Source organism: Amblyomma americanum, chromosome 2 (assembly GCF_052857255.1).
Source record: "Amblyomma americanum isolate KBUSLIRL-KWMA chromosome 2, ASM5285725v1, whole genome shotgun sequence".
NCBI lineage: Eukaryota > Metazoa > Arthropoda > Arachnida > Ixodida > Ixodidae > Amblyomma > Amblyomma americanum.
The window spans coordinates 113617016-113689104 of record NC_135498.1 but is presented as its reverse complement, the minus strand read 5'-3'; the positions used below and the strand labels follow the sequence as shown (position 1 = coordinate 113689104).

At 46.4% G+C, this 72089-nt stretch overlaps 1 protein-coding gene across 1 annotated transcript; it reads right to left on the bottom strand.

Annotated features, from left to right (window-relative positions):
- Positions 1-27225: 27225 nt before the first annotated feature.
- LOC144118984 (uncharacterized) lies at positions 27226-61498 on the bottom strand. Its single transcript, XM_077651744.1, has 8 exons — positions 61487-61498; positions 47911-47967; positions 44738-44795; positions 42043-42072; positions 41364-41402; positions 39688-39764; positions 38847-38915; positions 27226-27389 (listed from the first exon to the last, which is right to left on the bottom strand). The coding sequence occupies exons 1-8, from the start codon at positions 61487-61489 to the stop codon at positions 27246-27248; spliced, it is 477 nt and encodes a 158-aa protein (XP_077507870.1). The 5' UTR covers positions 61490-61498; the 3' UTR covers positions 27226-27245.
- Positions 61499-72089: the final 10591 nt, after the last annotated feature.

The window sequence follows — 72089 nt, the reverse complement described above, 5'->3', positions numbered from 1 at the left end:
GCGTATCTCCTCCTTGTCCCAACCGTGCTTCGTAAGGAAGTTCTCGCTGCATGCCACGACGACCTTCCTTCTGGCAACCTCGGTTTTTCCAGAACATTGGGACGGCTCCGCCACAAGTACTACTGGCCACGGCTTGCTGCGGTCGTCCAACGCTACGTTCGAACCTGCCGTGAGTGTCAACGACGGAAGGTACCACCGACAAAACCGGCCGGCCTTCTGAAGCCAATTGATCCACCGCAAATCCCATTCCAACAAGTCGGCATGGACTTACTGGGCCCATTCCCGGTGTCCTCCATGGGAAACCGGTATATTGTTGTTGCCACGGGCTACCTAAGCCGCTATTGTGAATCCAAGGCTCTTCCCTGTGGCACCGCGGCTGAAATTGCACAGTTCTTTGTTCACCACATCGTGCTTCGCCACTGCGCCCCCGTGGTTGTATTAACTGACCGGGGAACCGCGTTTACGTCGGCTCTTACACACGAGGTCCTCCGTCTTAGTGGCACCAGTCATAGAAAAACGACTGCTTACCATCCTCAAACGAATGAACTTACTGAGAGGCTGAACAAGACCATCACAGATATCATGTCTATGTATGTCGACGCTGACCATCGCAACTGGGACGAAATACTTCCCTACATCACGTTTGCGTACACCACCGCCCTCCAAGAAACGACGCGCTTCACCCCCTTCCGTTTGGTGTATGGCCGAGATGCCCTGACCATGCTTGTCGCCATGCTGCTCCCGGATTGTACCCCTCGTCTGTCCCAGGCGCAGACCAATTCGTTCGCGATGCAGAAGCCACTCGCCACCATGCTCGACAATGCATTCGCCACCAGCAGACAACTGACGCCCGGCGTTACAACCTCCGCCACAGGGAGGTGATTTACCAACCCGGCGAGCACGTCTGGGTATGGAGCCCTATACGTGTGAGCGGTCGCTCTGAAAAGCTTCTGCGGCGCTACTTCGGCCCCTACGAGGTGCTACGTCAACTCAGCGATGTGAACTATGAAGTGTACCCGCAAGGAGTTGTCCGGTCTTCTCGCCCGCCCATGTCTGAAGTCGTCCTCGTGTCCCGCATGAAACCGTATTACGCCCGTTAGCCCCTCCCGGAGTTCACATTCAGTGCTGCCACCACACGCCATCACACTTTCGATGTCTCCACATTCTTTATCCGCCTTGCCGGAGGCATCGAGGCGATGCCTCTTGAAAGGAGGGGGGCAATGCCACACTGCTCACATTCTGCGAGCGCCGCCATGCGGCCGAGCGGCATTACTGGGCTCGTGTGGGAGCGAAGAAGAGGACGTTCCCGTTCGAACGCGCGCTGGTGGGTTTCTGGCCTTCGGATTAAAAAAGCCCCTTTTCGTGCCGCCCTACGTTTGTCGGCGACAATATAAACTGCGTTAAGAGACTACGTCGATTTTACGCAGGTATCGACGTTGTTTATTAACGCCGTTATATCAAAGCAATCCGCATCCAGCTCACGTGTACTTTATCAAGCAAGAGACCACATGGAAGAGGATCAAAGCAACCGTATTTTCGAGTTTAGATCGTTCCGAGAAACCCGGACAACTTGTTTTGGCACGTATATGACTTGAAGTTCTCAGCCTGTGCGTCACGAAGAGTGACGATGGCGTCGAGGACGAGCTTAAGAACCGCCGCACGCAGCCGATATCGAGAGCATATTGTGCGCTGCGCTAAACGTTGTTCACTTGTACTGCAAATGTGGGCATTAAGTATCGCGCAGTCGCAGGCCAATCGCTCGCTGCTCGATTTTCCGCCCTCGCGAGTTCAATTCGCTAGATGCTTAGTCAATCACTGAGCGAATCGAGCTTTCGGGAATGATGACGGCCGCGAGCGCGCCTGGCGACGAACTACGCGCAGCTCCTGCCCTAGTCGTCGCTAAGCCTAGCCGGTTTCACGTCGATGCCGCAAATTAGTGCTCTTGGGAGCTGGCTAACGCTGAGGTGCTACTCCCTTCACTGTTTTAGTGTGAACCCCGCGTCATAGTGAAGCAAAAATATGCTCGTTTTCCGCACGAACGGGGACGATGGCATCGAGTACGAGCTTAAGAATCGCCGCAACGCAGCCGATATCCCAAGCATATATGCGCGCTAAAGGTTAACTGTTCATCTGTATACTGCAAACGTGGGCATAAACTCTCGCTCAGTCGCAGGCCAGTTGGTCGATCGCTACTCAATTTTCCAGCCTTGCCAATGGAAGTCGCGAGATGCTGAGTCAATCAGTGAGCGAGCCGAGCTTTCGGCCACGATGCCACCTGCGGGCGCGCCGGGCGACGAACTGCGAGCTGCTCACTAACTGCCCTTGTCGTCGCTAGGCTTAGACGGTTTCACATCGATGCCGCAGCTTAGTGCGCTTTGTAAATTGCTAGTAGTTAGGTGCTACTCTCGTCACCGTTTTACTGTGAACCCCGTCTGACAGTGAAATAAAGATGTTCCCGCGGTTTCCGCGAACCCTTCAGGAGCGGAGATAAGAGGACAGGCGAGCTGCAATAGAGCAGTAGCAAAACGGCTATGGGAAGAAATTTGTAGAAATTTATATTGCTATTATCGCTTCTACCATCAGCTCGATATTGGCCAACGATACTCTATCCCAGAGCTTAGTATGGATGCGAGCAAACAATACGTGCAACTTTCTGACGCCGGTAGCCGGAACCCTGCCTGGCAAGTCGGCTCCGAAAAGCGCGCCCTTACGCTTATGTCCTTGGTCCACATCAATACCGCTACAACATGCTCCTCTTCGATCAGGTTGTTGTAGCACACCGTTAACAGCGAAGAACCAGAACACTTTAGAGAACCGAGCGCGAGGGCGCAGGAGACTGGGCCAAAGCAGACGAAACTTTTGAAAGCGCGCGATTGACGTCATTCCCAAGTCTTCTCATTTCACGTGAGAATCAAACGATAAGGCGACCCCCAGGTCGCTTTTAAGGTGTGCGCAACACTGTTCCGGAGCTGCAGCTGCCTTATCGCAGGCGACTGCTGGTCGCATACCCATTTGCGACTTGCAAGTGTGAATGAGCATTAAAGGCCTGTTCACAGTAGCAAGTTGCGGAGTTCGCGCGAGTTAATCAAATTGGTCACGAGGGGCACCTCGTATCATCTAAACCCTTTCGGAGAAGTAACTTGCTCACCGAATTCTTGCGGCGTGACTTCATGTCGCATAAATCATTACCCAATTCGTGGCGTCGCGGGGTATAACGCCACGTCAACTGAGAGGTATCCGTAATCTTGCTCCGCCGGAAAATTGAAGCGAAAGCGTGAGGCAGCGGCCCAAGCGCGCGGGCTCCCTTTCTGGGCGTTTGTGTTCAATCCCGCTGCCGGCTGTATTGTGTCTTAAGCTGCGTACGCTGTCCCCTATATTTAGTGAGATTTTGACTGTCACGAAATTTTCAGCGTGGGCAGTAAACGAAGTCGTAAACTATATTTTTTATATCTTATGATAAGCGGCACCTCACTGTGCCGTAACAAAAAATGAAACAGTGAAACATGATATCGCAGGTGCCTTTATATTTATGCAGACAAGTCATGCGTGCATATACATACATGCTGCCTTTGTGATATCAAGACGATCATCATCATCATCAGCCCTACTACACCCACTGCAGGGCAAAGGCCTCTCCCATGTCTCTCCAATTAACCCTATCCTTTGCCAGCTGCATCCACCCTTTGCCTGCAAACTTCTTAATCTCATCCGCCCATCTAACCTTCTGCCGCCCCCTGCTACGCTTACTTTCTCTTGGAACCCACTCCGTTACCCTTAAAGACCAGCGGTTATCTTGCCTTCGCATTACATGCCCTGCCCAAGCCCATTTCTTTCTCTTGATTTCGACTAGGATGTCATTAACCCGTGTTTGTTCCCTCACCCACTCTGCCCGCTTCCGATCTCTTAACGTTACACCTATCATTTTTCTTTCCATGGCTCGCTGCGTTGTCCTTAACTTAAGCTGAACTCTTTTCGTTAGCCTCCACGTTTCTGCCCCGTAGGTGAGTACCGGTAAGATTATGCTGTTGTACACTTTCCTCTTGAGGGAAATTGGTAAACTGCCACTCATGATCTGCGAGAATTTGCCATATGCGCTCCACCCCATTCTTATCCTTCTAGTTATCTCCCTCTCATGATCCGGATCAGCTGTCACTACCTGCCCTAAGTAGACGTATTCCGGCACCATTTCTAGGCTCTCGCTGCCAATTGTGAACTGTTGTTCCCTTGCTAGGCTGTTGAACATTACCTTGGTTTTCTGCATGTTAATTTTTAGACCCATCGATCTGCTCTGCCTGTCTAACTCGTTGATCATGATTTGCAGTTCACCTCCTGAGTGACTCAGCAAGGCAATGTCATCAGCAAATCTCAGATTATTTAGGTATTCTCCATTTATTCTTATTCCCAACTCTTCCCAATTCAGGCCTCGAAATACCTCCCGCAAACATGCGGTGAACAGCATTGGCGAGATCGTGTCTCCTTGCCTGACGCCCTTCCTTATTGGAATTTTATTGCTGACTTTATGGAGGACTATAGTAGCTGTGCAGTTGCTATATATATCTTCCAGTATTTTGACATAAGGCTCTTCTACCCCCTGATTACGCAATGCCTGTATGACTGCTGAGGTTTCCACTGAGTCGAATGCTTTCTCGTAATCAATGAAAGCTATATATAGAGGTTGGTTATATTCTCCGCATTTCTCTATCACCTGATTGATAGTGTGAATATGATCTATTGTAGAATATCCTTTACGAAAGCCTGCCTGATCATTTGGTTGAATAAAGTCTAACGTTGCCCTGACTCTATTAGCGATCACCTTAGTAAATACTTTGTAGGCAACGGATAGTAAGCTGATCGGCCTGTAATTTTTCAAGTCCTTGGCGTCTCCCTTCTTATGAATTAAGATAATGTTTGCATTCTTCCAAGCTTCTGGTACAGTCGAGGTCATAAGGCATTGCGTATACAGGGTGGCTAGTTTCTCTAGCACGATGTCCCCTCCATCCTTCAAGAGATCTGCTGTTACCTGATCCTCCCCAGCTGCTTTTCCCCTTTTCATTGCTTCTAAGGCTTTCTTTACTTCATCTTTCGTAACTGGCGTGATGACGTATTGCTGTGCACTGCTGTCTTTCTCATTAGCGCTCTGATTACATTGGCTACTGTACAGGTCTGTGTAGAACTCTTCGGCTACGTTAACTATCTTATCCATATTGCTAATGACATTGCCCTGCTTGTCTCTTAATGCATACATCTGGTTTTTACCTATGCCTAGTTTCCTCTTCACTGTTTTTAGGCTACCTCCGTTCTTTATAGCATGCTCGATTCTCTCCATATTAAACTTCCTTATGTCGGCTACCTTGTGCTTATTTATTAACTTTGATAGCTCCGTTAGTTCTATTCTATCGGTAGTGTTAGATGCCTTCATGTTTTGGCGCTTCTTAATCAGATCTTTCGTCACCTGAGATAGCTTCCCGGTATCTTTTCGAACTGTCCTACCGCCTACTTCTACTGCGCACTCCGTAATTATTGATGTCAGGTTATCGTGCATTGAATGAACATCAAGATCATCTTCCTCAGTTAAAGCCGAGTATCTGTTCTGCAGCGCTATCCTAAACTCCTGTGCTTTCCCTCTTACGGCTAACTCGTTAATGGTCTTCTTCTTCGCTAGCTTCTTCCGTTCCCTCTTCAAGTCTAAGCTAATTCTAGACCTTACCATTCTATGGTCGCTGCAACGCACCCTTCCGAGGACGGCCACATCCTTAATGATGCCAGGTTTAGTGCATAGTATGAAGTCGATTTCATTTTTAATCTCACCATTGGGGCTCTTCCAGGTCCACTTCCTGTTTTCTCGTTTGCGGAAGAAGGTATTCATGATCCGTAAATTATTTCTATCCGCGAATTCGACTAATAACTCTCCCCTGCTATTTCTAGAGCCTATCCCATAGTCACCTACCGCGTGGTCGTCAGCCTGCTTCTTGCCCACCTTCGCATTGAAGTCACCCATCAGTACAGTGTACTGCGATTTTACTTTATTCATTGCTGATTCTACGTCCTCATAGAAGCTTTCAACGGCCTGGTCATCATGGCTGGATGTGGGTGCGTAGGCCTGCACCACTTTCAGCTTGTACCTCCTATTCAGCCTAATTACTATAGCTGCTACCCTCTCGTTAATACTGTAGAACTCCTCTACGTTGCCAGCTATATCCTTATTAATGAGGAAACCCACACCTAGTTCTCGTCTATCCTCTAACCCGCGATAGCACAGTATGTGTCCGTCCTTTAGTACTGTATACGCCTCACCTGTCCTCCTAACTTCGCTAAGCCCTATCACATCCCATTTAATTCCCGCTAGTTCCTCGAACAGCACTGCTAGGCTAGCCTCACTAGCTAAAGTTCTAGCGTTAAACGTTGCCAGGTTCAGATTCCAATGGCGGCCTGTCCGGAGCCAGAGATTCTTAGCACCCTCCGCTGCGTCACAGGTCTGACCGCCGCCGTGGTCAGTTGCTCTGCAGCCGCTGGGGACTGAGGGCCGAGGGTTAATTGGTTTGATCATAGAAGGTTGTGGCCAAGTACTACACCAGGGTGGCCAAATCCTGTTCTGGTGAGAGAGTGCGTTGTCGGTTCTGGTCACCGACATAAGGCCGCACTCCAGGCCTGGTTATGCAATTCCATCGACACGCGGTTTTTTTTTTTTTAAACCCGGTGGAGAATTGCGCGGCACCAGGATTTGAACCCCGGTCCTCCTGCACGCGAGGCGGATGTTCTACCTCTACGCCATCGCTGCATCTTCAAGACGATCACTACGAGTTATTTTCCTGCTTTTCGCGTTTTGGCTACTCTCACTACGCGTCGTAAGGCGACGCATATGTGTCCTTGGCCTTTTTTCCGCACGCGGTAGTGGTATGAGAGGTACAGTATGTTATAAGGCAAGACGAACATGTCACAGCAGTCAGGAGGACACTGACTTTCGGTAGCGCCATTCGATGTACTCGCGCCTACTGCAGCGCAGACGCTTGCGGCACTGGCAACGTGCCGCCAGCGCAAGCACGGGCGTATTCACAGGCCCCGCTGGCTTCGTCGTTTGTGCATGACAGGTTTCTGGGCTTTCAAAGCGGCATTACTCTTGAGCATAACCTTCTTTCGCTCATACATTCAGTTGCGAACTGAAGTGAAGAGGGCGCCCAAGTGGCGCCTCTCCTCCTCGCCAATTCTCGCTCGGAGAGCTAGGTCTCGAGAAGCGAATTCCAAACTCAACTTGCGCATGTGAATTAACGCTAGCTCTGTGGCTGTTGCCAATAGGCTGGAGCCACTCGCATCGCCTTCGCGACTCGCCAGAGTGAACGCAATTTCTTGTTAGTGGCTATTAATAAAATTGCAATGGAAGGAAAAGATACTGCTGGCCGCGGCATCTGCCATCAAATACCCACGTAAAGCGCCTGAGCTGCGACTAGAGGGAATAAAAGGAAAGGGAGAGGGAAAGAAAAGGGGAGCGATAGTAAGATAGGAACGATTTAACACGCCTTTGGTGAATTTAAATGCAATCGCTATCACACGACAACACGACAGGCTTTCAATAATTCTGCAGTATATACAATTGCCCTCGACAGCAATCTGACGCACGACACATCGGTCAGCAGAAACCTGTCGCGCGACTGAACTAACGACGCGCAACTCTGTCAAGACATGCAGTTCCTGCCTTGCTACACGAATATATCTGTCGCACGACAGTACCTGTGACAGACAGCTGTTGCACGACATATCTTGTGAGAGGCACCTTTTTCGCACTACGAAATACAGGAAAATTGTCTGTCGTGCCACAGAACCCACCGCAACTAACTTTGTCGCGCAAAAGCACCGACGGCAATAGACCCAGCCGCACGACACAATGCACACTACAAGACAGCTTGTTTTGCGACACAAAATTGTTTCTCGCGACAGAAAATTCTGTCGTGCTTTTTGATAGGGAGGCAAGATCAGTTACGCCATCTTTTAAACAACTCGAGTCTTAGTTGGTCAGCCATCCGAAAACCAAGCTGTCCTTTGATGAGGAGACTTTTTCTCTTCTCGAGCTATTTTTGCCAGAATTCAATATTATCGATGGTAACTGGAGAGGCTTCTCAGGAGGGTGTATGGCATATTTGGTCAACACACATGGGATTAGTGCCATGTCGCATTGCATAGATGTTGACGCGTAACTTACCTGCTGTGACCTCGTAATTTTAGGTGTCCAGTGGCGAGTTATTTGTGCTTACGCCCCTGTAAACTGCTGGAGAGAAGGGTTTTTTTGTCAATATCTGATAATTTGTAGACGCATCGTAGAATTACGCTGTTGGTTGATTTCAGTTGTGTTTGTAGAGATGAAAACCGAGCAGAGTTAAGTAAGCGTTATGACCCTAGTACTGCTTTACTTACTGATTTGGCATGTGAATATAGCCTCCTAGATGGTGGGCAAGATAACGGCCACAAGATCCATTTGATTCCTGTTCAGTGTTCCTCTGTACTGGACTTGAGAAGATCTACGTTTCAGCAGATGTTCGTAAGATATTTAGGCACGTCTTGGTTCAGAATATAAGACTACTAACATATAACTCAAATTTCACAAGTCATGTAACCCTACGTCCATCAAGGACGACGAACCACCACTGATTCAAATATAAATGGGGCACAAATGTTGCATAGGAAAGCCCTTCGAATTATACGTAAACTTTCATTAATTCGCATGCTACTGATCTGTTTGCTACACTGAAATTTGTGCCAGCAAATCGGCTGTAAGAATATATGAGAGTGCTTGAATGTATAAAGGAAATTAATACAAGCAACCGAATATTGCAAGAGATTGCAAATCTAAGACCTAATGCAAAAACAGGACTAGTTCGTAACATCCCGCCCGGGTACGTTCTGGCAAGCCATCCAAATTATGGAGAGGAAGAGATTGAACATCAGCTACGGTGCGTTCCGAACAAATACTATTCCTCAAAACATCCATCCGCCTTCTCTTACAGCCAAAAAATGAAACATCGAATGCCTATCATATATTTCTGCTCATTGTACTTTTAATGACAAATATTTTTAATGAATTTTTTATGTGTTTTTGTACCTTTTGTTTTTTGTTTCTGCAATCGCAATTTTTCTTGCATCTCGTGCTTTTTAAAACCACATCATATGAAAAAAGAGTACGTAAGAAAAGAAGCGTTTCAAGAATAGATCTCTGTATTGTCCGTGCAGCGCTTTGTGAGATGCATTTTTCGCTTTGCATGTCCTAAATTTATTTTTATTTTTAAAATCATTTTCTTGAATTGTTGAATTTTTGTTGAGAGTTCCAAACTACAGCGTTGCTGCCGCCGCCATGGTTGTTTTTTAACGGGAACGCCGTTGCAGTTAAGCCGACGATTTTGTAAGAATTTTTGCCGGGACCAAAGCACCATGATATGGCGCTGAATAAATAAATTAAATTAGAAAGACTGTGAGCCAGCGTTTCTGCTTTGTGGGTGTGACCCATATTCTTCAGTGACTAATGCAAGGTGCCTCTCTATCCTGGATTGGAGGTCTGGAAGTTGAATAGCTATGTGCTCTCAGATGAAATCTTTCAGCATGCTCTGTCTACTTTCTTGAGGGACACATGAACGCGCGGTGGTCTGTCAGGTTTTGCAAAAATGGAGTTACCTAAACAGGAAACAAAAACTTGGCTACTGAAACCTCAGCAAGATTCACGTTTTTGAGAAGACATAACATTAGTGAGCTCGGGCATGCTTATTAGAGCTGCATGAGTTAAAGGCGATTAGCCCACTTGCCTATCTAGATGAAATCACTAACGCAAAAGCAGGTCCTTAACAGTTTGAAAGAGAGATATGAAAGGGGCCGTGAAAAGGTCTAGGTCTCCGTAGGTTTCTGAATGAGCAACAATCTCGTCGGGTCCTGACTGATGAAAGGCAAACTGATCTTGTGAAATAAATGTTGCAAATCACAATACAGAGGTTGCCCGTAACGCGATGAACCGGGTATTCCTGATGCTTTCTGTGACTATTATCGGTAGCTCGTTAGCGGTTGTGTGGGCGAAAATAGGAGATCAGATTACACTTTCTTACTCGGAACCTCTTCTCGACTTTACGATGAACAGCCTACTTTCTTTTTGGACGAAGTTAAAGCTGTCATTTCTACCTGCAGGGTCAGAAATCTCCTCCCCAGTAGGTATTAGCAGCCAGTATTATAAAACGTTTTCGCCTCTCTTTGAGTCTGTTTTGGTGAAAGTTTTGTGGCATCTGAAGATGCTGGTTACAAAAAGAAGTGGTGCAAATCTATTGAAATCAGTTGAAGGATATCGTCCAATTTCCCTTTGTAATGTAGATCTGAGAGCTTTCGCAAAGGTTCTTTGTAATCATCTGCGGCTAGTTGTCGCTTGAATAATAAGCTCGCATCACGTCTGTGGTATCAGATGCCGTAGTATCCAAACAAATATACATATACCGTATTCGGCATCGAAGAGACTATCAGGTGAGACAAACCATGAAGCTCGTATTCAGATGGGCCTGGAAAAGGCATCCGACAAGGTTTGTCACCATTTTTTGTTGGCGCTCTTTCAGCTTAGAGACGTTTTAGGACTTAAGCCTTACAGACATTCTGCTCAGGGGCAGAAGAACAAATAGTTGTGGGACCATAAAAAGAACAAAAAATAATATGTCCGTGCCCGTGACGGCCATAAGACATCTGTAAGAGACACAATACAAGTTCAATTGTAAACGGAGAGCTAAACCAACTTAAACCACTGAAATAATATCTTCGTCAAGGCTGGCCATTATCATTTGTTGTTTGCCCTGTGTCTTGAACCCCTTTGCCTTAGTATTGTGAGCGCTTTGCGCCAACTTTCACCTCTTTCATCTGTATATCCCCATCATCATCATCGTCGTCGCTTGCCTCCACTCTCGGCCCTCCTACCTTTAATATCCCGCCTGCTACACCTGACTTGCGGAGCGTCATCAAAGATGAGCTGGCCGCTTTCACCTGCTCCGTAGCCCCTGCCACCCCTGAGACACCTTCTCGCCCGCCCACCTATGCCGACATTGCCTCGAGGCCACCCGCCCCGGTCACTACGTCTACTAAAACGCCTGTCTGCGGTCAAGTGGCTGCCGTGGTTCCGTGTCCTCCAGCAACGCCTTATGCTCAGGCCTGGCGTACTCCGCGTCCTATTTGCTACTACTGCGTGATCCGCGGTCATGTCTCACGCGTCTGTCACCGGCGACAGCAGGATGAACGACGCGGTTATGCGGGCTTCGAACGTGCACCTGTGCGCCAGCCTGATACTTTCACCTTGCCGTTCTCCCAAATTTACCATCGCTCCCCCTCGCCTCCGAACTTTCAGGATATCACTCGGTCCTCCCGTTCAACTCGCCGCCGCTCCCCTTCACCTTTTCGCCGCTCATCACCTCTTCGTCTCGCCTCGCTGCCCTTGCTCCTAGCCCGGAAAACTAAACGAAGCAGTTTTTGGATGGAAAGCTGCTTGCCGTGCGAACTCTAAAATTCCTCCTGACCGCCCGTCGAATAAGTTGACAGTGTGTGTTGAAGGGGTGTGGACTTAAGCTCTCATAGACACGGGTGCTGCTTTCTCCGTCATTCACCTTGCCCTGTGTTCCCGCCTGCGCAGTCACAACTCCATACACCGGTTCGCCTCTCCGTGGAGCCAACGGCACGCTCAGCCACCCCACTGGCCAATGCACTGTGCGTGTTTTCATCGCTAACCAGCGCTATCATATTTAATTCCTTATCCTCCCATCCTGCGTTCATCCGATAATCCTGGGGTGGGACTTTTTGTCGTCGTCTTCTGTCCTCATCTCTTGCAACGACCGCCTCATCCACATAGCAGATCCAGACTTGGCACCCTGGCCTGACTGTTCGCCACCACGTGTGGTCGCTGCTATCGACTTCGCCCTGCCCCACGGCCGTGAACAGCTCATCCTTGCCACTTTAGACTTCGCTTTTGACGGCGATGCCTTAGTCATGCCTTCGCCACGCTGGACCTCCCAAGGCATCGCTCTTGCCTCTTGCCTCACATCTTTCGTCCGTGGTTGCGCGGTCATCACGGCGCTGAACACTGCCAGCCAGTCCATGTTACTGCCCAAAGGCGCTACTATTGGTTTCCTGTTTGAGGGTAAACCTGTCCCTCTCGACACCAACCCGATTTCATGTGCTGTGCTACCAGCTGATACTCCCGCTCCGTGTTCTTCCTCTGCGCTCGCAGCCGCCATCAGCGCTGACCTTACGGCTGAGCAGTCGACAGCTGTAACGTCCTATCGCATAGAGACGGACGGCTCAGCTATTGTACGGCACTGCCCGTACAGCGTTTCCGCATCTGAGCGCAAGATCATTGAGGACCAGGTTGCAGACATGCTTTCGCGGCACATCATTCGACCGTCTACAAGCTCCTGGTCATCTCCTGTCGTTCTCGCCCGTAAAAATGGCTCAATTCGTTTCTGCGTGGATTACCGTGCCCTTAACAAGATAACCCATAAAGATGCTTACCCGCTCCTTCGCATCGACGACGCGTTGGACTGCCTCCGAGGCGCTGAGTACTTTTCAAGCCTCGACCTCCGCTCGGGCAATTGGCAAATCCCCATGCACGAATCAGACAAGAAGGCCGCATTTGTAACCCGGGCGGTCTTTACGAATTCAATGTGATGCCTTTCGGACTGTGCAATGCCCCGGCCACATTTGAGCGCATGATTGGCACCGTGCTACGGGGCATGAAATGGAAGACCTGCCTTTGCTATCTGGACGACATTATCATCTTTTCGTTTGACTTCTCCCAGCACTTGCACCGTCTCAAAGCAGTTCTCACGTACCCTGCGAAAGCCGGTCTTCAATTAAATACCAAAAAGTGCCACTTTGCCAGCAAAAGCATCAAAGTACTCGGCCACATCGTTAGTAAGGCAGGAATCCGACCTGATGCTGAAAAAATTGCCGCTGTCCTCAGTTTTGCTCGCCCCCAGCGCCTGAATGAACTTTGCAGCTTTGTGGGCTTAGCGTCATACTTCCGCCGTTTCATACGTAATTTTGCATTCATAGCGTCCTCTCTCCATAAACTATTGACTTCTGAGACGCTTTATCTGTGGTCCACTGCCTTCCAAGCCCTCAAGCAGGCGCTCACTTCAACGCCTGTGCTTCGCCATTTTGATGAGGCAGCCCCAACCATTCTCCTTATCGACGCCAGTGGACAAGGCCTTGGCGCTGTTCTCTTACAACGCAACGATGCCAACCAAGAGCAGGTTGTAGCGTACGCCAGCCGTTCTCTTACTACAGCTGAGCGTAACTACACCATAACAGAGCAACAGTGCCTCGCCGTTGTTTGGGCAATCCAGAAATTTCGCCGCTACTTGTACGGCCGTCACTTCACCATTGTCACCGATCATCACGCGCTCTGTTGGCTGTCGACACTGAAGAACTTGTCCGGCCGTTTGGGCCGCTGGGTGCTACGTCTTCAGGAGTACACCTTCACTATCACCTACAAATCCGGGAGAAAACACCTAGACGCTGATGCCCTGTCTCGATGCCCGTTGCCTGACTCCCGGACTCACGCTGCGGCCCCCTCAACAACGTGCCCTTCACCTCAGGCGTCCGAACTCCCTCTGGATTTTGTACCCATTGTTGCACCAGTCGACGTCCACGCCGATTTGCTCTCCCATCATCTGGCTGATCCATACTGCCGCACTATCATCGATCGTCTCCGAGGCCAATCAGCGGCACCCAACAGTCGCTCGCGCCGCCAGCTTCGCCAGTTCAGATTTCAGCACGGCACACTCTACCGCTACACCAACCACCCTACGGGTCACCGGTGGGTTCCCGTTGTGCCTAGCTCCCTTCGTCTTCAAGTTTTGCAGGCTTACCACGACGACGCCTCTGCCGGTCATTTGGGTCACCTGAAGACGTATGACCGTAACAAGAGCCTATACTTCTGGCGTGGGCTCTCTACTAGCGTCGCCAAATATATGTCTTCCTGTGTGTCTTGCAGCATCGCAAGCGGTCAACATCCGTTCCTGCCGGCCTCCTACAGCCCCTTACTTGCCCATCCGTGCCTTTCGACACCGTCGCCATCGACTTGTTTAGTCCCATTCCCCTTACGCCAGCTGGCCACCGTTGGGTTGTCACCACCATTGACCACCTGACGCGGTATGCTGAAACAGCCCTGCTTCACTCCGGTGCCGCTTCTGAAGTCGCCGACTTTTTCTTGCATGCGACAGTGTTGCGCCATGGTGCTCCTCATGGTCTGATAAGCGACCGTGGGAAGACATTTTTGTCCCATGTGCTCGAAGAGGTCCTCCGCGCCACCAACACTGTCCACAAGACATGTTCTAGCTACCATCCTCAAACCAACGGTCTCATCGAGCGCTTTCACCGTACCCTGTCTGACATGATATCTATGTACATTCGGCCTGACCATAAGAACTAGGACATTTTGCCCCTTTTCACCTTTGCCTACAATTCCGCAGTTCAACGCACCACTGGCGACAGCCCTTTCTTCTTGGTTTATGGCCGTGTTCCATCCTCATTCTTCGATACAGCATTTTTTTCTGCTCCCGCATCTCCGTCTGCGTCTCTGGGCGAAGAGTTCGCTTTTTGGATGGCATATTGTCGCCACCTCGCCCGCGTCAACACCGTAGCCACTCAGCAAGAACGCAAACACCGCTATGACCTGCACCACCATACGGTCTCCTTCCGACCCGGAGATGAGGTCCTGCTCTGGACACCCGTCCGCACGCCTGGACTGTGTGCAAAGTTTCTCCAGCGTTTTATCGGACCTCATCTCGTCGTCCAGCAAACATCTCCGGTCAACTGCGCCGTTGTTCCCTCGCACCCCGTCATCGACCGCCGTCGCCGCTCTCAAGAAGTGGTTCATGCATCCCGGATGAAACTCTACACCCGTCGCCCCTCTTCTATTTATTCCGCGGCCAGGATGGCCGCTTTCCTGCCGGGGAACTATTTGTGTGAGCGCTTTGCCCGAAATTTCACCTCTTTCATCTGTATATCCCCCTCATCGTCGTCGTCGCTTGCCTGTGCTCCGGGGAGCGCGCGCTGAGTGCCCGGCTGTTCCCGAATAAAGACGCCTATGCAAGCGGTGGCTCACAGTATTATTAACATCGAAACAATCCATTGTTGTTCACTGGTACAATGTGAAATTGACATTTTTCCCTATGCTGATAATATAGCCCTGTTTTGTGCTTGAGACATTACATTTGACTGAATAATTTTATGAGGTATCAGGTGCGTCTCATAATTTAAATAAATACAAAGAATTTTGGTTGGTTCTTTGAAATGCGAGGCCAAATCATCTAAGCGGCAAAAGCTGGGACTCCGGCGCCCTTCAGTACCTATGGGTTCTGTGCACAAAATTTGCAACAGTGCAGCCTACTGGAATTCACCGATAATGTCCATGAGGCGACAAACTCAGGCTTGGATAAGTTGGGGGCCGCCAGTGTTTGATCGGGGCTAAAGTCTGCAACATTTTTTATTTCTATAACTTGCCTGTATCCTGCAGTTTCTCCATTGTCGGGGAAGAAAGTATAGCTGCTGCACAGAATATTCGCTACCATCGTATGAGAATCCTAGTGGAAATTCATCCACTGTGACAACCTGTTTCTTTCTCTATAGTCTGGTGGAATAGGCCTTATTTACTTCTCCGTGAGACAGCTTGTTTCGCGTTTGTTTTTTTCTTTTCAAATCAACAAACGACCCCTTTTAAGTAGCAGTGCAAATAAAGCGCATTAGTGGGCTCATTTGCTCACGAGAAACGCTCGTGAGGGGCCTTTATAAGGATCATTTGAGGAAGTTGCTGATACCTAAATATCGTCACCGTGCGCTTTTCTTTAGGTTACTTGTATAGCCACTTCAGAAGTAAGATGTGTGAAAGACGTAACGAGTAATTTTAATCCGCAGCCTGGTCTGGTTTTTCTCGGCACTAGTGTTTTAAAACGCGTAAGCGACTGTGTCTTACATCTGCTGCAAAAACGTTCTTTAAGATGCACACATTGAGGCTGCGTATCAAGACATCGCTTCATGATAAGGATTTGTTTGTGCCATGGACGGTGAATTGGCACATGTGCAATGCGCCAGAGAACGCTAACTATAATTTACTCTGCGCAATGATGTAATTGTTCTTCAGGGACAAATTCCAACGAACAATTCAGGACATTGACATGAAAAACTGTTTGTGCCATGCCATCTATTTATGTTGATGTAACTACCTAGTCTCTAGAAGACCCGTATGATGGACAACCACGCTGAATAACAGTGACCATCGAAATCCTTGTTCCGCGAGCAATGCGCTTTGGTGCGCGTGTGTACACTGTCCTGGAACAGCCGCCAAGCTTGCTTCCTTATCTAGATGCATTTATGTCCCTTCCACACTTTTGATATATGGGAAGGTTAAAACGTGCGCGGGTATGGTCGGTTCGCATCACACAGTCTGGTGTTTTGAGGCGTAAGCATATTCATATTTTCCTCTTGGGTAATCTTTCCACGAAATGTGCATTGAAAAGTCACCTGTGTACTGTGCGATATCAGTGCACGTTAAATAAACCTAGGCGGTCAAAAATTACTGCGGAGCCCTCCACTTTGGCACTTCTTTCCATTTTTTTCTTTCACTCCTACTTTCCTATTTCGATTACGGTGTGGTTGGGGTGCTCATAGAGCTGTGTGGGACAATCACTGTGCCATTTCCTGTCCTTAAAAAACCAAAGTTTCAAAGAAGAAAACTTCAGTGATAGCCTTGCGCCCTTGCGCACTGACCAGAGAAGTTCGCGCTGCCACGTGTTTCAATCCAGTCGCGGCACTATTTACTTTATGTATTTTTTATTTTATTAGGCACAAAATCCAGGAACATCGTAACATCTTTCTCGGTATTTCCACATCGAAATTTTGATTTCGCACCATGAAAGCCACTAGTGTAGCGATGGATTCCTCAGCAGGTCGGCGAACATTGTTCTTGCATAAGCTTTTTTTCCTGCTTCAGAGGAGAACATGGACTTTTCTCGCCTTAAAAAAGAGCAGATGACGGATGCGTTGTGGTTAGTGGTTTTATCGGAATAAAACTTAAGTAGCGACAATTTTCTACTTACGATTTTTACGACTGTGTAATTGTCACATATATTAAGGAGCCTAAATTAAATTTTAAAGGAAAGAGGTGTGAAGAAGAGAACGTGGATTAACCGAAGAATAAAGAAGATGAAGAAGAAGCATTCCCTGAGGTGGAGAGAGATGATTGATGGAGAAGGATTCGGTGATGTGGAGAGAGATGATGGTGGAGAAGCATTCGGTGAGGTGAAGAGAGATGATTGGTGGAGAAGAGAAGAAGACGACGACAAGGATTACGTGTACTAATGCGAAGGCTAAAAAAGGGCGAGGAAGAGCGAGGCACGGTGGGAACAGCAGAGAAGCGGAGGCTCCGGCGGGTCAGGCACACATCGGCTGGAAGAGAGCGACGCCGGCTATTGCTCCGGTGAGTTCGCGTTCTACGGCGTACCATTGTGGACATCCTGCCGTGCCTGAGCCCGTTCCTGGGAGTCAACGGAGGACGCTACCACCTGCTACGGCCAGGGGTGTCTCCAGTGCTGTTGCCACCCATCCGGGTGGTGCCCCCAACGCCAACAACACCGGCATCACCTCCACGGGCGCTTGGACCCGGAGCTTGTACGACGCAGCTAGCGACGCCACCAGCGACACCAGCCAAAGCACGTCGAACGCAGCCTCGACGCCGTCTACTGGATCCATACAACTCCGCAGCCGCACCGAACCAACCGTGAGCACGAACGCCAACCACTAACAGTCGAACGCTAGTAGTAGACGCTGGTAGCAGTGTTCCCTGATCGTGTGTATTTATAGTCTTGGTGTTTTGTGGTAGTTTTGTTAGGTTTGTGTTCTAGTGTGTGTGTCACGTAGGGTGTATTAAATGTGCGTTTGTGTGGGTACACCGGTCGCCTAGTCCATTCTTTCGGTCCGAGTGTTCTCCGGAGAGATCTGTGACAAGGATACTGGCAAGCCTCTGCCAGGATACATTTCCTTTTTCTTTTTTGCTTTGTCTCGGATTTTTCCGATCTCTGGACGGCTTAAAGTGTGGACTTGGCAAGAACGTTAGAACGGGCGCTCAAGCTGGGGTTAAGCAAGGAAGAGGAGTTGCGTCTCTGTGACGAAGAGAAAGAGGAGGCCAGTAGGCAGAGAGAGGGAAGGGCTCAAGCTCGCGCAGACGTTCGCACAGACGCTCGCGAGGCAGAAGAGCGAGAAGCTAGAAGAGCTCGCGAGGCAGAACAGGAGAAAAGAAGGATAGAACGGGAGGAGTTTCTTTTGTGGAAAAAGGCGCATTTCGAGGGAGGATATGAGGAGATCACGGATAGAGATGAGCGTTCCTTAGCGGGTAGAGAATCCCCTGGACCGGCCAGAGTTTGTCCAAGAAAGCTTATGGCTCTTTTCGATGACAAAGGAGATGTTCTGGACGCATATCTGCAATAATTCGAGCGGATAGCTTTGGGGCAAGGCTGGGAGGGCAATGAATGGGCCACGGTAGTGAGCATGTGTTCAGTTGGAGAGGCGCTCAATGTGTTTTGAAGGATGCCTGCTGCTAATTCCGTGGACTAGGAGAAAGACAAAAAGGCGCTCCTCCAAAGATTCCGGCTTACGGCAGAAGGTTTTCGTGAGAGATTTCACACCGCGAAACCTGAGGGTTCGGAAACCGCTAAGCAGTTTTCCTGCAGGCTAACCAACTATTTTCATAGGAGTCTTGATATGTCAAACACAGAAAAGAGTTTCGAAGAGGTGCGTGACAAGCTGGTCACAGAACAATTTTTAACGTGCTGCAGCTCAAACCCATCGCTATTCCTGAAAGACAGTTGTGTTCATTGGAAGAGTTCGCCGACACTGCAGACCAATTCCTCGAGGCTCAAGGGCTAAGAAATTTGAGTAAGGCAAAGGAGCAAACTAAAAAGACCCTAGAGACAGATGCGGCAGAACCAAGAGCTTATGGCGGTGCATCTAGGGCGCCAGTAAGGTGTCTTCTCTACGGCAAGGTTGGACACCGTGCAGTTGACTGTCGGACTAGTAGCGCTGCCCAAAAACACAGGTTTTGTGTCGAGGCTGTAAAATAAGGGGTCATATTCTGGATGAATCCCGGTACAGAACGCAGGACCAAACTGCATGCGTTCTCGACTCTGGGATAGAACTTGTCACGCCACCCGAAGTTCCACAGCTGAAAGGAGAGCAAACGCCGCTGAAAAATGAGGCAGTGAATGGAACACACAAGTCGAAAGCAGCAATGCCGGTGGTGTTTGGGCAAATAGAGGACCGTCCTATATTGGTGCTTAGAGACAGCGGAGCCAGCACAGCTTTGCTTCGGAGAAGCCTGGTGAAGGACGAGGATCTTACAGGGGAAGCGTCGGCCGTCACGATTGTAGATAGCACAGTAAGATACCTTCCTGAAGCCAGGATTTTAGTGTCCGCGCCATATTATACGGGGCAGGTAGTGGCAAAATGCGTAGTCCAACCCATCTACGATCTCATCTTGGGAAACATTACGGGTGCAAGAAGTGTTGAAGACCGCGACCCCGAGTGGAGGATGCTCGCCGCTGAACAAGATCCGATGGAGGAAAGGCCCGCGACAGCTCAGACGGGTGCAGTCAGTTTCTCGTCGACAGTGGAGACAAGAGTTCAAGCGACAGCCCGAGCAACGCAGCGTCCGCTCTCTACTCGTGTTGCGATGTGCCTGAGCGTAACACCGGGCGAAATTGCAATTAGGCAAAAACAAGACCAGAGCTTGAAGGCCTGCTTCGAAAGAGTCGGGGAAAAATTGAAAAGAAAGAAGAGTCGTACGTGCTTCGAATATTAATGGTAAATGGTCTTCTGCACAGGGAATGCATATTTAGTTCAGGAAGGCGGGTCTAACAGCTGGTGTTACCGAGAGGTATGCGAGAGACCGTGCTATGCTTAGGACATGACACCATTATGGCCGGACACCAGTGTGTTCAAAAAACGGTGTCTAGGATCACCGAGGAGTGCTTTTGGCCGGAGTGACGTTAAGCGTGACGTTAAGCGCTTTGTGCGCTCACGTGACGTGTGCCAGCGCGCAGTTCCGAAGGGAACAGTTGGTCACGTACCTCTGGGCAAGATGTCAGCCATCGACCTACCGTTTCAGCGAGTGGCTATTCATATTGTGAAGCCAATTTCTTCAGTATCCGCCAAAGGCAATAGATATGAACTTACTCTGGTTGACGTGGCCACTCGTTATCCAGACGCTATTCCACTGAGAACTATTGACAGTATCCACGTGGCGGAGGTTCTCGCGGAAATGTTTTCGCGTTATGGGTTCCAGAGGAAAGTTTTGGGTGACCGGGGCTCGAACTTCACATCGGAACTAATGAAGGAGGTTAACCGCGCTTTGTCAGTAAGGCAGTTACTGACCACGTCTTACCATCACATGTGTAATGGGCTTGTAGAGCGGTTCAACGGCACCCTCAAAAACATGATCATGAAAATGTGCAGGAGAGACCTATTGATTGGGACAGATATCTTCCAGCTCTTTTGTTCGCTTACCGCGAAGTACCGCAAACGAGTCTTGGGTTCTCGCCCTTCGAGATGTATGGGAGAACCGTTAGAGGTCCACTTACAATACTCAAGAAGCTGTAGGCTGATAAGGAGAATGTATCAGATCTCAAGACAACATACACATACGTTCTTGAGTTTCGGGACAAGTTGGAAGAAACATGCAGGCTTGCACATCAATGCCTGGAAAGGGCGCGCGAACGCTATAAGGGCTACTATGACAAGGAAGCCACTCACAGAAACCTGAATGCTGGCGACAAGGTTCTCATCCTGCTACCCACGGATCATAATAAGTTACTGATACAGAGGAAGAGGCGATGCATCTCTATGAGGAGGAGGGAAAGAGGCAGAGAGAGGGAATGGCGCAAGAACGCGCGGACGCTCGCGAGGCAGAAGGGCGAGAAGAGAAAAGTTATCGTGAAGCAGAAGAGCGACAAGATAGAAGAGCTCGCGAGGCAGAAGAACAGGATAAAAGAAGCATAGAACGAGAGGAGTTTCTTTTGTGGAAACAGGCGCATGTCGCGGGAGGATATGAAGAGATCACGGACAGTGATGAGCATTCCTTAGCGGGTAGAGAATCTCCTAGAGCGGCCAGAATTTGTCCAAGGAAGCTGATGGCTCCATTCGATGACAAAAGAGATGATCTGGACGCATATCTGCAACGATTCGAGCGGATAGCTTTGGGGCAAGGCTGGGAGTGCAGTGAATGGGCCACGGCATTGAGCATGTGTTTAGGCGGAGAGGAGCTGAATGTGTTTGGATGGATGCCTGCTGCTGATTCCATGGACTATGATAAATTCAAAAAGGCACTCTTAAAAAAATTAAGCCTTACGGGAGAGGGTTTCACTATTTCACGGGGCTCAACACTATTGATGAGTTAGAGCAGCAGCGCCGTGACGGTCGAAGCCTTAAGGCCAATATATCGCACTCCACGCATGCACTGAAGCCTTATGCAATGTCACACTTCATTCTTCCGCCATAAACGCCAGTTATTCCCAACTGGAAATTTGTACAGCTCAGCGACAAGCCAGCAGATAAATGCCGAGCAACATCTGCTAACTTGGCATTGTTTCTATGTCAGAAAGTTGAAGAACAGGATGCTTGCCTACCTGAAGTGTCTATTGTCGTCTACATAAAACCAAGCATGCAAGCCTGCGAAGCAACAAGACCAATCTACTGCCCTACATTTAACCTCCAGGTTTCAACTTACGGAACCACCTCGTCCTTTTGGGCTAAGGTCGTTGCACTGCAAAAGGCACTCAGCGCCGTGGCCGCCACAGCTATGCTGCCTGCGGCCCGCGTTGTCATCTGCACTGACGCCCTTCAATTAGTCCGGTTGCTACGACGTGTTAGCTGCTGAAGAACGATATATAAGGACATCCAGCGGCTCGTGACACGCATCTCACAGCCAGTACATATCCAGTGGGTCCCTCGGTATCCTCGCACCTCTCAAAGCTAGGCAGATTTAGCGACCCCTGAAATGACTGCAGCCTCATCATTGCCTCGACTCCGCTTTTTGGATAACTTTACCATTCTATTATCAATAAAGGAACACCTCGGGCACCGCACACGTGCTCTCGTCCCTCTGTGTGCGGTAGGCCTCCCTCGCGGTTTTACCCGCGCTTCGGAAGGTCCGAGTGTGGTTTTCTTTCATACCTGCCATCACTCGGAAGTGGCCCCAGTGTCGACATTTCTTTCCTCAGCTGGCTGTCCAATATACAAACGGGAGGACATTGAAGCTGACATTCACCATTTACTGTGGGACTGCCCAGCCCTCATGCCTACAAGTATCCCGCACCTGACGGTAGGGTCTTTCACAGAGCAACCCTTCTTCATTATTGCCTGGACGCTCGGACCATAGCATCGGTCACTACTAGACTTTATATTAACAGCTAACATTTTTCGATTACTTTAAAAATTACTGCATCCTTCATCAAACCTTCGCACATTGATGGCCTGATGCAATAAATCATGTTTACAAAAAAAACTGGCCTCTCGCGCTGGTTTGAATGTAGTCGTCGTCTTTATCAACTTCCCTTTGTGTGATGCGAACAGATACATACATACATACAAGTTTTATTCTCAACAATGAAGTGGAAGGAGGTGGAGGGAAAAGTCGTACATTTGCGGCTTGAAAAATCCTCCGCCCACTTACAGTGTATACAGCTGCAGAGTGGGGCAGTAGACAGCCACATTTTTTGTTGCAAAGAGAAAATAAAAGAGAAAAGAGAAAGGATCAGCTTGGCTGGCTACTACATTATGGTAGGGCACAATCTCCGAAACCGAACACCCGAAGACTTTCGCATTCACAGAGCGTAGGTTGTTTTAAGTGCCCTCCGTTAATTTTTGTCGTGCTAATTTTATGGTTGCTTTATATTGCTTAGTTCCCTCACACTAGAAAACGATAACATTGGAGTTCAACAGAGAAGAAATAACATTAAATAAACACAATTGTTTAAATCGATACCAAAACTGATATGAGTGGCCCTGTGGGCTGCTTCAAGTGAGGACGCTACTCTCAGGAAACGACACAGAGTGATAGCAGACGGTATTGCAGCGCTGCTACAAAAAGTGTCGATGTTGCAAGAAACATGAAATCCGTACGCCATATTTCATCTTTATTATTGCACACAAAATTGTCAAAGCCTGTTGCACAAATCTCACCATTACCTTACACTGCACCATCATCTCATCCGTTAATCCCTTGCTCTCGGTGCCTCTCTGATTCGTATCAACTATCATCAACAAGTGGGCCTTTATCACCAAAATCAAAAACTTTAGTTCAGTCATTACTACTCTTTACCGCACGAGAATGAAAGCGTCTTACCGCAGAACTTGCTAATATTAACTAAAACTGACTTGTTTTGCGCTTCTTCAGATAACATGGTATATTGAGCCTTTTTCTCAAGTTATATATAGATTTACCGTATATTTAGATTTATATATTTTCATATGTGTTCCTTTATCACTTTTTCAGCATTGCCTCTTTGTAATGACTTGGCCTTGAGAGATAACTAACATAAACGAATGATTTAATCGACGAACGGCAAGCAGGTTTGAGAGCGATGTCAAGTCGACGGTTTGTTTTTAAGTTCCATTCGGCTAATACTGGCGACACTAATTAAAAAGGTAAAATGAAGGGAGTCACGGCCGGCGCAACTAAGTTTATTGGGCTTACTGCTATATGACATTAAGCCTGTCATAATTTGCGGCCGCAACCACGTGCAGAGCCTTCAAGGCTGCCATCCGCCAATGCAAGTAATGACTCCACAGGTTTCAGTATACATATATGACTCGCGTTTGTAGATGTCCTGTCGCGAAGGGGAAGGCCTGGTCACGGCGAACTATGCTGGGAGAGCGCAGCACGCAGCGTTTCGATATTGCAACGACGGCTAAGACCTCACTGTTCCAAAATAAAAGCTAAAGTGAGTTTTGTAAGGAAGAAGGCGCGCAAACACAACGCAAGCCCATAGCCTTGCTAGAATGCCGCCCTTTAGAATGCCAGTACCCGACACACGACAAAATATCCGTGATACGGTTTCAGAACGATTTCAGTAGTCACCCTCATGAATGAGTTAAAATTAAGGTGACAAGGAATTAACAGCTTTAAGTGGAGCTAAAATGCTACTGTTACGAATTCTTGAAAGCCTTATTACGGTAAAATTATCGATTGTGTTAATACATGTATACACAATGGTGCAAGTAGCCTGTTCGGTTAAAGATATTGCGAGTGGGAAGGTGAATGAGTTTATCGAGTGTACAAACTCAACTTAGTGATCCTAATAGCAGCAATATATTTTATTAGCAATAGCTGCGGTACGGCGTCACGGCACACGTGATGTCCGAGGGAATGGTGGTGAGGGGTCGTGCATAAGCAACCACGGCGTCACGATCGGCTTTTTCTGTTGCATGTACGCAAGTATCTCTCTAGCTGTTCACTACTAGCAGTTTTACGTAGACGCGTTCAATTATCTTGTATAAGACGCCTACCTGCGAGCAAAACCTACCATCGCTGGATTCATCTGCTCAGCTGCCCATGAATAATCGGCAGTTTAACAGGCACGGTGTATTACACAAACATCGGCTGTACTTCTGGCCCAACAACATACAGGAATTTAGTTTCACGAAAGCGAACTCCTCCGTGAGTAATTCGTTCTGTTCTTTCCACTCCTGCAGGAAATGCTCTGATAAAAGACGAGTCCTTCCAATAGGACCAGTTTGGACAGGAGTCTAATCCAAATTTCACATTTCCTGAAAAGGGAAACGTTCGTAATACGTAAGTGATAATGATGGGCAATAGAATCACCAGGACGATCACGTTTGCCAGCCGTTCAAAGCAATAGTGCGTGCTCCGGCGGGCAGAATGAGAGCTGCACGAATCCAAGGGAGGTGCATGGCATTACACGGTTTGCGCCAAGGCATCGAGTCATAATTTGATCACGCTGTTTTTTAGAGAAAATTAGTGTTCTGTGTGTAAGTTCCCCGCGGGTCCTGCAGGAAGAATTATGTTTTTGTTCGTGGCTAGTTCTCACTTTCGTTTTATGATCAAACTATCAATTTTAAAGAGCACAATTCCAGCCTTTGAGGGCTGGTAGCGGTTTTATACAACAATCAAAATTTGCTCTTTTTCACTAGGTTACGACACTGGAAAGGATGAAGCACTAAAGGGCAAGAAACTTTTGGCCACACACACGACTCCAGGCTTCCCCTTTTTTCACTCCGGCCACAGACGATTGAACCACCTTAGGCGGAATATGGCTGTGTGTGCCGGGAGGAAAATGCTGTTGAGAATGACCGACCTCTTTGCCTTCGGCGAGTTTGATGGAGCCAATCAGTTTGCGCATAGCTGGCGTCTAGATAGGAGTGGAGGGTTCTTCTAGCCGATGGACGCCCCTTGTAGAAACTGTTACGCTCTAAAGTCTCCAATTTGCTCAGAAGAGTGAATTGCTGGGCCATTTGGTTCATGTCTACTAGGAAATGATAGTGTACAACTGCGCAAGGAACACCTTTGGGCATGCACTCGACTCCAGGCTTCTCCCTTTTCCCCACCGCCCACTGATGATTCAACCACCCTACGTGGACCTTGGCTCTGCGTGCCTGGAGGAAAAAGCTGCTGAGAACGCGCGACCTTTTCGCCCTCGGCGGGCTCGACGGAGCCAATCAGTTTGCGCATTGCTGGCGTCTAGATAGAATGAGTCGTAGGTTCTTCTACCCGGTGGATGCCCCTGTGGAAACTTTTACACTCAAAAGTCTCCATCTTGCTCAGAAGAGTCAATTGCTGGGCCACTTGGTTCATGTCTACTAGGAAATGATGGAGTATGAATGTGCAAGCAACACATTCGGGCACACACCCGACTCCAGGCTTCGCCCCTTTTCACTCCACCCACTGATGATTCAGCCACCCTAAACGAACCTTGGCTGTGTGTGCCGGGAGGAAAACGCTGTTCAGAACGCGCGACCTCTTCGCCCTCGGCGAGTTCGCAAAAGCCAATCAGTTTGCGCATAGCTGGCGTCTAGAGAGGAGAGGTAGGTTCTTCTAGCTGGTGGACGCCGCTTTTAGAAACTGTTACACTTTAGTCTCCAACTTGCTCAGAAGAGTGAATTGCTGGGTCATTTGGTTCATGTCTACAAGAAAATGACGGTGTACAAATGTGCAAGCAAAACCTTTGGGCATGCACTCGACTCCAGGCTTCACCCCTTTTGCCTCCGCCCAATGATTAATCAGCCACCCTAAATGGACCATGGCTGTGTGTGCCGGGAGGAAAACGCTGTTCAGAACGCGCGACCTCTTTCACCCTCGGCGAGTTCGCAAAAGCCCATCAGTTTGCGCATAGCTGGCGTCTAGAGAGGAGAGGTAGGTCCTTCTAGCCGGCGGACGCCGCTTTTAGAAACTGTTACAATCTAAACTCTCCAACTTGCTCATAAGAGTAAACTGCTGGGCCATTTGTTTAATGTCTACTAAGAAAAAGAAGCAGTGACAAAAAGAAGCAGAACTACAGGAAACACATTCCTACACATCTTCGCCGAGCTTACAACTGATTTATACTGGCAAAACCTTGTGCTTGAAACCACCTTCCTGCGCAAACGCAAATGCTAAAAAGACGTAGTGAGGTTATGAATAACACCAGATAAAAAACTGCCCTTTTTCTCGGTGATAACTGCGGACGGCTCGCTTATGCATGTCAGCTAATTATTTTTGATTCGAAATGCCTCTAGAAGCCGCGTTCTTGTCTAGTTTTTCCCCTGCCAATAAATTTTGTGCGATGAAATGAAGATAAACAGTTACAGCCTTTTTTTACATGCAAGGCCATGTTGTTTCCTGTACATAACCGACAGGGGTTGCCAGCTCTGTGAGGCGTTTGTTCAAACATGGGCTTGTTTGCCCGGTGCAAACTTTTCCGCAGGTTATGGGGATAGAGTACACGTTTTGCTTCAATAATTAGCGCCCGGTATACCTCTTTGTCTTTCAAAACCCACAAAATGTATGCAGCTATGATGGCATTACAAATATCTGGACAACAGTCTGAAGAACGCTGGTCTGAATAACGCCATTTTCGCTATGCATTTATTCAGTATTTGTGCTTGTATCTGAAGCACTTGCATCTGAAGCCTGTAAGTTAAAGTGAGAGAAATGAAAATTAAAGTATTCAGAATTCAGGCTCACAAGTGAATCGGAATATTTATTCATTTTTATCAAGCGTGCCTTCACGTATGCATGTTTCGTTTAAGCCACTGCGCTCGCACTTTCCATGTAGACATTTCCCAACTGGACAACTGTAGAGTTTGTGTCGCTTCATTTCTTGCGCTGTTTTGAGGTCGATGTCCTGAAAAGTTATAACCATGTTTATGTTCAATTTTTGTGACGTAGTACATGAATACTTGTAAAAAATATCGTTGTAACATGTGATCATAATGGGTCAAAACGTTTCTGTTTTGTAAACACAGCTCTGTTTTGTCACCAGCGCCACCTTCAAGGCTCCTAGACTTTCGTTTCTGAAGCCTGCTGTGGCACTATTATTTGAGGTCCAGTACAAAAATATTTGCTGCGATGAAAAAAACTCTCTCCTTACCTATACCAACTTTTGTAGTTGCCGAGTTCCTTATAGCGCTCCGCTGAGTGGCCAAGCAGAGAAAATGTTTTTTAACGTTTCCAGCTTTTGTTTCAAAAACCTGTGAGAGACTGCCGCTGCTATCTGCAGGTTGATTTTATAGCAAGACGAAAATTATATACGTGATAGAGTTCCAAAATTTGATTAATACAAACCTAGTATAACTACTCAACTTGTATATTTTTGATGTTAGGCTTCATATTATAGTATGAATTTGCTGGCCGTCAGTATGAGAGGCAAGTCATGTTTTTGTTTCTTTGCCTGCAATATGGTACAAATTTTAGAACGTGCAATCTGACCTTTCCACGTACCGTTAAGCGGGCTTCCCCGCGTTTCGCACATTGCACCGACTTATCTCTCACAATCTTTCAAGCAAAAATCTGTGAAGGTATAAAAAAGCATCTGGTATGATGTCTGGAAGATTTTGAATGACGGTACATGTATCTGAAGCTTTTCATAGTATTTTCAATATCGTTTCGGCATCTGGACTCTGAAAACTTGTCACTCCGCAAGAAAAGTCGCTTCGATATTGTCAGATGATTTCAGTAGAACTAACATGGCTCTTGTTTGTACCTGTTGTTAAGTTGGCTAAAAAGGAAAGAATGCCTGTTACACAATTGGTGTTGCAGAAAATAGGCTTTAAATAGCAGGCGTATGTGATCTGGCACAGAAGAATGAATCCCGTGAGGGAAGCCATCTTCTCTTTTATTTTACCTATCATGCAAGAGCACCAAAGTATTCTTGCATTTAGCCATTGCATGCCTTTGCCTTCCATTTATGACAAGCCCACTAAAACGTGGTGCCGCAATGAAGATAAACTTAACGTCCAAACCAGCGCCGAGACTAACCGCGAAAGCAGGCGCCTTCCAAGACGGACTATGATTCCGACGTATATATTGCACAAAACCTGCCACGACTATAAACAGTAATCAATGGAACGACAGAGGACAGCGAGAAATTTTTATTTCGCGATGGCTCAGACCACTTGGCCGTCGCTACCACAACAGGCAGTGCATTGTGTTTGTAGCAGAACACGTACGGCATGAATCTCCGAGCGACTAAGTCGATGTCTGTGCTACATATGGTGTCCCTAATTGCTGTGAGAAAGTACAGCTTGCATACCGCACCGCAATGACACTAAAGAGAAAATAGAAATTGTAAGGACTGCTACATCCGTCATCCATCATCTTTTCGCTCTGCGATTTCAAATGCGTTGCAGCAGTACTGGTGCAGCCGTACAACGAGGCTTTAAGAGTGCAGACACAGAAAGCGTCTACAATTCCCAAGTTTTACTCGAGAGGAGCAAAGAGCTCTATTATGTCGGCAACGGGAAGCTTATGAAGCTGAACATTAAGGTGAGAAGAGGGCTGAACGCGTCGCTAAAGGCTAAAACAAACAAAGGGGTGTTAAGCACGTCCAATTGAAGACCGCTCAGTTCATAAAATGGAACTGGCTCAACAGTGCAAGATGTCAAACAAATAAAGATGCGAAAGACTCGGGTCACGCTGCAAAGTTCGAAGAGGATAATCGGTTTATGATTGTGGCATGTCAAGCCGAGAAAGCAGCTACACAAACTAGTGCGTTCACCAGCTCGTAGGACAGAACGGTAAAAGGAAGGCTCCGGTCAAGGAGGTAATGTGTCTAGCAGATTCCAGTTTTTTGGTTAAGCTTAGTATCTTTTGTGTCTCGTCACAGAATCTGCTACGTCAATAACATTGCGTTTTTGGCTGTATTCATGAAGAAGATATGAAGAAATCTTTAAGAGCGCTACCTCTTTACTACTGGCTTTCGAACATTTCTTGTCCGTCCGAGATTTCAGGATGGTGGCCGGTCATGCGATCAAACTCCTGCAGCATCTTGCAAAATTTGACCCCGCAGCCCGTGACCGAACATGCGCACTCATCGTCCGGCACGGCGGCCGGTTACTGCGCATGACTTAACTTGAAGATGTCATCCATGTAGGCAAAATTGCTTCCAATGTTCGTGCTGAAGTAAGCTTCAGAGATATGTTGGGTAGATTATAAGCGCCTTTCATCAGAAAAGTAGAATTAAGCTGTCGCGTAAAATTATTTTATGAAACGATTCACAAATATTGCTTAGGGGACGGTGTCCAGTGCGCGTGAATTGAAACCATACAAATGGTACGTGCCATTACACTTGTAAGGAAAGTTGTTTGTCCCTGTCTACATGTGAAATGTACAACGAATCCCCGCCAATAATGCCTTGCGAAAAGTGTTCGACATGACATGATTTTAGCAACAATTCTCGAGAAACCTTGTTGAACGTCATCCCGAAATCAAGGTGAAGTTGACAGTAGAAATACCGCTTACTGGGATACCGAAACCAAAAGTATCCTAAAGAAGCACAGCTTCTGTCCTAATGGTATCCCGCTTGGCTACACTTTCCACTTCTCCGAATGCTGCTTGAACCCACTGTGGAGCAAATATCGGCATTGGTTAGTCAACAGCACACCTAAAAGAACCCTACATTGATCAATTCCTTCAGTATTGCGGTGAGGGACCTACATCATTGCCGTCTTCGTCGAGGTTACATAGGTTCATTCTGCGGTTTGAATGCTAGACGGTAGTTTTTCTACACCTATAAAACAAAACCGGATAAGTGAAAAATCATGAACATTTCTCTACATATATGATGCTACAAGGATTTGACTTAGCTGCAGTAAATATTTTAATTTAATGTTCTCAACACAGCGGTATTATGTACTTTGCAAGGCGGCCGAAAGTGTCTCTAAGGAAGAAGAGAAGCACCGAAAGAATCAAGGGACGCGAATGATGCCAGAACCTAGATGTCAGTGAAGCGGCCAAAGCGTGAGTGTGACCATTATCAAGGAACACAGAGCAAAACAAACGTGGAAAGAAGAGGACAGACACACACGAGAGCTGACTACTAACTGGATGCATTTATTTCGCGAGCGCATAAATACATATTAAGAGGCTTGCGCAGATGCAGAAAAAGGAGTACAAAACATCACCGAAAACCCAGTGCTCAGTGTTCGTCATTCATGAATTAAAATACGCCAAATCGTGACGGGACGGTCTTCACCTTCATTCGGGCTATCGCTCTACAAGTTAGCAAATTTTAATTCATGAATGACGAACCCAGAGCACTTGCTTTTTGGTGATGTCCTCTGCTTCATTTTTCTGCTTCTGCGCAAGCCTCAACACATATATTCATGCGATCGCTCAATAAGAACATCAAGTTGCTAGTCAGCGGTCGTGAATGTCCGTTCTCTTCTTCGCTGTTTTTTTTCGTTGTGTTCCTTCACAATGTTCAGTCACAAACTCGCCCAACAATTTAACTTCCTGCACTTGAAACGGAAAATGAACAAAAGCCTTTTTGTTTGTTAGCTGCTCCGGCATTTAGTTACCTTTGCACATAGCGCTTTCCTGTGATTGCTCTCTGGCTCTTCTTCCGACACCGCAACCACTCCATTTACCCCTCTCTGATGCTTCAGTGCCCCGGTATAGGAAAAAGGTTTTTATACAGCACAGTAATTTTCATGATGATGTTTGTAAATGAAACATAAGTTAATTTTCCGGAAACTCCACTTCAAGCCCCGTCACTTCAATCCAATGAAGACTACTGCATGCGCAAAATCAAGTTGAGTCATTTTTTTCTTGCCATATATTTCTTCAATCATTACCCATCTGTCGCAGTGCTTTGTCTAGAGATACTGATGTAAAGGCGTGAAAAATATGCAAGGAGACACTTAATTCAATAACTTTTGTGAGAATGCGTTAACACTGAAGTCTAACGTCTGCTCAGCCTGCTTGTCTTCCACCGTCACTGTTACTCGCCACATACGCTGAGCCCGTGCCCTTGCACCTGCCGATACTCCATCTTCAGCGACATACTTCCATGGTCACCCTCTCTACCTGCGGGGACTTTCCAATACCGCAGACGTACGCAATGTTTATTCTGGCTCCGTTCTCACCTGATACGTAAAGCTGTCTAGACAAGTCGGCATAAAACCAAGCGCTCCTGCCAAGTGACGCGATCCCGCCACTGCGCACTACCAGCTCGCATGCCAACTCGGCGACATACCTCGGTGACCAAAATGTGCTCGGCCATGTCGCCTGCCAATTGCCACTTAACAATAAGGTCATGCCACGACGCCTCACGATTCACACAACCCGGCGACCTTTCAGCGCTTAGCCTTGCCACATGGCCCCGTGATTACTTTACGGTCTCGACCAATCAACCGATTTTATGACTAACCAAGCCGTGTTTTAGCCCAATGACGCTTTTGATGTTATCGCATTAAATGTACTCGGCAACTGCTGTACACTCCATATATATAATTGTATAAAAACTGGCATGCTTAAAAATATCCCTCCTTCCAGTCTGTCGAGCAGAAGAAAAGGTAAAAACAAGATTAACAATCTTAACTGGGAGGCTCCTTATCTGAAGTTCGCTCCCTTTTATAAATATCGCAAACGCATGCAGAAACCATACAACGAAAAATTTGGATCGCCCATGAAATGAGAAACATTTGAATGGTAAAAGGCACTGAAGTCAAACCTCTAACGTAGGGCACTCACAAATATGAACGGCGGGCGACAGGCGACATTGCGCGAAGACAGTCCAAACACTGTAGCGACTTCACGCGGCACGGCCGCGCTTTGTCCTTTGCATCAAGCAGGATCAGGCACGTCCTTCATGGTTCGTCATTGTTCACTACAACTGCCCCGGGAACGAAGTGGAGACATCCTGGTGACTTACGGTGATGGCAAGAGGAGTGGGTAGTAGTCGGCTCTAGACGGCTGACGTTAATATTTCTACGACCGCGACGGTGCAAGTCCAAAGAGGGTGCCAGCGGCGCCAGGGTACTGGATACAAAATTTTGCAAACAATCGCAGTGTAGTCGATGAGACCCAGAGAAAAAGTGGAGACTCCGCAGAAAAAACGGGCGGCGTCTGGTCTTTATCTTGTCGATGCTCTTGGCGGATTTTAGATGCTGAGTTCAAAGCACGGGCTAACTGGCGAGATCCCTCCTCATGCTTTGCCAATTCCAAAGGGGATGGTACTCAGAAAAATCAGGAGCGTAAAGTATCACTGCGTGCATCGTGGAAAACTGCTCACACTCATACAGGATAAAGAAATGGGAAAATGCGGTGATTGACTGTGCGGCGGAGTTGAAGCTGTACGTCACAAAATGAAGGACAGCATCACGGTTCATCTCATCAGATGTGACGTGTCGTCGTGAGCAAAAGTGATATACAACGCACAGTCTGCGGCGGTGGTCGGGAAAACCGCATTGCAACGCCATCTAGCAACAGCTATCAGGGATCAAGCAATTTGTGGCGGTGCCCCATTTTATCGAGAAGCATGTCAGTTAGCTCGGCTGTATTCGTCGAACTCCTCTCCTAAACGCTCCGACGTAATAAAAGTAGCGTTGGTGGCATTTTTTTTTTCATATTTTTGTTTCACTGCACGGTCGAGGTGTGGCAAGGCAACCGGCGCATCGCTAGCGTAATGGTCGTTCGCGTGATGCTAAGTCCACGAACCATGTCGGTGGTCTCCAGTTTTAACTAGACGTTTTCGTCTACTGCTGCGGCACCGCTGTGCATTTCACCGAACAGTAGCGCGGCACACCGAATGGAGCCAATTGACATACCTGGAGTTAAGATGGGTCCCCCTTGAGCTGTCTCGGCCGCTATCGCTTTCCCTTCATAGCGTTTGATTGAGTTTTCCCGAGCTCCGCCACCGACTGCGTGTTGTATACCACTTTTGCTCACGGCTGTACATGATGCGCATGTCTTCGAGAGTGCGATTAAAGCGCTCGGTCAGGCCTTTAGTTTCAAGGTGGTAGGCAGTGGTTGTCCGATGAACGATGCGATATTCGACCATACTGAGACTGAGGAGCGCTAGACTAGCGCTCCCTGGGGTCAGTATGCAAGACTAACTGGCCCTCTACAAAGCTTTACTGACATTCGATGAGTAGTGCTTCAATGACGGGGCAACGAAATACTCGGCCTTAGTCTCTGAGCAGGTGGCGCGGCGCGTCGTGGCGAAGGACAAAATTATTGAGGAGGAAGAGAGCAACTCCGCGGGTGATAGCAGCGGGATGGGCGGCCGTCTCAGTATACCGGCTGAGGTGGTCGACTCCGACGATAATCCAGCGGCTTCCAGGAACCGTACAGGGGAGCGGCCCATATAGGTCGACGCCAACACGATCGAAAAGGCGGGCCGGGCAGGGAAGTGGCTTCAAGAGGCCCATGAAACATGGTGCGGGACACTAGCGCTTCTGACAGGCGATGAAGGATAAGATGCATTTGCGAAACTAACCGTATGCTCCGAGCCAATATTAACGCTGAGAAATTCTTTTCGAGGTCTTCAGCACAACGGCGTTTACGCACTGACGGTTAGTACTAAAATAGGCCCTATTTTCTGACCGCAAATGGCGAGGAATCGCGAGGATCCATCGCCGTACATCAAGCATGTATTAACGGCCGTAGCAGAGGCCGTCCCGGAGGGTGAAATGCGGTGTTCGACTGCTGAGAGTGCTCGAATGCACACCTCACACCTCCACCGATTTAAATTTAAATGTTACTCAAGTCCAACCTCGAACCTAAGTCGCTCATAAATCTCAGTGGAGGGAGACTCAATGCACAGCGAGTACAAACACAGCAGCGACCTCGCGCGGCATGGCCTGGCTTGGTCCTTCTCATCTTCATCTGCCAGGGCATGATCTGGCGCGTCCGTCATGGTTCGCTACACATTAAAATTCTTATATTCCGTGCAGATATTGTTCTGAATACGATTAATAAAGGCCATTATTAAGGTGCTGTATAATATTGCTGCCCTACTCGTACAGCATGTCTTGGACTATGTTCACATTGCTGCTTTGTCGGCTTGTACCTTTTAATACCTTCCAAAGAGATCCCTCATAGCTTTCAGAGCACATTTAAAATTTTAGTATTTTGCGCTCAGTTCCTTTTTTCCCAGAATCAAATTATTAATTTATGTAAACATCAGCAGCGGTCGCGCTCACGTAGGTTCGTTACTAATTTTGCACGTTTTTTCCCCATAAAGGTGTGAAAGCTACAATCGTAACTAGAATTTACTCCGCTCTCTCCAGGTGTATCGACAAAACAACAAACAATGCACCTGTATCCTTTCAGAGGAGATTAATTTTATTACTTAAAATTCAATGCAGATCTAGAAAACACACATTTATATTAGTCTTATATTCTGTGCATGTATCCTTCATTGCATCATTACTCGTGACCATTATGAACATATTTCGAACTATTGCTGCTAGATAGACCACGCGTAATGACACCGGTTCTAAAGGCTCCGCTTGCACTGAACATGGAGAAAAATCCATTTTCTGCGAAGCTTATGAAACGCTCTATGCGTTGATTCTGAACGGCAGTTAAGAATCAGAAAAATGTACTATGTTCTTTGCCACACCCCCAAAATTGGTACAGCAGCCTAAAGAACACCGCCGGCATACAGCCGCTGGTTGAACTGCTACAATACACTTCCAACAAATTAAAACTGTAGCGCAACCAAGATGAACACAAGAAAGGGGCACAGAGGACTAGCGCGCAGAGGACTTTACACAGGCCCACAACACTTTAGCGCTAGTCCTGTGTTCCCCTTTCTTGTGTTCGTCTTGGTTGCGCTACAGTTCTAATTTGTTACAACATGCGCCATCAAGCCCAACAAAAAGTACTTCTAAATATAATACGCTTGCGCGGAGGATATGTGGGTTGCACTCGACAAAACGACAGGGAGGCATACGATCTTGAAAAAGCTGCAAGGCTATAACTCCTTTTGTGAGTAATGTGAAACTCTAGCCTTCTACTGTGCTCCTGGTCCTCATAGCACCCCTTCGCACATCATCCTTGGCCGCGTACCTGATGCGGGTGCGACCCTTGTCCATGTTAGCAAGAACCGGCGCGCCGCGTCCAAAGCAGCAAAAAAACTGCAACAATCAGCCAGTTCAGAGTTTTTCTGCGGAGCGTGGTATGAAGATATGAATAGAGTATAAAAATAATCCTAATATGACTTTTGTTGTTTTGTTCGTTCTAGAATTTTGATCGATACCATGCCCTTATTCTTAAAGATATGGCAGTAATTTCTATGCCGCATAGTCAGCATGCTTGTATAGAATGCCGTGGTGACCAGTTATAATTGAAATTTATTTCCTTTCTCAGTTATTGACGTACAAACTTAGCAAAACTTATGTCGCAAAAAGGTTGAAAATATTAGAAAAACTTCTAAACTTTCGAGTTCACAAGAACAGCTGTGTATAGCTAACGATAACTAGAAGTAACCTGTAGAAATATTAAAGAACTTTCTGCGAAGATATTTCAAGTTATCCTAAGCTATAATTGGCAAAGCAACATTCTGCGACATGATTTTCTTCCATTCAATATTTATGTGGCGTACAATATCTAAACAATATCGGCATGCATTTTTTTTGTGGCTCAGTGATTCTCTTCATTTTGCGCTTAAATATTTTCTTACCTAGCAAAAATATGTCGTTGAGCCTTTTAAGGCTTAGTACATAAAATGTGAAGAATGCAATGTTAACTGTTTAGGGTAACAGCTTGCTTCTTTTTCAGAAAAAAGCTCACAAGGTATCAACAATTTCCTGCGCCCACCACATTTTGATCTATTTTACCGAAACAACTGGACATAACATTAGGCCATTTTCAGATTTGCAGTATAAGTTTTGAGACGTCAACTCCAAAGTTATTTCCGGTGTTCTGCAACGATGTCACAAGCGGCTGAGCGCACGCATTGCAGTCATGCTCTAAATAATAAAGATTTCGGTCGTGATTACAATATTTTCGGTAGAAAATTAGATGCAGGATTTTTCTTTGCAGAAATCAGTTAATGGCATATAGTACCATATAAGGTGCCTACAAGATTTCGACCAGCCGTCATTTCTATGACCTTATCTTTAAGTGGCCAGGTAGAGTACAAGCTTTTTATTTTCTCCGGTACATTTACTTTGTGTCCTTGGCCGTGCTACTCGTGACCAATGTATTCACCTGAGAGAAGCCTACCTACCTCGAGTAGTCACCTATTTACAAATACCTGTTACTCTGGAAACTAGCTAAGCTTGTGGACGACAAGAGCGGGACAACGCAAGAGTGCGTTGCTAGCTGTTGACATTGTTTCCGCCGTCCGCATAGTAGTAGTACGTGTCGATATCCAGCTTCCGAGATCACGTGACCACCTTGTGCACCCGACTATGTCCTTCGAGCCACGCCGTAATACTGTCATTCTTAGGTGCGTCTGGCTGTAGGAACAAGCCGGCGCCACACTCCCTAAAACATCGTTCAAAATGATTGAATGCGGTGGCATCCTGGGCGCTAGCGTACTAGCAGCCGCGCCCTTACGATAAAGCCGCCACCGGCAATAAGGCGCTTCAAACGAGTTACGGGAGTGCAGCGAATACAGCCGAGGTGGATCGTGATGTTTTCGGGGCTGCAAATATGCGGGAGACCAGAGACAAATTTGCGGAACTCTGACAGAGGAAGGACGCTTAACCGATGCCCGCGAACGCTCTGCGCAAGATGCTTGTGTCAGGGCCAACTTATGTCACAAACCAGGCAGCATTGTTTATAATGCATTCAAAACAGTAACACTATCAAAACAAGCTAACGTGTTGCAGCTGCATTCAAAGCCAATGCAACAACAGCAAAAGCACATGAACCAGCCAGCACCATAAACGTCAATACACCCACCACAGGAGAGAGCCTGCCACTATATATTTCAGAGTATCCCTGTCCTATGCCAGCTGCGGCGGCCCTCCTACCCCGTCAAAGTTCAAATTTTCATCCGCCCACCAGCTTCTCTGGCACACCCGCAACGCTTGTGATCTTTTCGTGTCTGTTACGTTACCCTATGAAACAACTGGCAATTTGTCGGCGCATTACATGGCGCGTCCAGGACAACTTATTGTGGAAGTAATCTTCACTTAGTTTCGTTAAAGAGTCACCGAAATTGTGCAGACATCAGAATACCATCTCTTTCTGGTCGGACTCGGAATGAGTTGGGGAAATGTTCGAAAGATTGAGCAATAGTCCATGATCTTTCGTTCTCGCTCTTGTGTTGTTTTCTTTTTCTTCCTTAAATATTACATCTGTCTGCATGTTGTGTCGTTTCCAACTGCCAGGCACTGCCTCTCAAGCCTTTTTTGGCATAGCCAGGCCTGAATCCGTATTATGTTCTTTGGAAATAAACAGACTATTGTTGTTATTATTATTATTATTATTATTATTAATATTATTATTATTATTTGACATCCGCGGTACCCATTCGAGGTTTCCGGAGTATAATATATATTAGCGACAAAATTTAAGCCTTGCCTTTTTTCAGATGTTTACTCCTTGCAACCTGTAACTTCAGCTGTTAAGCATCATCAAATGTCCTAACAGCACACGTATAGGACAAATGCACCCGCTCCAAAAGATACTCTAGCATCTCTAATTTACGCTGGCTAGTATGCATTATAAGCGGCCCGTCTTCAGCTGTTTAGATGGATTATTAATGAAGGTAATTGCACCTGCGAGCAGATATGAGACCTTCGTGTTACGCGTAAAGAATTTCCGAGTGATTAAGTTTAATCACAGCGCGCCTGAAAGCCGCGGTCATTCCTGCCTCAACGACCTCCCAGTGCACTTGCTCCTTTTCTTAATGATGTAATGAACCACCTTAGCGGGCAAGAAATCATCTCGCAGTCAGCGCGTTTGCATGAACTCGACTAAAGTTGACACGAGTCCTTTTTTTTAGAGGAAGTTGAATCTTCTAAGAAAAGAGTAAAGAACGTGTCGCTTCTTTCCTACTCAAAATCCGCGCTTTCTTTTGAATACTGCAAGCCGCGATCTACCTACTTCATGTAAACGCTGCTACGGGGCCTATGTATAATGCAGTCGTAGGTATAAGCTATGAAAAAGACTAGAGAGAAGGCAGGAAGATGAGATTCTTAACAACACAAAACACATTGAAAAACGGTAGGGGAACGCTCAGAGCGATACGAAACGTTTAGTCTGGAGAACGCGTCGTCATATGGTCCCACATGTTTGAAAGTCCTCTTGTGGATGAGGCGGCTAGAACACTATGATTCCCCAAAGTCTTGTTTATTTTGGTTGGTGTTGCTAAATGCAAACAAGCACTTTCTCTACTTACGTAGCAAGCTATGTTGTCCTCGACCTTGTAGCATCTGAAGCCACAACACTTGGTACACCTAATAGGCTTCTGTAAGGAACAGAGAAATATTCATAATGAAAACGGAATAGGTGTCTGCATCTGCTGCTGAAGTTGAGATTATGTTCCGGATGCCCTGTTCAGCGACCGTATAATGTTTATACCACTAGTGAGTTGTAGTATCGGATTACAAATGTCGTACTTACGTATGCTCTGGAACTGCGTCCATCTGTATTTACTACCTTCTTCCGCTCATCGGTTAAATATGCGTGGTTATGGCTGTTTCAGCCAGAAATTAACACAATTTGAATTTTGGGGTTTAACGTCAAGAAGCGACAGACGGGTTACAAGGGACGCCGTAGCAGAGTGCTCCGGATTAATTTAGATCGTCTGGGGTTCTTTAACAAGAGCTGACATCGCACTGCGCTCGGGTGGCCTTTGAGTTTCAGAAACTGATGTATCCGTGCGCTGCTGTTTCATCTGGGTTTCCAGGAGGGGCAGGGGACTTGCTCCCTCTGGCAGCATGGACAATGCCGCATGGAGCTTGTCTGCGGTAATTACAGAGACAATGTCACTGACGGCCTACTGTACAGACGTTTCATGAGGTGCAAGAACTGCGCCAAGCGCTTCTACCAATAAATAATACTGATGAAATGGATTTATACGTTAGACGACATGGGCCTAGAGAAAAACAGAATCTTGAAGGGTGTCGCAGGAAACCAGAAGCAGCTCGCACTTTAAGCACCTTTACCCACGTTATACATTTTGCTCGATGCGACAGTATAAAGAACACAGCGCTAAAATATGTGTAATGTAACCTTACCATGTTTGTCGGCCCACGTAGGTGCAAAACGTGAGCGCAAGGGGCTTTTGTAGTCGTTTTCATCGTGGTGAATGGTTCTTTGAAAATGAGGGATGAAAAAATCCACCGAATAAAGTTTAAATATATTTTGTGACGAGTACATTAGTAGAGATACTATTAGGGCTTAGTGTGTTTTTCTAAAGCTAAGAACTGTTATTTTTTCTTTGACATTTGCGCTCGCACTTTACAGAGTTTAAAACCTTCTATCCCTGCTGTCCAGAACGATTTCCCACGAACTGCGTTTAAGTGAATAAAGCGTTGCACTTTTGTAAATATTGATAGAAGAACGTTGTACATCTTTTGATCTAATAATACACGAGCAGCTTTATATTAAATATCCTGATTGTCCTAGATTTATGAGGAACTTTTTCTCACATATAGGATATTGTTTACGTTATTGTCAATTACACAGGGCTGCAGCAATCACTCGGTGTGTACGGTTTAACGCGCGAAATCTTCAAAATGCAACGAGGAACGCTGTATTGTATACCCTTGGATGAATTTCGACCACTGGCGTTTTTACGTGCACTGACGATGTACTCTAACAAAAGGCGAGTTTCCTTTTCAAAATATGGCCGTGGTTTGATTCCTGAACATTGTGCTCCACAGCTCAATCATATATCCACTATGCTACAGGGGCGGTGGTTTTCACAAATGCTTTATCCCATTCAAACGTATTGTTAATGCATTACTCCACTCTTAGCCCACGTTAGGTCAGAGTGACAGTATAATAAATAGTGCGGTAAATTTATACACCAGGAAAATTCATTATCGCGCTACCTTACCAAAAAGAATTCAACGTGTTCTCACGGTCGGAAGCATGAATAGCGCATTCGCTTTCGAAAAATTAATTTAGGTTGACGAGGCCTAGCATGGTAAGCATTATTCTTGTTGCAAGTCGAAAAAGGTTAGACTTTATTCTAAAATATAGTGCGCACCTGCTGGGAGATACATTTTATCTAGTGCTTTGGAACCTTTCCCGGTAATGACTTTTGCGTTTCGTAATTGAGGAAAAAGAAATGTCTTCCTTGTATAGAATTGGTGACATAAGGCTTGGAAAAAAATATCTTTGCCATGAATTATTCCTGCTCTCGTTAGAAGCCCCACGAAGCTGTGAAAGATTCTTATTGTGGTTTAAAGGATCGGAACCTCACTTTATTTCTCTATTCTATTTCGAGCCTTGTTTTTTACTCTGTCTGGTTAAGCCTGCTATGTTTTCATCCCACGCAGTGTCGCAAAAATGAGAGAGAGCGCTAAAGACTACATATGTGGTTTAGAGGCGAAAGCAATAATTTCTTAATTTACATTTTTTCCTTCCTTTCCAATGACAAACCTGCTCACTGGAATACAGTCTTAAGGCAACGCATACGGTAGATTTTTCTATATTCGCAGAGAAGCAGCACGGTTTTGTGGCCTATGGGCTGTGTCCTTGGTTCAATTCCCCAAACCATAGACAAAATTTGTTTTCTTTACTGATTACATCATTCGCAGTTTTCTGGACAACTTTTCGTGGACGCCTAAGGAGACGCCGCGTCTAGCTGCGAATAGGCCATATAAGACAGCTGTGCAATGCCGGCATGCAAGACATTTGCCGGTATGTACCGGCAGTTAAGCGCAACACGAAACAACATGCTTACCCTCGGTTTCATTCGAATTGTAATCATCGTACAATTCGCCTGCAGAAAAAAACAACAATAATGTACGAATTGATAGGGTATACGGGTAAAAAACCTTTCAGCAAGGATATGAACTATTAAATCCTACCATTCTTTCTTTACAATTTCTTTAAAACTGCTGGCTGCTGAGAGCGTGGAAGTAATAGAAAAATTCAGTTTGGGGCGAAGAAATTTCAATACGAGCTGGATATTATTGTTTAATCTTTGATTTCATGACTGCGCTCTGAGAGCAGGAAGAGATTAACTGCACTGCCTACTACGATGAGTCGCGAGAAAATGGAAACATCAATGCACGAACTGATTACAACCACACGTCTCTTTAGAAACACGTATATCCTCTATAGACGCCATCCGAAATTCAGAAAAGACGCAATGAAAGTCATCAACCACTTAGATAAATGTCTGGAACATGTAGACGTGCAGACTTCGACTGAGGACGGCGCTTAAGCATGAACCCAGTGAACGGTTATAAAACAATAAGTGGTGCATGAAGGGGTATACTATCTTGAAGGAACTGTTTGGAGCCCAAATATTACCTGTCAACAAAAAAGAAGGCGCAGAAGAATTGTAACAATTGAAGAAACATTCATGGAAACAGCCAGAAAGTTCAGGGAGTTGTGTAATGCAAATTCCCACTCACCATCGTCGGGTTCGTTGCCAAAAGCAAAATCTACACAAGGCAAATAAAATTATTCTTAGTACTTCTAGTGTGGTCACGCAAGGCAAAAACTTGCATCTGTTAATAAAGCACATGAAAATTCATTCAGCAAAATAATTTCAGCAGCGCCACACGTGCTTCTACATCTCGTGCATCCCTTCTAGTACTTTTCTTCTTGGCGTCATTCCCCAATTCTGAACACAGGGAGTGCTATATTGACATCGATGGACTCTGTAATTGCATCAATATGCCGGTATTAAGTTACCCTAAAAGAAGTATTTTAGCGAATAACTGTCATGTCGCAAAAAGTGAGCTCCGTTTTAATTAGTTGCCCCGCCGCGGTGGCTCAGTGGTTAGGGCGCTCGATTACTGATCCGGAGTTCCCGGGTTCGAATCCGACCGCGGCGGCTGCGTTTTTATGGAGGAAAAACGCTAAGGCGCCCGTGTGCTGTGCGATGTCAGTGCACGTTAAAGATCCCCAGGTGGTCGAAATTATTCCGGAGCCCTCCACTACGGCACCTCTCTCTTCCTTTCTTCTTTCACTCCCTCCTTTACCCTTCCCTTACGGCGCGGTTCAGGTGTCCAACGATATATGAGACAGATACTGCGCCATTTCCTTTCCCCCAAAACCAATTATTATTATTATTTAATTAGTTTCAAGCAACAGATTCTGATATTTAACCGCTGTTCTTTGGAAGAGTAGAATGCTGCGGAACGGGTTCAGACGCTATAAAGCGAGTACTATAATATCTGTGATTCTTAGCTGAAACAGTTGTTGCAACCACGCATTCGCTTGTGGCGGTAAGATTGATGGCACAATTGCTTTCACTGGGAGTACTTGTGCATTGAGTGTTATGAAAAAAATGTATTACAACAAGGTAACTGTTCTTACTTGTTATCTGGATCCGTCCTGCAATTTACTTATGCAGAATACAGGGTTTCCTTACACGCCCTTCTCAGTGCGAGGTTCGATTGACATCCTCCTACATTGTGCAGACAGTGTTTATGTGTGGCACCAGTAGATACTGCTCTTTTGTCAATATAATTACGCGAGGTTATTGTCTTAGACCCCAGGCCTGGACTTTCTGCCGCCGAAGACCACGTTGTACAGAGGGCAAAACGCTTGTCTAGAACACGCTATTGGCGTGTTGCGGGATGAAAACGCGATATTTAACAACATCTGGATAAAAACGGTCTGGATGTTAGCATGCGCAGTTAAACTCACGGCATTTCATCGTCATTTTTACCCTGACTGGTCGCAGCAGATTTGCGAGCTGAGGAACACACATTTCGGTTGTTCTAGAAAGGTTGTTTCTCATTTGTACATCAAGGAATTGTTGGTGGCTGTTCACGAGCGTTCATTGAAATGTGGAATACGCTAGGGCGCTCAAAGACATGCAACATGAGGGTACAAGCGCAAGTTGACGCCCTTTGACGTCAACGGCAAAAGTTTTCTGTTTTTTCTTTGCTAACCTGAGCAGAGAGGGACACAGCAGAGACACGCTGCTGGCCTTGTAGGGTCATTGTTGAATAAACTGAACCCGAAAAGCTGGCGCAGCTAGTGTTTAGCCCTGACTGCAACGACCGCCATTTTCAACTCTATAAAACGTTGTGCGAATAAGAAACCACGGGTGGACCACAATCTCTTACTGAATGGGGTGTTACAATTTGTTCAGGCTTTGCATGCCTGCCTAAAAAAATGGCATAGTCGTTGTGCCCTTGGACGCCTGACTGTAACGTTTATACCTCTACAAAATTCTCATATGCGCCTTCACCCAGAAGATCCAAAAGCGCTGCTTCCAAATTTACGTGCCGAGTCACTTAATAACAAAGATTACATTATATGTTTATGATCTGTGGCGTTCAGCATCCCAAAGTGATTCAGGCTATGAAGGACGCCGCAGTGGAGAGACACCGGATATCTTCGACTACCTGGGGTTATTTAACGTACACTGACACCTCACAGTACGCGGGCCTCTCTAGCATTTCGCCTCCATCGAAATACGACCGCCGCGGCCAGGATCAGACCAGCGTCTTTCAGGTCAGCAGCCGAGCGCCATAAATACTAAGCCTCCGTGGCAGCTTCAACCAAAATTATGAAATATTAGTAAACTACAGAAGGTACATTATCCTTAAGAAATCGGGAAAGCAGCGAGACGGCGTTGCGCGGGTGATTCCAGCATTCAATTAACTTACTTCCTCAACATAGTGAATTTGTGGAGCCTGCATATATCCTCAACCACTCGCTGGCTCCTGTGTAAATCTATGGACACAAAAGAACGCTTCCTGAGCGGTCGGTGTAGAATAGGCGCTGTCGGGCTTCACGTTTGGGAGCAATACGTTGTTATGAAGAAGCCTGCATTTGTGGCTTTCCCATAACATATACTAATTAGGGTAATTTAATGAGCTGTGGCATTGCACATCATGTGATCTTATGCGGTCGTTCATTATGCATTAATTAGATGTGTATCTTGCTTGCCAAAAAACATGCTTTCACAAATTAAACGTCTTAGCTACGAGACAACTGTCGTGTTAAGCCGGAAACGTATATTTTGTGCTCATCTACTAGCGCTCTTAAGATGATAGAGCAGAAGCAGCGGCGAATGTTCCCAACTAAATGACCGAGGTTCAACTTACATGTGCAGAAGCAAAAACAATGATGCTTAGCAGAACTTACGGTGCGAAAATAGAAGCGTGGAACAGCTAAGTAAAGGGTAGAACCAACTGTTCATGGCCTGCAGAAAAGAATAACTAACTTTATTATCATCAATATTGTGCAAAACGTAGAAACTTTGTTTTTAGCCGCCTAATATACCTTTTTATTTATTTGTATTGTTTACCTATTATTTATGGAGACTAATACAGTAGTGCGTTACACTATCGACAGGATACTTAGTAGGCGCAGTACAATGCAAAAAGTTTAGAATGATATCTTAGAATAAATATCGGCAATGCACACATTGCTAAAACGGGCAATATTACGCATAATACACTGCTTGTAGAATGCTACATGCAGGTTAAGCAAACATTATATCAGATTTCACACTGTGAGCATGCATTCAGTTTTTAACATACGCTTTAATGTGCGCACAATTATGCCGGCAGCCTACTCCACTCTTCAGCAGTCACAAGAATCGATATTGAAACTAGTCGCAGAGGGATGCAAACGGTCTGATACACTTTCATGATTATTCGTGTACAAGTGATTATCAGGCAGTTTGAGATAATTCATCTTACTATGGTACAGACAATTTATAACCAGAAACATGGCGAAGATTAGACAGGAGGAGGATGCCAGCAGGGATGCGCATGTTCTTTTTACTCTCATACCGTAAATGTTCCGACTTTATGAATCGAAAGGCCATGCTTTGAAAGTATTGCCGTTTACATTACTTCATAATCGAAGAAAAATCCGGGTTCGCGCTTTGTGGAGAGCTAAAAAGCAAACTGATATTGACCACAACCGGAGGTCTCTAATGGCTACGAATGAACTATCCAAGAGCGATCAGATAATACTTGCGGCTCTCTATATAACCTTCGGCAGGTGGTATATAAGCAGCCAAACTTATTTGATGATAGCCTTGAAACTGCTTAGGCTTCGCCGATCATGGCATGTATTCACCATGTTTAGAAAAAAAAAATTTTTACATATGTACACATGCTAAGGTTACCGAATGCATTCACATGACTAGTAAACATGACGCTCAGCATGGAAGGCGAGCCATAAACATCCTTGAGAAACTAACATGAATTGCTCGAGGACAAATTTAAAACGGGATGGCATACCTATTGACAGAGGAATGAAACATCAATAATTTGACACAGAAAAAAAGACCGTACCGCCGGTTTGACCTAGAAACCAGAACAAGACGATCGTTGCTAACAGAAAAGAATGGGCACGACCACTACCGGATAAACTCTTCCTCCCCAAGAAAAAAGATTTCCTCCGACAAGGAACTCACCAGCTACCTTCGAAGACGGCTAAGTATTGGCCACAGAGCGCTGCATCGAAAGCTACCAGCGACCGCGGCGCATCGACTGCTCCATAGATTAAAAAGACTCGCAGCAATTAGCAGGTGAGCAAAACGGCCGCTGGGGAAGCGGCCGCGGGAGACAAAGCTCGAAATGCCCTGCCCACAGAATCACGCATAAAACCGTTCGCCAAAAGACAAGCGCTACCACGCAGGTGACTGTAGCGTGGCGAGTAGAATCCGGAAGCGGTCAATTCGGACAGGTGCTGGAACACAACACACCCCACCACTCTAACCGATCAAAAGTAGGCAGCACTGCCCAACCAATGTTTCAGACAAAGTCGCGCAAATGGTCTGGGAGAGGCGTCGACACTAAGCGGGCCCACTGAACGAGGCCCATCGGTGTGCGGCGAGCCGCCGGCACAACAGGCAAGCAACAATAGCGAGCCCATAATGTCCACCACATGGTCTGCAGCGATGTTGACGTCATGTGCTGCTGCTCTGACATGCCAGAAAAAGGCCACTGATGAAACATAGAAAGGGGTAGGCTGCTCGAACTGGGGTCCATGATTTCCAGGGGCAGCGGGATCAAAAAGCCTAAAGAAGGGCCCAAAAAATACCGCGTCATGGTTCGCGCCGGAGACGCGTTGCGAGCAGGTTACGCAAAATACTCTTCAAAGCTAACAGCGAATACGTGAAGGACAAATTTTTAAAGGCAAAACCTCCTCTCTCCCGTGGTTGTCCAAGGACAGCACGAGGCACAAGCTCGGTTCCGCCTAACCACAAAAAAAGAAGAAAAAACTGTAGTCTGCGCCCGCTTTATGATGTAATAGGGTGGTTTAACAAAGTGGGAAAGGTACCAGAAGGCACCCAGCATGACGGACTGAACCGCGTAGCGCCTCTCGAGCAGAGGCAGGTGAAATATCTGGGCCCTTCGCACGCGAGCTGTAATGTCTACTACGACCGAAGACCACACACCATCCCATATTCCAGCACAATCACAGGTCACGCCGAAAATGCGCATCTGCGCACACCCCTGCAAAGGTATCGCACATTTAATACGAGACCCCACAAAAAGTAATTAAGAGTAGCCGCAGACAAGGAGGCGTACTCACGAAAAATATTTAAAGCTTCAAGCAGGCTGCGTTCGTCAGCTAAGTAGAGAGTGATGTTATCTCTACTGAACCCAGACCTCTAAGAAGGGAGTGGCAATCGACTTCCAAGAAGAAAGGCTTTAATGCTAAGACCAAAAAAAGGGGGGAAAGCGGACAAACTTCACGGACGACGCGTCTAAAATTGAACGCGGTCGTTTCCCGGCCATGAGGAACAGAGTGCTTGAAATATGCCTGTACATCTCTTTAATGAGAATCACGAAAGAAGGTGGAAAATCAAAAGCATCCAGTGGAGCATAAAAATACTCGTGCTCTAAAAAGTCGAATGCAGGCTTTTGATCGAGGGAAACAACAAAACCCTGTGCGCGCCGCGTGCAGTGTACTCTAGGATACCTCGCGTTACGGAAGACAAACTATATATGTCATGACCTGGGATGGAGCCAACCTGGTGGCAGGAAAGAAGGGACGGGAGGATATCCCGTAGACGGCGTACGAGTAATTTTTCGAATATTTTCTTATCTCAATTCAGTATGCTGATTGGGCGCCATTCTGTCGGACATGTCGACAAAATAGACTTTTTAGGAAAAGGGACAATGCGGCCCCTTTCCCTGATTCAGGAAAGATATGCTGAGTAAAGCAGATTTTTAACACATCCAAAAAAATGAGGCCTACAATATCCCAGACTTGTAAATATAACTCCACAAGAAGGGCATCTGGCCCAGGCTCTGAGCCTCGTTTCATGGACTCTAACGCCTCCTTGATTTCACCTGTTGTTGGTAGAACCATAAGGCAATCATGAGGTTCAGCAGCAACCTGCGGTAACCCTGCGAAAAATGGGTGTGCGGAAACGTCATCGTGATCAATCAGAAGGAGCGAATGTGCAATATCCCGAAATTTTGCGGAAAAACACACTGAAATTACTGTAAACTGGTTGGGCCCTGGCCCCAGCGGAAGATGTAAAAGCAGGGGCACCTTGAGGACACAACAGCTCCTGGCGCGCAAACCGAATCACCTCGGTTTCACTAGTTGGACTGCGTCGACAAAGCAATGCAGCCGCTGCAAGAGAGGAGGCAGGTAAAAATTCAGGCAGCCCCTTGCTGACCTAAAATGCGGTGAGGCGAAAGCCTTTAGCGCGGTGTTCCTGCTTGTGTCACTGATGTGTAGTTAAGATGTTGATTAAGTGTGGAATTGTTTGTAAATCTTAAATGTTGGAAACACAGGAGGGCGTTTGGGAGGCATCCGTCTGACTCCATGCCTTTCCGCAAACACTCTCCAGCGTTCTTACGCTAGGCAAGGAGAATTACACAAGCGTTCGCAGGAAGTAGCGTAGTCGTTAGCACGCTGCGGAACGGAAGGATGCTGCTTAGAATCCCGCCGTGCGCAAAGATTTTTTATCGAGTTAATTTAGTCATCGGTGTGACATGACTGGAGACTGGACATGACCTGAGACCGGACAATGTTATGACCGCAGGTATGAGCCACTAAAGTGCAGACTGTCTGAAAGCTCCTCTGTCCATGCCCATATAAGCGGCGACGGCCACGGGATGCGCTGGGCAATACGCAACTTTGCCGTCACCACGCGCACCTCATCTGACTACGGAGCACTAAAGGGTCGAACAGACGCTGCGCAATAGTGACGCCGCTGCACCTTCAGACGGTCCCAGTCAAAAGGCACGGCCCCAACAACCGAAAAACGCAGGGCCCGCGTTAGCCGTTCTGTCGTGCTGGCGTCGTAAAGGATGCGCGCATTCCAACGCCATGGTCTATGAGGAGATACTGCACGCGCTGGAACGCCGAGTTAAAGAAGAAAGGTCTGATATGTGCAACGGCGAGGATGCCAGCGTCATTACGTTAGCTGTACGCACTGTCCCCGAAAAGCCAGTAGGAACATATGGCCTGTCCAACCTGCTCGACGACAAGTCCACACAAAAATGCCGCCATAGAGGAGCTCATAAGCGTATGTGAGCATAAACTATTTGACTAGGCGGTGCAACTCACGCGCATTCCAGCCTGGCCAGCCCCTACCGTGGGCCTGCACATCAGCGACAGTATCGAGCACGCAGTATTTGATGTTGTTACCTCAAAAACGATGGCACATACCCGCGGTGGGGGATTGGCCAGAGTTTGGTGCAGTTGAAATCGCCCAACATCACAACATTGCGTCCTCCACAAAAATTATGCCGCCATCCTCTAGAAGACGTTGAAGTAACGAGCGTTAGCTATTTGGTAGCGCAATCGTCCATGCGATGTATTACCACGTAATTAGGCTATTTTTGCATACCTCACAGCGAGCGGGTGCCTACAGCCTTGCGAACTGCCGAGTGCTGACGTCACGGCCGCCATGTTAACCCTAACCATAACTAAATATTAACCTAATTAGAAGACATTGGTGTCTTACATGTGCGCTCATGAATGCCATTACGAATATGTCATTAGTTAGATCATGACTCATCGGGTAATTAATTTTAAGGAATTAAATTTAAGCCCAGTCGTAACTAAATATTAGCTTCTTCAGTTAAGATTGGTGCCTAACGTGTTGTGCTCATCTAGGGCATTCAAATTATCTATAATTACTAAGTTATACGTGATTGAAAATAGTCACGTGAATAGTTAATTATGACGTCACAAAATCAGTGACCTCAACAATAAAACACCAATTGGATATACTGACGACATCACCAATCAATCACTGATTATGTTGCTATATTTATTTACTCTGGGGGCCACCATATTCAATTCCTCGGATTTATAACATTTCACGCCGAAGCGAGGTGGTAGCAGACGCCAATAAATCAAGAACCGTGACGTATAAGACATAACGCTTTAGAACATACATACCTTGATCTTTCAAGATTGCGTTTACTACATTAGAGTGCACAGGTGCATAGATGCAAAAAATTGTCAGGTGAAGTGCGTTAGACGTGCAGTCGAACACCAGCAAGCGTCGAAGCGCATTGTACATGATATGATGGTCTCGCAGGAGTAACGAGTTCAAGACAAGAATGGCAACGCCGCTAGAATGTGTGCTTGCGTACGAAAGAAAGCATCAATGCCAAACCTACCCCTAAACTCTAACACGTCACTGAGGCGAAACAAACTTGGTTTCATGCAGGCAGAGGATATCAGAACCCGATGAGTGAGCGAAGGTGGCCACCTCTGCCTGCTTCAAACGCTGCGGAGCCCCTGCACGTTAAGAGCAACACTCTTAAGAGTACCCATTTTGTAAATGAAAAATAAAACGAGCAGTCGCGATGTTTAGGCAATAAAAAGTGCACCGCGAACGGCACCAAAACATCTTACTTTTTTCGTAGGATCGAACCAGAGCAGGAACGAGGCCTCCTTTGTCCACCAGCAGAAATGTCCGAGTAGATAGCCGACGCATGTGGACGCTTTGAGCTCGAACTCAAAGCCGCCATCTCAACAACCGACAACAGGGTGCTTGAAGTGCCGGAATTATTCCCCAATGCAGAAGAGGACGGCGAATGCACAGGTTCAGTGTCTGAAGATGGCCTTGGCTCTTGTCCAGCCGACACTTCAGTGTCGACACTAAACCACGATGACGAAGTAGACGGTGACCTGGACTACTGCCCAGGCGCGAGGAAACTCTCGTCAATGACGAAACTGACCGAGAAATCTGAGTATGGCAAGCTGCTCTTGTCACCATCGGCCTCAGATATTTTGGCGTCCTTGCTCAAGACCGCAGTGCTGGCCGCGGGCTGCAGCGCGGCCTCAGAGAGCGGCTTGTTCTCAGCATCAGCATCTGAGCATCAGAGACTTGCCGGGGCACAATGGGCTCGGCCTCCGTAGCGGCAGGTACGCTTGCAGAGACTGAGGCTGACAGAGGAGGCACCTCTACTGCCGACTTGCTTTGTGCAGCGCTGCACTAATCAGCCGCAGGCACCGGTTCTTCCACCCAGTGATGCTGAGAAACAAAGAAAGCACCCATAACAGCGTCGGTAACAGAAGCGCCGGGCCCCTTGATGGTTTCCACGGCTGTCTTTGATGCCTCTAGTGGTGCAGTTTGGGCAGCAGCCTCTGAGTACGAGGGCTTGACAGCGCATTCCACAGTAGCGTGGCGATCAGCACAACGTCGACATGGCAGCACACAGCCTTGGCCTTGGTTCACAAAAACCCCAGAGCGGGCGCAAAAAAGAGCCGTGCATTGGGCCCAGAAGTCCGCAGTCGACCGACAACGCCGGAAAATGCGCTGCATGCCTTTGTAATCGCATATCACGTGGTGGCCGGCTACCGTGATGTATTTAGGTACGGGCGATTCCGGCTTCATTTCAATTCCGACATACCGCGTCCCGGTGGTGACAGTGGGAGGCAACCCCATGATGCCGCGACTTATTTGCAGAACATTTCCATAATGGGAGACAGCCTTGGCAACGGCGTCACTTGGTATACAGGCGGGCAGAAAGAGAACAGTCACCTGGGTCACCTGAGGGCTGAGGAGATAGTGGCGACGCGTTCCTTGCCGATGATAAGGTAGGGCCCGTCAACGATTGTAGCCATGGCGGCTCCACTCTTCACAGTTACTCTGCAGTTCACACTTACTCGGGAACCCAACAACTGAGGCTGTCGCATCGAGGACATCCTCCAGACTAGCCACCTCAGGACCGACGACGTTAAGGCAAGAGCCTTTGTGGGTGGCTGCCTCACCACAATCAGGAGCCCGCCAGCCGAAGGATACCCGAGCAAAAGAGCACGACCGGAGATCGAACAGCGACGCAAGCCGGCGGCCGGAACGCACACTGAAGGAATGCAGACTGAAAGAATGCACTTAACGGCTACAATATCAACTCCTATTGTTCGTCATGCTTCCGTCCACCAAGGCTATAGAACATCCATTGGTGCCCTAGTGAGACTCAGAGGAGTTTAAATTTAAATTCTCGTGAGTTCTTGTTGAAACGTATTGCTTCAAATATCATTTGAAGCACTAATAACGGCGAAATTTTTTATGTATTTTCTTGAATAAAATTTTCTTTTAAGGAAAAGAAATGACGCAGTAACCGACAAATGTTGTGAGATATTTTATGGGAATTCCCCAAGGCGGAGTAAGTTTGTAACAAGGGAGTAATCTCTCTGCCATCCGCCTGCGCGCAGGCATGCAGCTACAAAAGAAAGCTACGCAGCTTTCTCAGAAACTTCGTATTGTTAACGAAAAATACTCCCTGGTTCCTGCTGCGTAGCCTGGTTCTTGAGGACCAGCTCCTCGCCGTCCAACTAGCTCAAGAGGCTGCCGATATTCAAGAAATCCAGGCGAGCATCTAACGCGGCGACCCTGTCTATCCCAATCCTCCTTGGCCCTCATCTGCAGACTGAAAGAGAGAGCCGGAGGGTAGGATGAGGTCGTCTTCTTCCGTTGGACAATAAAGTCTCCCACTCACTAACTCACTCACTCCCTTCTGGTCCGGGTTTCGAGCCTGGGACTGCCGCTTCACGTATATCGGTGGCCACCTGAACCATTTTGAAGGGACACGATAGATAGTCTGGGAGAGTTTCTACGTTGGCAGTCCGAAGACGGGCCGGGTGGTCTAAATCCTTTCTCGGTTTTTAGAAAGGGAAAAGCGCATTGCTAGTTCAGTTTGTCGGTGCACAGCTCAAGCTCACCATGAACGTCGACTAAAAACTTGGCAACTGATTGTTTTAGTCAGCGTTCGTGGCGCCTGTGAGGTGTTCACCGAGGAAAAGAAGCTATGCGCCTTTTTGGTAGCCAGAGCTACACTGGGCCACCAGTCGGGCATTTCGCGGTACATGGGAGAAGCCAGTGGTGCGCATGCGCCGTTACCATGACAAATGGAGAGGAGCAAAGTGCGGCGTGCGCTTCGCTGTCACCGCGGCCGAGCGCCAGCTCCGCCGTTAAAGCCGATCGTGACGTCACGCGGATGAGCAGTTGCGCGCATGCGCCAATACCATCCTGCCAAGGCCTTCCGGCACCTCCTCTCCTTCCTGGAGGCCACCGGCCTCTCTGGCCGCATCTAGGCCTGAGGGGGCAGCATATGTCAACTGGCGTGATCATTGCGGCTGCACGCCTACCGTCTCCTTTCAATCTTCCCCTCCCAACTTCCTTCTATGGCACGCAGGCAGTGGGCGTGGAGGCTAGCCCTCCAGTAGATAAGCCCGTGTTCTTCCACTTTCCATTATTCCTACATCAACAGAAGAAGTAGTCTACATCACAACGTTTGACATGCATGCAGAGAAGGGGAGTCCAGCCGCTGCTAAACGGCGCTATAGACAAGAGAATATTAGCTCATTCGGTACTGAGGTTGTCGCCTGGAAGTTGACTTGAGCCAAATAAGAACGCTGGAGTCTGTGTGTACGTGATACAAGGTATCACCTTTGTCAGACATCTACGTTCGATGGTCGTGAAAAATAGTGACGCGTGCTGTGTTCGGCTTCTGGAAAGTGGCACTTTCATCCAAGAAGCCTACTTGGCACCGGGAACGTCTGTCAAGCGTACAATTGATGTGGTTGCCACGTGTATGTGGTTGCCACGTGATGTGGTTGCCACGTGTGAAACCCTCCCTGCGGCAAGGTTTCACAGTTGTGTGTGGCTTTGGATGATTTCAATAGGAAAAAGGACTCTCTTAGTCAGTATATGAGAGGAACGTTTTGCTTTAAGCTTCGGACCCTCACGTACAGACTACACAATGGGGAACTACTATAGAGCTTGTATTCAAAAGTGTTTCTAACAAATCCAAATACTGCATCGACAAAATTGAGACCGCTGCATGTTACTTCACATATCATCGGGCAGCTTTCGTCTCTCTCAATCAAGATGAATAAAGGATGTGTACGCCCAATGTCTCTCATTGCTAAACATACAACGACCACAACAATCTCAACCAGGGAAACGTCCCTCTTGGTATTGTATATTCTGGCATATCCGAGCTAAACAACCGCCAATTTTTTCTCAAAACCGAGAGAGGTTCTACACGGTGAAGATTATTAGACAGGGAATAAGATTGAAAAACGAAAAACTGGTTTTTGAAAAAAGAAATGGCGCAGAGATATTGCGCCATTTACATCTCGGCGGACACCTGAACCGCGGTGTAAAGGAAGCAATAAAGGAGGGAGTGAGAGAAGAAAGGAAGAAATACCCGCCATAACAGAGAGATCCGAAATAATTTCGGCCACCTGGGGATCCTTAAAGTGCACTGATCGCACTGCAAACAGACGCGTTTTGCGTTTCGCCTCTATCGACACGCGGCCGCCACGGCAGGGCCCCTGCTTCCTCTCTCTCTTTCTCTCTCCGTGAGCTTGAAGCGCAAAGACGACGGTAGCGGCGCTGTGTCGCGCGACTTAGGCGACGAGAAGGCGGAGCGGTCTCATAGAACGCCGGTGCACTTCGCGTCGCTTATAAAATTATACTGGGGATAAGCAGTGCTAGCACAGGGTGGCCTCCTGGTCCTACGGTGCTGGGATCTAGGAGCTCTCAGAAATGTGGCGAGGCCTGCAGTGACCAGGTGTGTGTGTTACGAAATCGTCCTCGTAACTTCAGCCAACCTGGTTGTGGTGACGGGGATCTTCTCTTTCAACCCTTCTTTCCGCATCTCTTTCAACTCTCACACTGTCTGCACGTGGCAGCGATTGTGGCACAGCTTGAGCTAGCGGGCAGGCCCGTGCACTTTCTTTTTCATTCTTTCTGCAACCGCAACAATAGCAGTGCTAGCGCACCTACTTCACGTTTAGTTAACTGCGCAATTCGGCTGCATATTTTTTTTGGTTTTTTGATATCTCACTCATCAACTGCCAACTGTGTTGCTAGGAAGCTATGACCTCCATAATGCAATCGTAATTGGCTGAGCATTCCGCGAGTACTGCTCAAACCACAAGCAGAGGTGCATTTTACATTGATTGCATTTTTGCACGACACGTCGATGTAACCAGCATGAACTATGTGCCTTACTTCAGTTACCACATGCCGTTACTCGCTGTCATACGCGACAGCCCACAAAACACCACACGCGTAAATGTAATTTTTCTCAAAACCTGTTCTTTGTTTATTGCAACAAAACATGAGTCTGTACTAAGAGGGTTTGAAATGGGGCTAGGTGGTAGTTAACATGGTCAAACATAATAGCGCTTTTGAACTGAATGCACGCATGCGTTACTACAGTGGCATAATCTAGGCTCGGCACGGATGAGACCGCTAATTTTCTGTTTCAGGGACGCTCCTTTAATGGCAGCAGTGTTCGTTGCCAAATACGGCGCAGCGGCCGTTTTTATCTTTTCTTCACCCTCTTGCTGAGTTGTCGCTTCACTCTGATCATTCGAATTGCTCCAAGCCTCGAAACCATACCTCACTGCAATTTTTGTCACTCTAAGAGCTATCATTGAGGTGTAGTTGTGCACACGTTGTTCCAGAAAAGCACGATATGTCTTGCTAGGGCACCTTGGAGCCAACGTGGCGAGCCTGGATATTTGGTATCTTGAAGCAATGAAATGTTAAATTGTAGGGTTTAATATTCCAAAGCGACGCTTGTGCTATGACGGATGCTGTAAGGGAGGGCACTGGATTACACGGGCTACCTTAAGTTTTCTACAGTGCGCTGTTATTGCACAGCACGAGGGCGTTTTGTAATTTGTCCCCATTAAAACACGGCTCGCATGGCGGGAATCTAAGTCGCGAACTTGGGATCAGCCGCCTAACGACACAGCTACTGAACTTACTGCGCAGGGTAGAGCGTAGCAGTTTCACAAATAGCAACCCTACGATCGAGACCTTCGTCGAACCATCTTCATGAACGGTTCTTGTGAAACCCTTCACTGCATTTTGCCGCATCCAGCAGCGGGTGGTAGGGTCATCCTTAGAAAACAATATTTAGGCACTCCTGTGACGAAATATGCTTGGTATTCCGATGTTGGAGGAAAAAAACGTAGCTAGTTAGAGAGAAGACGCTCGCTTGTTCTTCATTTCCTAACCACAGACCTCAACGACATCCCAGACTTTTCTGCCAGACCTTCCGCACTAGGCCAGTGCGAGACTAAGGTGGCAGGCTTTTTCCCCAGATACCTGAGAGAGGTGCGAAATTGACTGCCAATGAATGGCAGGTTTTCGTGCGTTAATATTTTGCCATACACATCTGAGATGAGCAAGGGATTCTCTAAAACATTCTGTTGTTGTCTTTGCACCAAGTGCGTTCATAATGATGTCTTCAGGCCACTTCAACTGAGCCCAAACGAGCTGCTGAAAACACAATTTAGCTCATAGACCCTCCAAGGAAAAATAATGTGTACACGAAATTAGTGTCGGCCAAAACCATTGGCGCACCACTCTATATTCTGAAGCCCCAGGGTGCCCCTTACATGCTTGAGAGCTTTTAAATTTCTTCTTGAAGACATCATCGAATTGATTGTTTGCACCCATGGGTAACTTGACACGAATTCTTTAAAACAGATGCTTGGGCGAGTTGGTACGACAATTCCGTGAACAGCGCGAACTTGGACACCGACAGAAGGAAAACACACAGACGGGCGCTGACTTGCAACTAAAATTTTATTACCTTGAGCGTCGAAATAAATAGGCGGCCATCAAACAACAAAAATAAAAACGCACATTCATTCAAGACACCAAAGGAGCCATCGCAATGTCACTTGCGTGTGGCTAAAAAGTCAAATTTTTTAGAGTAAATTGTCAAAGAGGGGCTGCTAACGCTTGTGTCTGCTGACCTGGCGATATTTTTTGGCTTCGATGGTTTCACGCGTTAGCTGATTCTTGGTCTCGTTTATCACCTTGGTCTTCTTGAAGTCCGGATTGCAATTTTTCCTGTCACAATATTTGCAATAAATGCCTAGATGCCCTTTCACGGTGTCATACACGTCGTTGTTATGCACTTTGAGGAGTTTGTAAGGCACCTGCCCGTCTCGTCAATATACTGTTTGCCGCATGATAGTGGGATGATATAGATAACACCTTCTTGGCAAGCTATGAAACGGTTCTCGTGATTAGTGGTACATTCTTGCGTGCCATTCAGTGAGTTAACTGCAGTTAACTTTATTTATGATGTTAAATAATTTAATTTTGAATAATAATGTTACCATAATTAATTTCAATTAAATTAAATTAAATTAAATCATCGATGTTTATGGAAGCAATTGCTTAAATACACTCCGTGTCACTCAAAGCTGGTAATACGTGCCGTAGCTAAGTCGTGCTTCACCAGCGCTCTAAGTAAGTCTTGCTTTCATTCATTAGAAAACAGTTTCAACCACCAAACCCAACGTCTCTTGAGGGCAGGTTATCCCAAACAACTGCTTGTCTCTATATCGCAATCCATGCTTCGAAGTGTGATTGAAAAATTAACCCGGCTAATCTTGTTAACAAGGAAAAATAAGAAACCATGGTGATCCCCTACAGTCACCGTTTCGCACACAGCCTGAAAAAGATTGGCAAGCGTGCTGAAGTTATAATTGTCTTCTCGGCTCCTGAAAAGCTAGGTAAGACTTGTAAAAAAGTTAACTAACCATATGTCACTTAAGAATGTACCACTAATCACGAGAACCGTTTTGTAGCTTGCCAAGAAGGTGGTGCCTATGTCATCCCACTATCATGCGGCAAACAACACATTGGCCAGACGGGCAGATGCCTTACGAACGCCTCAGTGATTGCAATTAAAACGTGTATAAAATCGTGAAAGGGCATCTAGACATTCATTGCAGAGATTGTTACAGAAAAAACGTCCAGCCGGACTTCAAGAAGACCAATGTAATAAGCAAGCACAATAATACGCTAACGCGTGAAATCATCGACACCGCAAAAATCACCAGGTCAGCAGACACATACGCCAGCAGCCCCTGTTTGGGAAAATCATCTAAAGAATTGGACTTTTAGCCACACGCAAGTGAGGTAGCAACGGCTTCTTTGGTGTCATGAATAAATGTGTGTGTTGTTCTTATTTCGATTGTTTGGTGGCACCTATTTATTTCCCCGTCTGTGTGTCTTCCTTCTGTCCGTGTCCAAGTTTGCTCTGTACTTCAGGCGAATTCTTTGCTTCGCACAGTGCCTACAGGCCACTCGTTAGCTCTTCAAAAAGGAACGGCTTTGAGCTGCTCAGAAATCGTGTGACGCATGCAGTGCAGCAGGTGCGCATAGTGAGCAGGTCCACGTTTTGTACAGAAAACCTGTATCATTTCCCGTAAGCAACATTTTAATGCAAATAAACAATCCCACTTTTGGATGAGTGTGGTGCGCTTAGCGCCGAAAGTTCCATTTCCCTGCTTGTTAAAGGCTGCGACTCTAAGAGCACTGTTTGGAACGATTAACCCTTCCTGAGTTGTCGTTGAGGAATAATTGGCAGTCGAAACAAACGCTGCGGCTCTAGAGTTCTGCTAAACACACTGAAAAATAGTGCATAGCGAAAGGTACATAGCATGGCGAACGAACGTTGTACATGAGCTGTTGCGATCGGCAGAATTCTCGGCGTGGGCGAGATAATTGCTGCCGGCACCTTGAACACTTGCAATCACTTCGCTTCATTATTAGATTTACTCGGAATATTTTAGCTCCCTGAAATAAGCACAATAGAGTCTTTCTCAAGCTTAGTAATTTTTTCAACCTGAAGTTAACGTGAGGAAGCTTAGGCCACTGTCTTCCGTAGCGCAGAAAAGAGACGCACAGGTTCACGTGGAGGAGCGTGTAGACTGTCGTCGCAAATTAAATCAACAAAGGCTGTTACTGTAGGCGTACAAGGCTAAGTTCTGGCCAGAAGGGAACCACAGTGTAAAAACCGCATACTTGAACAACCCATCTGAAGTGATTAACATCGACCCCACCGAGCTCATTGAGGGAGGGGAGGACATCAAGAGGAAAATCATTAGCAGGATTTGAGGACAAAAGATTCTAGTTTTTTTTTGGTGCCACTAAACGGGACATGGACGTTCAAATATAACGCATTCGCATCATTCATGACGTAAAAACAAAAAAAAAATATTCATTGGCTGCCATGGAAGCCCTATAAGCGGCTAGGCTTAGTGTCACTTGTTGAGCCTTGTTCCGTATACTTTTAATGGCATTTTTAGTGTTAACTAACGAATTCCCGTGCTTTAAAGCATTCAAACCTGCATGAAACGACCCGAGCTGCGTTATTTAGTTCCTTGAACGAGAAATATTCAGGAACGCAAAGGTCGCGGTCAACACCCTGCAAACAAATTGGCGCCGCAACAAACATTTATGGGCACACAAAGCGGATCAAGCTATTGTTCCTGATACCTGTCAACAAGCGGTCGATCCAGGGCCAAAAACCAATCTTCAGTTTTAAGATGGACATCTCATTATACGCGAGTCTCAAAAGGAGACAGAATGCAGGTTAAAAGCAACTTTTGTCCTTTAAGCACATTCAGTCTCGCGTCACCTTGGATGCTGCCCACACGCACGGATTTTGTGGAGCGGACTGGTAACAGCTGACCACTGCTGGAGAATCGCCCACATTGTTGTGCTAAAAGGCAGGCATCACCCCCAACGAAAAATATAAATATCTTATCACAATGAGTCGCACCGTTTGCTACCGCCATCAGTCCATAATCTTCGAACTTGGCCTTCAACAAAGCCTGCAAATAAATACTGTTCATGAAAGATACGGTTGTTCATTTTAATACTCGAGAATAGACATCTCGAAAGAAAGGACCAAGATAGAACGGGACATCTAAAACATTTTTAATGTTTTTTTAGTCTTGTACATTGTGCCATTTATACTGGGGTCTCGAAAAGACAGCACGGAAACTAGGAATCATGAAGACGTGCAATCAAAGCGCAAGTGAAAACACGCCACAAATGGAATAATCTTGTCATACAGTCTTCAAAAGGAAGAAGATTCAAGACAGGTGAGTATAGTGGCCCTGTGGTCTTCGTTAGTAAAGAGCTGACGACGAGGTCGAAGAGGAATAAAGGAAATAGTAGAAACGTCGATGATGTCAGTCACAATGGAGAAAAAAAAATAAACGAGGTGCTGCGTATTTTACCTGTGTATTATTATAAGCTTTTTGTAGAGCTATTGAACAATTATCGCATATGAAAGGAATTTCAAAATGACAACCATAAGCGAAGGAAACATATAAGGGATACTATAAGAGCGTGTGCATGAGTTGGGGCTCTCTGAAGAACGTCATGAAGCCAATGCTTTCTCTAACGCAATGTTTTCTTCCGTGCCTCAAATACTCCGTCCCCAAAAAACCCCGAGCAATGTTTTCGTCCCCTATATTTGGTTTCTTATTGCACTCAGATTTCTCTTCCTTCGATGATATATTGATGATCTTTTTATTAGTTCTTTTTAAAACTTTTTTGCCAGGCATTTTTCCTCGCAGATAACATATTTATTAAAGCAGCATTTGATTAACCAGCAAACAAAATAATTTTTAGTACGTGGCAAATTTCCAAATTTTGGAACTCAATCGCATCCCACAATGCTGTCCTGTAACAAGCATGCGAACTATTTCTCAACATTCCATTTAACATTTATGAGTGCAGGATTGCGGTGCGTTACAAAGCATAGTTGATTTTAGAGAACCTCTCTGATACACTCATGTACAGCTCCCGAAATCTTACGCTAGCTTGCGTGACGGCCGCGATTTCCGTGCTCCTGCAGTTTATGAAGAGCAAACTTACGATAATATCAAATCTAAGCACTGGCTGACTAAGCCCGTGCCTAATATTGAGCTTTCCGCAAGTCTACTTCAAATTTTCACGCTAGGTAAAGATTTGGCTGGCTGTACCTGTAATGAAGTGTAACGCAGACTGATAGGCAACTTGGTATGATATATTAAGGCTTTTCTCATCTCTTCCCTCGTCCTTGTGCAGGTGCTTTGTTTCAGCCTTATTATGTACCTATTGTTCTTTTGTGCAGTCCAAGCTTTTACCGTTTCGTGTTAAACAGTTCAAAACGCATGAAATAACCCAACAGCAAACTGGTTTCTCGTTGCTCAGAATTTGCTGCTCTTTATACAGAGATTGCTGGGCCGACACATTTGAGCGCCAGAAAACATAACCACACATGTCTCTTAACACAGGGACTTCTCCTGCTGTTGCTGAGAGGAAGAAGGAAAAGAAAAGTGCACGGGCCTGCCTACTGGCTCAAGCCGAGCCACGCTCGCTGCCGCGTGCTCATAGTAGGAGAGGCAAAGGATTGGAGAGCAACGAGTGAAATAAAAGACGCGCCGCGCTAATATGTTCCAGGCCAATCACGGAGGCAGTGCAATACCGGGCCGACCCGCGCCAGAGTGCTTCAAGCCAAGCACTCCGCCACATAAGGAGTCTGCTTGTACTTAATCGAAGGAAAGCAAGCGCAGGTTAGGCACTTCGAAGAAACGCTTGTAATATCCTTTGACGTCTCCGAAGTAACTTACCATTTCAGCTTGTTGGTGGGATGCATAGGACGACAGATGTATTTATATAATGCCTCACTGCGGCGAAAAGCTGGAAAAATTTGTTTCTCCTGACTTTTAAAATTCACTTGCAGTGGGCTCTAAGGTTCGCTGCTCGGAGCTCCGACGACGTTTGAATACCATGGAGTCTATTTGCATTGCAACTAAATGTTAACTTCACCTTTAATTTATTTGAATCCGAGCGGACATTGCCCTTCATCGCGAACGTGACTGAAAATTGGTGTAAAAGATATGGCGCAAACATTGTTTCAAATATGTCGGTGGACACCGGAACAGCACTGTAAAGAAAGGGAGGAAGGTGGGAGTGAAAAAATAAAGGGAAAAACACATTCCGTAGTGGCGGGCTCCGGTATAATTTCTACCACCTGGGGAGCTTTAACGTACACTGACATCGCACAGTACACTGCCGCCTTAGCCTTTCGCCTCCACCAAAACGCCGCCGCCGTGGTCGGGATCGAACCCGGGCACTCCGGCTCTGTAGCCGAGCGCCTTAACCACTGAGCCACCGCGGCATTCCCTGTCTTCATATATACATAGCCAAACAATTTCAAGCAAGGCTTCTAATTCTCCCTATATTGATAAGTACGGTCTCTTGATTTGAAGGTTACATTCCATGGGGGTTTACTTGACCGACACTACAGGCATATATCGCGTTCCTAATGTTGTCCTTTAAGCACTAATGTACACACTTGAAGGTCGCAGCAGGATTATAAACACAACATTTTAAGTTTGTTTTCGCAGTTTAACAATGCCTTTTAGGTATACTTGTTTTTTTAGCATTTCATATGTTGGCATATTCTTTATGCCGTTTCATACAGCCGCATACCAATGGCACTCATGAAGATCAGATGGCGCACGGAGAAATCATTCATTCCCAAGTGACTCCGAAGGCTCAAGTTACAGGAAATGTTTCCATATTTTTGTCCGGCTGGCTTAAATATGTTCTATGAAAATGGTGACCCGCAAAATCCCTTCGTTATTTTGAATTTATATTTCACGGTAGCGAAAAGGAAAGGTTTTTCGGCGTACGTAAAGGGACTACGAGTAAATCGGAGCAGGTGGAAACAGTAATAAAAATTTGAGCTTCATAACTTATATACCTGGGACTCATATTTTCAGCCACCCAAAACTCCTGGAAAATTGTTGAGAACTTATCTCTCCTGGACATAATTTTATGTTATGCATGCATTTTAATGGTCCCCGAAGAAACAAAGGAATCCTGCGATCTTTTGTTCATTACCAACGGCTCTTCAATAATATATGAAGTGTTATTCCTCTATAAAACTTAAGAGGATAAGTGATTAATCAATCACTCATGGTTTCTTTACTTTTCTACATGGTTCCGCCGTACTAATGGCCTCTCCTTGTGTGGGTGCTAAAGTAATCGCAAGAATTAGCTTTTTCTGTAAAAAAATTCATTGCCGCGCATATTTTTGAAGCGCCCTTAGGCCACATCAAACCAATAGCAAAATAAGCCGCTAACACCACATTCAAAGGTTTCTTGCACAGCACGCGTAGCCGCTTCTTATCAAGCCCAAGAATTTGAATTGTTAATTTTGAACCGAACGCGTTTCTGCAGCGCCTGTGGCTGATTTAGGCCACACCAATCACGGTAGTGCAGCTCCTATTATACCCCTCCGCACGCTCTTGCATGTGCATAAGGAATCTTGATCACGGCGAGATGCAGAATATAAGAATTTTGAGGGAGTGGGGGACTGCCACTGCAGCGGCCGTTAGCCCTAATGCTTAGCAAGAATACGTCAACATCCAAAGTGCATGTGCGATATACTGTGACAGTGTGGTGCACGTTTTGCGTCAGTCGTTTATCTTGTTTTCACCCTTGTTTAACATGTTTTTCTCATGGGCCTAAAGCCGCATGGGCTCTGAAAACGCTGTATTCGAGTGCGCTACACTAACAAGAGCCACCTGGGGTTTTAAAAGTGTTAGATCTAACCACTTACGAACGTTTCTTGTCCGTCCGAGATTTCAAGATAGCCGCCAGAAATCCCATGCAGCAAAATATATATATGTGCCCTCTGACCGGGTGTCGAAACTTGAGCCACTTGGAGTCGCCATTGTGACAAAAATTGTTGCCAGCCCATTTGGCACAGAGAGTTTGGAGTGACGGCAAACCAATCGGCAAGATTCGGCGCATAGAGCTGTTAGTGAAGTTGAAGCGTGGTGTGTGTGAGGGATTCGTACGACGACCTTTGGTCCTCTAAACCCTAATGGGGCGACGTTCGGAAGGTCCTGGCGGGCGATCCACTGGTCGCAGAAGGCTGCGAGTGGTACCAAAGGAATCGCCGTTTCACGATGTACACGTTGGTATTTGAATCTGACGAAAGCATTAGTGAAACCAACTTACCTAACACTCTTCATTTGATTTCGCATTTGCGAATCATTCGAATAATTTTTTTATTTTACCCTGCCGTCGAGCTGTACTCAGACACCCTGTGTTGAAACTTCATCGACAGGTGAAAATGTCAGTATCATTTGTAAGTTTGCGTAAAGCTGCGCCTCTCGAGCAGCTGCATTTCATCTTCGTAATAAAAGCAAAAAAAACATTTTCGTTGCTTTCGATCACGGTAGTCTCGGCCGCGCTCCTTTGAAGCGTCCACGCAGGAGCAGGTGGACCCTGAGGTCCATCATATGGTGCCCAGATCCTGGAACTTCTCGCAACGCCATCCATAGTGACGTAAGGCGGAGCATTTATAAAGAAGACGCGCCAAGCTTGCGACAGTGGCGATGGGGTCTTCTGCTGTAAAGCATGGAATGCTACCTGCGACGACGGCAAAGCCTCCGCACCGATCTCGACGGTACTCTTGACGAAGAAGAGGAAGACCTGAGATGTGAACCAAAATTCATCGGTCCCGAGGTCAACGTTCTCCTCGACAGGACTCAAGCGTTGCACCAGCTAATAGAAAACTGAACTAGAAGATCTTCGAGGAGACTCCACTTGAATTGATTGCAGGCGAGTCTTCAGACGCTGCTGCTTAAGATGATAAGGTAGTGAAAACATAAGTGAGACTGCGACTCCGGCTAAAGGATCTAACCAGACGTCAAGTCGACGAGCCGTGGGCGTCCCAAGCGCAATGTCGGTTGCCCCAAAGGTACCTCTTGAAGTCCGATGGGTAGCGGACGAGTTAGTAAAGATTTTGGACTCAGTTCAGACTTATAGTACATGATAAGTTGAACATAGCCCTGGAGACAAGTTTAACTATTTGAATACGCTATTGGCTCGAACAGCAGCCTCAGCAGTCGCCGGCTTTCAGCCGACTGCCCGCTGTTACAAAGACGCCACATTTCGGCAATGACAGGGCCATAGTTGAAGATAACCTGCACAGTCTGCTGGACTTGAAACCGATATTTTAGCGTAAGCTACACTGGCCGAGGTTGGCTGGTTTCGTGTGCATCTTGGAGAGCCATGCTGCGCATGTGCAAGGAGCAGTGACACCACAAAGGTGAATAAAAATGCTCTATGTCGAAGCTGGAATGGAACCAGGGCCTTTGGCGTTTGAGGCGGAGACGCTACCACTCCACCACGACAGATCTTACTTTTTTGCTTGGAAATAGCCCCTAAGGAAATAGCCCCTAAATGTTAAACCGTGAATAAAGGCGCAAAATAAATACGTGCAAGGTATCCGACTAAAGGAAGTGTAATATGGAGAGAATCGAGCATGCTCTAAAGAACGGAGGTAGCCTAAAAGCGGTGAAGAGGAAACTAGGCATAGCGAAAGCAATGATGTGTGGGTTAAGAGACCAGGAGGGCAATGTCATTAGCAATATGGATAAGATAGTTAATGTACCCGAATGGGGTGCAGCGCATATGGCAGGTTCTCTAAGATCATGAATAGCAGATTGCCAATATCCCTGAAGAGAAAAGTGTACAAGAGCTATATCCTACCGGTACTCACCTACGGGGCAGAAACGTGGAGGCTAACAAAAAGCTTAAATTAAGGACAGCACAGAGAGCCATGGAAAGGAAAATGATAGGTGCAATGTTAAGAGTCCGGAAGCGGGCCGAGTGGGTGAGGGAACAAACGCGTGTTAATGACGTCCTAGTCGAAATCAAGACGAAAGAATGGGCTTGGGCAAGGCATGTACTGCGAACGCAAGATAACCGCTGGTCCTTAACGGTAACGGAGTGGATTCCAACAGAAGGCAAGCGTAGCAGGGGGCGGCAGAAGGTTAGGTGGGCGGATCAGATTAGGAACTTTGCAGGCGTAGGGTGGGCGCATCTGGCAAAGGAAAGGGTGAATTGGAGATACATGGGGGAGGCCTTTGGCCTGCAGTGGGTTCAGTCAGGCTGATGATGATCATAATGATATGATGATAAATGAATGTGCGCCTTTGATATATTAACTCTTCCGAACCAGATGTCGCCACGCTTACGGTACGTATATCCTGGCCTAGGAGGGCTAGGCCATCATCAATTTTTTTCATCAACCGACGTTCGTCCGCTGCTCAACTTATATGATAATGAGCAAGGCATATGCACAGAATAAAGGCCCTAGGCATAAGTTCAACAACGTCTTGTTCTAAGCTGAGGGAAATTTTAATGAAATCGCTTTATCGAGTTTTATCGAGAAGCCCACACCATTCACGCTCCGGCTGTCATCTTCACCTTAAGGCACTTCTACACAGAGAGGTTGACTGAGGCGGAGAAGGCTCGTCGAGTGCTGCTGGATTTTTTTAACAACGTCTGCAATGCATGGAAGCGGTGGCGGCCTTTCTTCAGATAGCGTTACGATACGGCGACAAAGATGCACTGCGTTTTCTCTGCTTTAAAGCGCGCCACCAGAAATTGGTGAACTTCTACCTGAACAAAAGACTTGGCGGATGACTCTAGTCCCACTCGGAGCCACTTGAAGTCCTTTTGTACCCACTGCTACTTTGAAGCACCATTTCAGGTCTGTTGAGACTCGCGACCCCAAAACAGCTCGCCTCCTTCAAGGCTCCACATCTATGGACGAACTTTTTAGAAGCTGCTGCTGCTGAAGGCGCGCCTCGAATGCAGGCAGAAATCATAGATCTTTTTCGGTAGTATCTATGACCATCCAGAAGAGGAAATCTAGCTACCCTGACGTCACAGCTGTCTTAAATGAGAAAGTGACGCAGAAGAAAAGGGTCTGTGGTCCGCACCGGGAAATTCCAAGGTATCGGGACTTATTTAGAACACGGTGACAGACTCATTTTCACTGAACCCTCTCAGTATCCTAGATTTTATTCACCACCATCTAATCACCAAGCGGTTCGCGCTTCTTTCTGTCTCCAAAAATATAAGACGCGTTAGGTTTTTTTTCGCCGTTTTTGATAGGAGCGAAGATGTCTTTACAATACCTCTGAAAGACCAACCTTATTTGGGATGATATGCTTCCGCCACCTCTGGAAAATATCTGATGTGAATGGCGTGGAGAAGTTTCCAGTTTTCACAACTTCAGTGTTCTTAGGTTTCTGATTGGAGGAATGGAAGCTAGCATGGAGTTGCATATTTTTGCAGATGCACGTCCGGGAGCATATGGCATTGTAGCGTACGTGTGCATACATAAAAGTAATAGAAAGACTAAGACAGACCTGCTGCTTGCAGAAGACGAGAGTTGCACCGATAAAACCATTCACTCTTGGAATACATGAATTAATATCGGCGTGAATAGCGGCAAGAATACATAGGCACATCATGAAGAATTGTAATATACGGCTTTTCTTACGTAATATTTTCGTGAGTCTCAGATCACTGTTTGCTTGATCAGGAAAGACCCGAACAACTGCATGACCTATGTACAGAACCATGTGCCGGAGGTTCGTGATCACTCAGGGTACTCCCGTTGGCGTTTTTGTCCTTGTAAAGAGAATCCGGCTGACTTGCTTACCAGAGGGATAACTGCTAACCAGCTCCTTCATTCACGCTTGTGGTGGCAGGGACCCAGATGGATGACAGACCACACATGCTGGTCGCCCCTTGATTCGTTAGAGGACATTCAGTTTCACATTCCTGAGCAGAAGTTGGCGATGAGTTCACATGTCGTGAATACGACATCGACCGAAGTCACTATTGATATAGATATTGTGCTCTTTTAATAGGATTTTAAGGACAATTTCGTAGAGTTTTGGTTGTATTAATTACTTCAAGAGCAAGTAAAAGACTATTCGGCTTCTTTCGGCAGCAGAAATAAAGAATGAAAAACGTTACATTGCTCACAACGAGCAGCAGCGCCTTTTTGAAGTCGGTGTAGAATGCGCGAAAAAGAAAGCCCCATTTTACCCAGGAAGTTCAGTGAGGCATCTTTGGCTATATTTTGACAACGATGGTTCTGCTGTGAGTCATGGGGTGAGTGCCAAAAACACAGGTGACACGTATGGCGCACGGCATCTCATCCTTTTGCCGAATGTCTTATTTTTCCCGATTGATCGTCCAGCAGGCACACGAGCAGGTTTATCATGGTGGCGGTCGAGGTACTTTTACACCCCTGTGAAAACTACTGGATTCCTCGTGCGCGGCAGCTTAATAAGAAAGTGCTCCGAGAGTGTTTCATCTCTCAACGACTGTAAGCAAAGCAGTTTCAATAGGTTACGCCTCCACTTCCTGCCGACTGCATCAACCCGTCTTCCGTTCCTTTCGGTCACGGTTTTCTGGACGCCGCTCCTTTGAAGCATCCACGCAACAGCAGGTGGACGCTGAGGTCCCTCACCCTGCTCCCTAACTCCATTTAAACGGGGCCGTCATGATCGGAGTTGCACTCGCGTCTTCGAACTGAGCAGCCGAGCACACACCCACTGAGTGACTGCGGCGGGGTGAAATGGCGCATACGCACGCTGGCAGATTGGCTAATGTTCGGTGCGGACTTAAAAATAAACTGCATACCGATGCTCAGCTAGGTTTTACGGAACTGGTTAGGTGGCTGCAAGATGTGCGAAGGATTGTTATAATAATTGGGCATACTAAATTATATTAATCATAATTTAAAAATGAAAAATTATTTTAACGCAACTTTGAGGTGAACAAAAGAATTACACGGTTGAAATGATACAAGGCCAGAAAAACTAGCTAACTGTTTGCAGGATATGCCCCATGATCTTAATACAGCAGGAGAGATGAACCGGAATCTATTGAGGGTTGCTGGAAATAGGTTTTTCTCTGAGATGCAAAACACGTGCAGAAAAGAATATAGTAAAATATAGATTTAATCTTATCGCATGATTATCAAGATTCCGCGGTGTGAACGCTGAAAGACATAAGTAAATATTTGAGCAATGTATTCCTAAATGATAGGGAGTGAAGCATACCCCTCAGTGCTGTCAGCTGCGCGAATGAACACATCATGGTAATGCTAAAGCGGGTATTACTCTGTAGCAAGGACAGACTCATGAGTGACATAGTCAGGATGTTCGCGCTATTCATCACGTGTCACTGTCAACAGGAATGCTTTGGTATTAACGAGGCCACAGGCCCAGTAAGGGTATTAAGTTGCCCATTGAAACCACTTTTTTGTTGCGCATGGTAGGGGGCAACAAAGAGGCTCGGCTCAAAAGACCATTCCACAAACTTTCGAGTGCTGTTCAGAAAAAGAGGCAGTCAGCGGGTATAATAATGTGATGTTCATTTTAAGAATACCCTTTGTAGAGGCAAACAAATGAATCAATTACTCCTGGATAATTATAGTATTTTTTCATCTTATTTCTCATTCTTCATCAAGTACAAGCACCATTGGAGTAAACTCTGCTTTCACCAAAACTCTCCCGGGCCAAGCTTTTGGCTGGCACTTTAACTAACCAAGACACCGTGACTTCATCAGACAAGGTAGAAAAAATTGCTCTAAGCCTATAACGGGACATTCTTTTTATGTGCATTAAGTAAATGAGTAGGCATCAGGTCGGCTCGTCTGGGCGGTAGTAAGGAAAGTAGCGCTTGAGGCGCGCCTTCATATTTGCGCCTCCTTTATGGATTATTTTCTTTCTTGTCTCGAATACCATACACGTTCACGAACGCAATATATGAGCTGAGAAGGTACAATTTCCAGCTGCTGGTGTATATTTTCCTTGATGAAGAAGCAAAGCCAGTTCGAAAGCATTCATATTGTTCCTGCTCCACACATACCACGCACATGTATCAGATTGAAACTCAGTTTGCGGATTTGGTGGCCAAACAGAAAAAACTTAGGTTTTTGACATGGTTGGCGTGACTGCCAAATATAATGTTAAATCAATTAAAAGCTGCCTTTACAGGTCCAATTCCCCCACAGAATTTGACTGGTGATTTAGCATTGCTAAGCACGAAGTATTCTTCGAAAGTGTTTTTTGGAGGGAGGCACCGCCGCCGCATACCTAAAAGCGCGATTTAGGTGTCCTTTGACCTAGGGAGTCAGTTATGTGCGTGTTCAATTTTTTCGACGTCAGTGACAATTTACCCATTGTACGCCGGCGTCCTATGCTCCAGTGCCGCGTTTCTGCAGAAATGTGTCAATGCCAACGCGTATTACTTTAGTGCCGTGTTTCTGCCACAACGTTTTTCACGACTTTGCTTGCAACGCACAATTTTCTGTCCCTACCGCCACATATCTCCAAGCATGGATATGAGTTTAATTGTATCAGTAGATAAAGAAGTAAAACAATGCACAGCGTGAGAGTGTGTTGCGATTTCACACTAGGCGTGACCGGCTGCGGCGGCAGCCTGCTGCCCCCGCAAAGAAATTAGACCGAGAATATCTGCGCTTGTGTCGAGCTCCGAAAAAAAATAACTGCAAGCTACCTGCTTGGAATATATGCCTGTTGCTGTGATTTCACCACTGTGAGATTCTGGAGAGGAAACCACTGTATGGCTCAGATATCTGAGGAGGCCATTCGGCCATATGAATTTAGGAGGCCATTTACAGAATGGCAGGCAAATTTTGGGTATATTTTAGTTAAGTGTGCTCAAAGTTATTGTCAGCATCTGCCCGTCTATACACAGCCCTTTGTGTGAAACTATATGCGGCTGCAATTTTCAACAGCAGGAACTCTATAAACGTGAAATACTGTAGCTTATAGCTTGGCCTTTGAGTTCTCAAATAAAAGAACTTGTAATAAAAAAATGGAGACACAAATGAACAGAATCAACTCGAAATACCGCAAAACACAAGAAAATGTTGGAAGTTTGAAGCGCGAATTTAAGTCCAGTATGGGCGCTTCCACGTGCTTAACTCTAATTTCAACTAGGTTCAACAAGCCATAACTTTAATTCAGACCACGCTCCTCTCGATGAAACAGCTGGAAGTTTATTCATTGGAGAGCCGGATGAAACACGAACAAAATGAATTATCAATGTGACATAAGCCTTATAATTAACCAGAAGAGTGTCACGGCATATACCAAATTCTTCCTTCTGATTTCCGTCAGTTGCCAAAGAGCACGCTATCCTGTAAACAGACTTCCTTTTATAAGAGCCCACAAAACTTGTTTATGGCCGTGTCGGATTAACATAGAGTGGTACATTAACTTAAGTTAAAGAGAGGATGGGTTACGAGAACGGCACTTTTGCTGAAATGAAGAATTAAATGTAATATTCCAAGCCAGAATTACAAAGCTTTCAGAAACGCTTGCAGCAGCTGGTAGTGTGCAAGAATATTTTGAGCTGAGGCAAAAAATAATGGTGACGTTCCTTTACACATATACTTCGACATCACGGTGAACAGGAATATCTCCCGTCAGTATAATTAAAATCAACAGTGATAACAACAATCCTTTAAGGTTAACTCTGGACTGAGAACAGGTGTCGGATACCAAGGTCCTGTCTGTGCTTTACAAATGTCTGAACTGAGGCAAAGATGCAAATTTGGAGCTGTAGATATTGAAATACGTGCACGACAATTCCATTATCCTCGCTACAATATGGCTCAGAAATATCTTGTGTGACTAAAGCTAAGCCTTTTCTCTTCTGCATAGATAGCCATCCGCAAAAGCCGAGATTTACATGCCAAATCCAACATTTACGATGGAAACCTTTCTGATCATCAAAAAGATATTAGCTATTTTAGCATTCTAGGAAGGACGAAAACTGTAATAGGTGTAAGAGTAAAAGTGTTTGTTCAAGAATTAATGCATTGCTTCATACAATGTTGTTTAAGACAATACAATGTTTAATACATTGTAGTTGTTTTTAAGGTTTACGAGCGTTACAAGCTAACTTTAGAATAACGTTTTGGGAACCTAAATCAACGCCTAAACAACATAAACGCGACTTTCTCTAAATGTTAAGGCAAATTTGCAAAAATGTGCAGGTTCACTCCTTGCGTAGGAACGCCATTTATTAAACGCTTTTTAACAGCCAGCACCGATCGCGTCACTTGTGTTCTACAACACAAGTGACTGATACATCCTTAGAATGGATACCGTAAGCACAAGCTTAATCAAACATTATTGATGGGTTTCCCGTAAATGATAGTGAACAAAGGGTAAACGAAAATTGTCGAGCTAAACAACTGAAGCAGCACAAGGTTTCAGGCCGAGTTTGGAAACCTGTTGGCAAAGGCCGCTCCTACAGAGACCAGTGTCGCCACTGAGTTCAGAATATAGGCAATTCCACGGGCTT

Bases quoted from the DNA above. Each gene is read 5' to 3' on its own strand.
- LOC144118984 (XM_077651744.1), bottom strand. The intron at 44,796-47,910 runs GTGAAATCAAGG...TCTTTTCTGCAG, and splicing joins TATGGTTCTACCAACAACAG to GCCATGAACAGTTGGTTCTA. The intron at 38,916-39,687 runs GTAAGGTTACAT...TGTTCCTTACAG, and splicing joins TACGTGGGCCGACAAACATG to AAGCCTATTAGGTGTACCAA.